Source organism: Pseudorasbora parva, chromosome 5, assembly GCF_024679245.1.
Source record: "Pseudorasbora parva isolate DD20220531a chromosome 5, ASM2467924v1, whole genome shotgun sequence".
Classification (NCBI taxonomy): domain Eukaryota; kingdom Metazoa; phylum Chordata; class Actinopteri; order Cypriniformes; family Gobionidae; genus Pseudorasbora; species Pseudorasbora parva.
In genome coordinates, this window is record NC_090176.1 from 37,994,368 (window position 1) to 38,066,456 (window position 72,089).

A 72,089-nucleotide genomic window follows, 5' to 3' on the forward strand; every position below is an offset into this window, starting at 1 on the left:
ACAAAAACAAAATATGGCAAGGACATACCTCAATGAATAAACTCGGATTTCTCCGCTGCAGCGAGAGTTCGGGCACCATGTATATAAAGGTTATTATGACACCAATCTGGGGGAAAAAATGCACTGGAGTTTGTTGTTATATATTAATGTCGAACAGCTTGCTGGGAAATGTAGTCGCTGTTTTCAGGTTAAAGCGCCTTATCTAATTTGTCCTTTAGATGGCGACAAAATTTAACAGCCTGTAGGAACAATAATAACAGGCATCTTTCTCATATTTCTCTCTCTCTCTCTCTCTTGAAAATTGACTGTTTCATCCAGTGTGCAGGACATGCTCCTGTCCTCGTTGCACAGTGATTTAGTTTGGAGAAAATATGGCCATTCTGGAAACAATTCAGGGGTGTGTTTCCCAAAGAATTGTAAGCTAAGTTGATTGTAGTGAGACCATTTGATGGCAATACTCCTATGATCTATTTAAGCTTACTATTTAAGCTTAAACTTTCGAGAGACACATCCAAGTCTGCTTTGAGGTGTTTTTATCTTTTCTTTTCTTTTTTTTATCAGCGGGCTCTATCATTTGCTCCATCTAGTTGCATAAATATGTGTTGGGCCTAGTTATGATGTTAATAAATTGTTGCTGCACTGCCTTAATAATTAGCCAGACCCAGATGACTTCACTTTCTCTCCACCACTGATGGTAATGTGTGTTAATGGGTGGAGTGGGAGTGATTAGAACAATGGTTTTCCATATTGTGATCACATGACCTCTACTATATTGGACTGTGTAAGAAGCCAACCAATTCATGCACATGTAGTGAATTAGTGCTGAATGAGCTTATGACATTCTGGAGGGCACAAAAGTCAGTAAATTATGTTATTTTGCAATTTAAAATATGGATTTAAATTTAATGCAACTTATGCATTTCATTACAAATTGTCAACAATCAATACAAATTGTTCTTCAATTGAACTCATGATTACTTTCTTATTAATTTTATGCCAGAAAACCTTTTTTTTTCTTCAAAAAAAAAAACAAAACAAAAAAACACATAACACCTAAACATCATATTTGTATAAGATCTCATATATAAAATGACATATTTTGTGATGTTGTTGGAATTAGCTTAGAATTGATATGGGCTATCTATAGTGACACAAAATAACAATTTTTAGAAAGTGTAGTTGCATGTTTGTAAATGCCACATGCATCTAATGAATTTTAGATTAAAACTAAATAGGTGTTTACATTCAAATTTCTCTATAAGTGAAATCTGCTATGTGAGTAAGCAATTGGTGAACTCATTTGCCCAGAGGAACATGGGAGTTTTTTTTAGCATCTCAGGAATCAATAATGTGAGATCAATGGCTCTCTGCTGAAGTGCTTTTCCCTCGTGCAATCTGTGTCACACGTACACTGGAACACAAAAGAACTGCAAAAAGGACCACAAAGACCTCACATCAAGCTCTGCTGCTGAAAAGAAGACTCAAAAATAGCATTTGAAGAGAACACCTATTCTAAGGATAGACTGCAAAATGACCAACTTCACTGATGAAGATCTGGACAACTATTTGCAAAATCAGGTGACCTACTTATGCTGTCGTGGGTTATATTGAGTAACTTTTGTTTTTTTTTTATTTTAATTTTCATATTTTATTGTGCAGTTAGATACATCAAAAGGAACTTTGGTAATAGATACAAAATAGAAAGACACTGTTTTGGCTTGTTTACAAGATACTAATTTGATTCTTCTGCATTAATGGTGGTCGAATGTGTTATTGTCAGGTGGATCTCAGACATCGGCAGGTTTCAAAGTCTGTAGAAGATGCGCAGAAAATCATAAAAGATCTTACGTCTGAGATCAGCTCAAAGGATGCTCGTTTCCAGTCCATTGCAAACTCTGGAGTTAATAATGCCAGCCTCAAAGTAATACTTCATGTAGGCCTTTTGTCTATTCTGCAAAGAATAACATTTAATCATGGATGCTTTTGTAACATCTTAATTCCTCTGGTGTCCACAATCTGATCTAGGACCAGCCGACTTTAGTTTCAAAATGGTCTGCATTACTCCGGGGAAGATGTGCATACAACCCCGCCATCCAAGTAAGCAACGAAACACTCTGCTGTAGTAGGCTATCATTTTAACATGAATGTACAAGTAAACATTGTACAGCTGCTTATAGATTTCTGGTTAATTTTGGCAGGTGCTCACTCCAACTTTGTACCGGATCTCGGTGCCTCTACAGGGCCTGATGGGTTATAAGGGAAGGCGGACACGTCAGTGGCGTTACTACACGCTGAGCGGGTCTCGTCTCCTCTCACCGGTCCGTGAGCCGGAGAAGCTCTACCAGTGGCTGGAGCTGGAGAGTTTCGTCAACCCCAGTCAGGAGTGGCAGGATACTCGCGTGACCATCGAGGGTGATATTGTGCCAGCCAAGGTGGTGAATGTTTTCAAAGAGCATCTGGAGACATCCATAAAGACCTGTGGACTAACAAGTTAGTGTTTTATAGGATTCCCTTTGTCTTTGATTTCTAAATTAGATTTCGGTCCATTTTTAGAGGCTTCAGCTACAGTCTCAACCATATACTTATATCATTTTCATACATTATCGGGTTAGTATTAAAAAATCAAAACAAATAATATTGCATTGATATGCATATGTTCCATCCATCCAGCATTTTATGGTTTTGATTGTTTGTTACGCTATACCTACAAAGGTTTTTGCAGAGACAGTTGTACAATATGTGCTGATGTCTCCCTATTTTATGATGTTTTATCTACAGCATTGTTTAAAAGTCAGCATAGAAAATCTGAGAAATATAATTTAAATCTGAAAATATAGAAAATATTTTAGGATGCTGGATAATAAAAAGTTGAATGTTAAATTGAATAAGAAATATTAAAATTCAAAATAAAAGTTTATATTATGTATGTGTAGGCCTGCTGTGTATTGTTATATATATATATATATATATATATATATATATATATATATATATATATATATATATATATATATATATATATATATATATATATATATATATATATATATATATAAAATACACACATGCATGTATTTGCTGTCAATTTGATTAATCACAATTAATCACATCCAAAATAATAGTTTGTGTTTACATAATATGTGTGTGAACTGTGTATTGTATTGTATATAAATACAAACATATGCATGTATTTATTTAAGAAAAATGTGTATATGCCGCTCTGGAAATAATTAAGAGACCACTCAACATTGACAAATCAGATGTTTTAATTGGTTTAACAATTTTAAGTGGTCTCTAAAAAATATTCATATATATATATATATATATATATATATATATATATATATATATATATATATATATATACACAGTCCGGATACATGCATATATACATATATTTAGATAATTTCTGGTAATTAGCCACATTAACAGTATTGATCAATTTAACTTTTCCTTCAAATTGTTAGAATATAATTTGGAATAAAAACTGCTGTATTATATTGTACAAATGTACATGTTTTCAGGTTTTTGGATCCTACTTGCAATCAATAAATGCTTGTTTGCAGCTATCAGTGGAGATTCCATGAACACAGATGAGCTGTAGCAAAGGAAATCTTTAGAAAGAAACAGCGTGAAGTTTAAAAAGCTCTTGTTTGAGACAGTCATTTTTTTCTCGTTAGACCCACAGGTTCAATGTGTTGATGGTAAAACACATATCTAGCATAACATTCCTATCCCCCCCAAAAAAGGAAAAGAAAAACAAGATCAGAGAGAACTGTTAGGTCGATAAGAATGTTGTCAACCCTAATCCTAAAATCGGGGTCGATAAGGATGTGGATCCAGGATTCAATCCTACTTGAGTAAATCATGTTAAACTTAACGCATAAATGTGCACTGGTTCTTGCGATGTTTCTTTTGCGTTTTAATTTTCTTTTGCCTTTTTTTCATAGGTAAGGTGAGTATACTGGAATCAGTTGGACCAGTGGTGCGTGTTGCCGTGGAAACATCAGAGGCACAAATTGAGGTGGAACTGGTTCCTACAGTCGAGCTGATGAACTACTGGCCAAAGAGGGCTCGGTGGCCACGGCTCTTTCGGAGATGGCCCTCCACTGAGCGTGCTCGCTGTATTAAGGTCAGTGGAGTTGTATTCATTACATATATCATTAATATATAAAATATCTTAGGTAAATATATTTTATTTTACTGCATCTTTTTTTACATGTTAAGGGGGGGTCCTGGTAATCCCTGGGCTGGTAGTTTGTCCCCATAAAGATGGCAATATCCGAAATTCTTGTCCTTGTGGGGACATTTTTTTGGTCCCCATGAGGAAAACTTCTTATAAATCATACAGACGGAGTTTTTTTTTTTTTTTTTTTGAGAAAGTAAAAATGCAGAATGTTTCCTGTGATGGGTAGATTTAGGGGCAGGGGCAGTGTAGGGGAATAGATAATACGGTTTGTACAGTATAACATTTATTACGCCTATGGAGAGTCCCCATAAAACATGGAAACACTACATATGTGTGTGTGTGGGCGGGCATGTTTTTGTGACATATGAGGACACAAATGTGTATAATGACATGGGTATGACATAGGTATTACAAGGAGAGGGTGAAATATGAGGACACTGGCCATGTCCCCACTTTTCAAAATGCTTATAAATCATACAGGATGAGTTTTTTTTAGAAAGTAAAAATGCAGAATGTTTCCTGTGATGGATAGGTTTAGGGGTAGGGGCAGTGTAAGGGGATAGAAAATACGGTTTGTAAAGTATCAAAACCATTACGCCTATGGAATGTCCCAAAAACAAACCGTGTGTGTGTGTGTGTATGTGTGTATAACATAAACGCAGACACACACACACAGTTAACATATAACATAAACACACACACACACACACACACACACACACACACACACAAACACACACACACACACACACACACAAACATGTTGGTCTATGTGGTTTACAGGGACTCTCCATAGGCGTAATGGTTTTTATACTGTACAAACCGTATTTTCTATCCCCTTACACTGCCCCTGCCCCTAAACCTACCCATCACAGGAAACATTCTGCAATTTTACTTTCTCAAAAAAACATCATTTAGTATGTTTTTAAGGCCATTTGAATTATGAGGACATTTGATATGTCCTCATAAACCACATTTATAGTGTAATACCAGTGTAATACCCATGTAGTTATACAAATTTGTGTCCTCATAAACCACATAAACAGGCACACACACACACACACACACACACACACACACACACACACACACACACACACACACACACACACACACACACACACACACACACACACACACAATTAACATATAACATAAACACACAAATTTAAAAATATAAAAATAAACACAGTTACGGTGGGCGACACAGGACAAAGATCTGGAGAGCAGTTTGTCCGTTTAGGGCTACTGTAGAACAAGGCCGGATTTACCACCGGGGGCCTCCGACCTCTAGGGGGCCTCCAAGACCCCACAAAATGTGTGGCCTCATCCTTTTTTTTCTTCTTTTTTTTATTATTTGATTAAATTCATTAATAAGTGTGTAAGTGTGTTAACAATAATTTATCTGCACACAAAAAAGCATGATTCCCCCGAACCTCCCTAACTACCTTATTTCGGAGCTCACTGATTTTAAAATCCTGCCTACGGCCCTGAACTTAACGTTGTTATATTAATGTTGACATCATTTTTATGACCAGATAGGACAAAAACAAAAAGTTCCCTTTTAATGTTTCTAATAAAATAAAGATTTTTTAGAAACTGTTTCTTATTAAAAATTATTTGTTTAAAGTTGTGTGAGTTTGGGCCACGAGTAATCTGTGCCTGCTGTAGAAACGTTATGGTGCAAAATGGCGAATTCACTGTAAGGGGACCGGAGATGTAGGTATGTAGATAGAAATGATCATTCAAAGGTAATAAAAACATAACGCTTCATTATGTAAGGTCTTTATGCACCACTGAAAACATAGTTATGTATATTATATTGCATTTTTGTCAACAGATCCTCAAAAATACTACACACTGCACCTTTAAGTAGATTTTTATAAATGTACACTAGAAATGGTGTGCATCTTGAGACACACAATGGGTGTGACATATTTGAAGATATGTCAGCACAAGTTGCTTTCAGTTTAAAACAGCCCAAACATTCTTTTAATCCTGAACTAGGCTTAAGTCTTGTCTTTGAAACCAGGGGGATGTGATACAAGGTATTTTTCCTGCTTTTGGAAGGACTAAAAATTAAAGTTTAATATGGACCCATGGGTCTGAAATAAAATAAAGAATGAATACACACAATACAATGTTGATTAATCTTAATAAATTCCCTGCAGTCGTTTGGATTCAATCTAATGGCCACATCAAACTACCACTGGCGGCTGTCGTTCTCACGGGCAGAGCAGGTGCTGCTGAGTAATATAGATGAGGACGGCGGTTGCCGCAGGAAGTGTTATCGGGTGGTCAGACAGCTCAAGGAGGACGTCTGGTGCCCTGGAAGCAAACCCGTCATCACCGCCTACCATCTACAGGTACCAGCCCAACCGCCTCTTTACTTTTGATTTAACTTTAACTTTTCTTTTACCTGTGATTTAAGTTATTATGGCTGTTGAAACACCATACTGCTTGTATACAAAAGCAAGTTTACACACTTTCCCAATATCCTTACATCATCTAGATACTGCTTTTCTGGACATGTGAGAAGTACCCCTGCACCAGGGACTGGAGAGACTTCAGGGGATGCGTATTACGGCTGGTGCAAAAGCTACATAAATGTGTTAGCCAGCATTATCTCCGGCATTACTTTGTACGATCCCACAACCTCCTGAAATACAGCAATACAAATGAGCTTGATGACGTGGCAAAGAAGATCAATAATTTCCTGGACAACCCAGAAACATACGTTCATTAGAAGCTTCCTCTGTGGGTTAGATGGCATAGATCTATGTTAGCTGTGCTCTGTTTTGACTGCATCATATTGATGAGATGATCATAATAGGCTGTGGTTGAAGTAAGTATGTCTTTCCTCATTTTGTCTCCGTCTTATCCTGATATTTTCACCAGAATTATGATGTCAGCTTTTTTTACAGTAGGCCAACGTTGTGAATGAATGTTGTGAGAGACAATTAATTAAATAATTTAATTTAATATTTTTCTCATCAGCAATGCACACTTTTTATTTTATTGGTAACACTTTACAATAAGTAATGTCTCCTTTGTTAACATTAATGAAGGCATTAACTATCTTGAACTAACAAAAAGCAATGTATTTCTTACAACGTTCATTATTCTTTGTTAATGTTAGTTTTAAAAAAAATACAGTTGTTGATTTTGACTAGTTTTAAAGGGTTAGTTCACCCAAAAAATGAAAATTCTGTCATGAATTAGTCACCCTGTTGTTCCAAACCCCTTTGTTCATCTTCGGAACAAAAATGAAGGTCTTACTGATGAAATTCGAGAGCTCTCTGGCCCTCCATAGGCAGCAACGTCATTGGTCCAGAAAGGTGTTAAAAACATTGTTAAAATAGTCCATGTGACTAGAATGGTTCAACCTTAATTTAATGAAGTGACGAGAATACTCTTTGTAGGCAAAAATAATGACTTTATTCAACAATCGCTACTCTTTAACATAGTTATCCTATGCAGTCGACGTAGTAAATACAGGGCCGTGTTAAGCCTGTGTGGGGCCCTTGACCCCCTCCCCCTCCCCCCCAACATAATGTAATGTTTTACATTAAAACTTACAATAGACAAAAAATCTAGTCTTTAATTTCTTTAATTTTTAAATCTTTTAAGAAATCCTGCAGGTCATAAAGAACTTCATGACCACCTTCAAGAAAGGACGAGAGCTCTCCATTATTCAGTCTCCCTATTTACCTAAATGTGTCTGTTTTCTTGATTTACCCGAGGCAAAAAGTTATTGAAACAGATTAGACTTTAAATTACATGAATCTGTGGTGAAATAACCAGATTTTCACTTCAATGCATTTTTATTTTAATGCGAACAGCATTCTATCACTTTAATTCAGCGCGTCCAGCACAAAATAGACTCGGTGTAGAAACGATCGACGCGCTGCTGCAGACCTGGAAAGCACTGCCGGATCGCATCCGTGTGCAGTGAGAAGCTGAAATCCGTTAACATTGGGACGTAGGCTATAACAGGCGATCTATTCGTGATCAAACAATTTGCGTTGCAGATCTAAGAAGTTCATAGGTCATTTGTTGGACTAGCTACTACACAATAACATAAAGACGTGTTTTATTGCTATTATCTCATCACATTTGAAGCGCCGCTAATGTAAATCGGTAGAGGAACAAATGATAATTTATGCATTGGGAATCTGGGATACACTAGCTGCCTGCTGGGGTGGCAATGGTCTTTCTTTTAGGTTGGCAGTTGAAACCCTGGTAGATCCGCCCCTGCCACTGTCATATTTTCTTACATTTTCGTTCGACATGTTGAGGTGACGATGTACTGGGTGTCCGCTGTGACTCCATTCGGGTGTGCGACAACGATGCTCAACGTACGCATAATTACCTCGATCCAAAAAAAAAAAAAAAAAGGATGACGCAAAAGAGAATTGTCTTGGTTTTCGGGGCCCTGGGCTGCAGCCCATGTTGCCCATTAGGATAACGCAGCCCTGAGTAAATACAGTGCAGCGCTTCCGGGTTCTACGGCAGAACGGCGGCTCACCATTGGTTAGCTCCTGCGTGAGCACCACATGCATGTGTCGTGGTGCACGTGAACAGCTTCGGCAATAGGGGAGCGCGGGGAACAACCTAACATGGGGTTAGTTGTAATACACATGATTTATACTCTCCACACATGCCAGGATAACAAAATGTATTTACTAGTTGTCATATCAATAGTAGAGAAACAAATGAGCAAAACATTTTCAAAAGATTTTTTGAAGGAATGTTTGTAACAAAGCAGATAGAGGAACCATTGACTACCATTGTAGGGAAAAATACTATGATAGTCAATGGTTGCTCTGTCTGCTTTGTAACAAACATTCTTCAAAATATCGTTTTTTGTATCAGGTTTGGAATGACAGAATTTTCATTTTTGGGTGAACTATCCCTTTAAGTTCTTTAAGTTTTTAATAGAATTTTTTGTGTTTATTTTAAATGAGACAAATCTGATATTATTTTAATCTTGTATCTTTTTAACAGTTGAGATAGTCTTTAATGCTGATCTAACAGCAGAAGACACAAGCCGGGTTTAAATCCCAGTTGTCCAGGTGGGGCATGTTGTCACAGTGCCCCTATTAGAACAATGCATTATATTCTACACTTTTATGAATTCTATTGAGAAACCATGAGAAAAAGGTGAATAAAGACTAAGAGTTAATGTTTAAAAAAAAGTATTATTATTTAAAGCAATGTGTTTGTTGTCAAACTCAAAAATGTGTTTATTTTTAAACATTAAAAATGCAATTTTTTTATGAAAAAGTTGATCATTTTATTTTATTCACAAATTTGTTTAGTTTGTTTTATATATTTGTTTTTATTATATCAGATAACATTTAAAGCTGTCATATTCTCATGTAACAATGTGCCCCTCACATGTTACAATGTACTATGGGGCATGTTTTTTTACATTCCAATTCCATTCTTTCGAGGTAAATCTAGAAAAAAATATACACTGTATTAATGAAACAAAACCGCATAATTTTTAATAGACGTGTGTGCAATTAATGTGGGAAATACTCTGAACCCTTAGTGGGTTTACACAAACTGAGACAATCAAAAAATGTTAGGTTGTGCCCCGCTCTCCCAACTTTTCGTTTTTAAAAATGTATTAATAAATGTTGAAATTGACATCAACTAAGATTAATAAATGCTGTAGAACTGTTGTTTATTGTTTGTTCATGTTAACTAATGTGACCTAGTTAACTAATGATAAGAAATTAACCTCATTGTAAACTGTTAAAATTTTATTATTTTTAAACCACCTATCATGTCCTCTATGCTTTTCAAAAACTTGCCCTGAATAAAACCTTCTCATGTGGCCCACTGAATAATAAGATCTGTTCAAGAAAATGATTATTGTACATGCTGATCTTTTATAACATCTGACAGGACCGTTAGTTCTGTTCACCAGCAGAGGGCACTGCGATTACAGTTTATAGTGAACATGTGTTGCATTGTAAATACGGCCAGGTAATTGCAAGTCAAGTAGCTAATAAAGAATTATTATTTTCATTTTCAGTAAATTATGTGTTTTGATACAAAAATGTAACAAGATTAACTATTACAGTGATCTAAAACAAGGATTAGTTTAACCAAAGAGGATTTCTGGCATTATTTACTGACCGTATATTGTCTCAAACCCACATGACTACGTCCTTCTTCCATTAAACATAACGAGTTATGTTCACACTGCTCTTCTCTGTAAAAAAAAAAAAAGAAGCATATAGTCACCAGATGGCAAGCTCCAAAACTGACACACAAAACACCATAGTAGCAAATTTAACTTTCAAATCTCAATCACCAAATCAGGTGCTTCACTTGTGTGTTTTGTTAGCCTGACATCATCATACTCAGATTCTAGTCAGAATATGAGTCTGGTACTGCTTTATTGGGCTGTGATTGGGGCGTGTTTCAAGGTTTCAACCGAACCAGGAAAGAAAATGCCTCAGCACTAAATTGGATAGAGCACCGGTGTAGGCCTAGGTGACTTATGTTAAAGGAACACTCCAGTTTTTAGAAATAGGGCTTATTCAACTTCTTTCCTACATTTAGATATGTGGGCAAATGCATTTTTGTCTCAGTGCATGCATTGTTTTACTTTTGCAGGGTCACCGCTAGCTTAGCTTAACATAATGAATGGAATGTTGCCAGCTAGGATGTCTTGAGTAAAAGTGACCCAAAAAAAATAAATAAAATACCCAATTACTTCTTGTGGCCTGCGTAATGACAACGAGTACAAAAAGCGATGCAGATTAAGACTAGGCGATTTCTTAGACAGCTATTGACTTGGGGCAATATAATGGGGAAGCACAGATGAAGCACTGCTACTTGGGCACAGAGATACACTGTCCTTCTGATGAGACATTAAACTGAGGCCTGACACTCTGTGGTCATAAAAATCCCATAATGTCCTTCGAAAAGAGTAGAGGTGTAACTCCAGCAACATCTAAAATGTTTCTCCTAGACAAAAATTTGGTTACTATAACATCAAAACATCAAAAGAGACTTTTGGTTAAGTCTCCTGTTTCTCGTTTGCCTCTTGAGACAAAAACTCTCACAACGGTCTTCTTTAAAGTTTGAGAAGAGAAATCAACAACACACACTGTGCTAAGGTTTTTCTTCTAAACTAAAGACTCTAGATCGCTCACATTTGTCTCCTCTAAAGTTCAGAAGATATCTCAATAACATTGCACACTATACTCATATTTTCTCATTACCTAGAAAGTATAGTGGTCTCACATTTGTCTTCGCTAAAGATTCAACCTCAACATCATCACACACAGTACTCATATTTTAATCCTTAAATAGAGACACTGGATCTCTCACATTTAAAGGAGACAGTCAGGTAAAGAGAAAAATATGAGCATATGTGTTTATGTTGCTGAGATCTCTTTTACAGTTTAGATAAGTAAAATATGAGACCCATTGAGTATTTAGTTTAGGAGATCTCTTCTAAAACTTTAAAGGAGACTGTTGTGAGAGAGTTTTTGTCTCATGACAAAGTGTGGACAGGTGTGAGAAGCAGGAGACAAAAGTCTCCATTTGTATTTTTTTGAAACTGAATGTGCTGCATATAGGCATACATTGCTAAATATTGAAGATACATTTTAGTAACCCTTAATAATCTGAAATGTATAATGGTTTTTAGTTTCAGTATTTACAATAGGAGTATATTTTTTCATTTAATCATTTAATGTTTCTCCTAAAAAAGAACTGAAGACAAATCTGATACATGAGACATATAAAATAATCAGCACTTAGTATTGTGATCTTAGAGAAGCCTCTGTTAGCGCCATAGCCGTATGGGCAGCACATTGATAGCGAAACACAACTACACAGACAGCACGAGTTCGAATTCCTGCTCCTGTTCACTTCTCGCCTTTCCCATTGCCTCACCTCATATGCTGTCCATTAAAAGTTAAAAACACTAATGTCATAAAAAAAAGAGTACCCTCTGCAAGACAATAAAGTTATCTCCCATGTTTTTCACAGCCCATTCTCATTTTGGACTCCTTTCTCTCAGAACTTTTGCATATCACAGTTTTATTTTGCATACTTTTATTTTCTCAAAATAATTTTAGGAGATACATCTGAAATACAAAAGCGCTATATAAAATGTAACACAGCCTATAAAAAAAAATACAATAAAAAATGGTTTCCTTGGTAGAACAAAAATGGTCCTAAACTGAAGGCCTATTTTGTGTAATGGGTGTTTTATGAACATTGTTCTTTCACAGTTGAAATATCTTCATTTGTGTTCCGAAGATGAACGGGTCGAACAACATAGTAAGTTAATTATTGACAGAATTTTAATTTTGGGGAGAACTAACCCTTTAAACCAGATTACGATCTTGTCATATATTTTCTTTCAGTAGGCTCAAGATAAATACCAGCGATGTAATGTAACGAAGTTATCCTAATAATAATAATAATAATAATAATAATAATAATAATAATAATAATAATACGTTACAGACAGTACTTAAACAGTTTTTTTAGAAGAAAAGTAGCCTACTTTACTTCAAATTTTTATATTTCTGTCAACTTTTACTCCACTACTCCGATACATTTCCCCAAAAGCATTTTCGTTACTTGCTACAAAAAAAATTCGATAAACTGCAAGCAAGCTTGTGCAAAGTGTTCGCGAAACCGTGGTAGATTATTATTTGTCCGTTGCTATAGTGACTGACACGTGAGTCTGCACAGAGCGGGACACTCAACAGATTTAAAACAGACAACAAAACGCCTGAAAACGGTATGTTATACACACTAAACTACAGTACATGTTTTCCTATCATTATAAAGTAATTAATCTGTTGACTATGTTGTATTAATGCCATCGATGCTGAGAGGATGCTAACATTAGTACCTCAAGTAACGTTAGTTAACGTTAAATATGTGACAAAAACACACGAGTCTGACCCAAATGTTTAATATCACGTTTGTTACCGTCTATTTGCATTATTTTATATCCATCTGGACGCTTTTATGCAGTCGTTTTGCAGCGAAGTGGCATATTTTAAGCTAACGTTAGTGACACGCGAAATCAAACTGTATCCTCGCAGAAACACATTAAAGGTGCACTATATATATATATATATATATATATATATATATATATATATATATATATATATATATATATATATATATATATATATATAACACTAGGCCCTTTGTTCATCTGAGTAGTTTACAAAATCCCAAATGTTTCCAACTGTTTGTAAATTGTGAGAAAATTGCTAACGTTATAAGGAGCCGGTGTCATCATGACAAATCCTGTCCGCCTGTGAAATTGTGTCTGCTTATAGGACCCCAGAGTAATTCAATTGTTTTATTGGCTGAAAGAACTTTTAATGTGTAATCTGTTCAGAACCTGATTATAATTCTTACAAAATCGCGTTTTCATTTTTGTGGTTTAAATTGTGTTAAAATAGTCTTTAATGTCTTACAATTCATATGTTTCATAGTAGTATATAACTGAAGCTATAAGTGTACAAGCATATCTTGTAATCAATTTATTTTGTTCACCTGTTCTGTATATTACTGTTTTATTGTTATTATTATTCTTTATTATTTACATTATAGGTACATTACTATGTCATGATTTTGTATTGGTAGTATTACTTAGTTTATCAGTTGAAATAATTTAGAACATGTTTTTGTTCCAATTTAACAATCAATTACATATTTCAAATAAATGTTTTGTGTGTGTGTGTGTGTGTGTGTGTGTGTGTGTGTGTGTGTGCTTAGTATGGCAATGAATTCATAGTTTATTTTTAAACAATTGCTTGTCCAGAACCATGTATAACAGCTTTTGATCAGGCATTTAAAATCGCTACCAGCGGACACGATGAAAGGTAGTTGTTGCTGGTTACTGTATAATGACTGAAATGGGAAAATTGCCTTAAACAATTACTAGAAATTGACCAGAATATTACATTTTCTAATACACGCACAAATGGTCCATATTCTGCACAAGCTCGTGGTGCCATCTGCTGGAAACACTTCATTTAGCTTGATTGTTTGCAAGGCTTCAGTGCATTAGGCATTAACTGATCGTCACTGCTAGATTTGTATCCCTTACATCGATTTTGTTTAACATGTAAACGCATTAACTTGCTTTCTGTCGGCTTATTGAAGTGCATATTTTAATGTAATGTATTCTCACATGGCGATTTAAAATTGTTCAATGTATAACTTTCATAAAGCATCAGATTTATATTTAAATCAGGTTTATTTTTTAATTGCAAGCAAAATAATCAGTGGGGAAAATTTAGTTACTCGATTCTGATTTCTTAAGTGTATTCTTTTACAGAGAAAACATCCATTGAAATTAAAGCAGTACAATGAATGTGTCTTGAAAAGAAAGAACGCTCTTTTTTTACGTAAAATTGTTAATGCACAACGCTTTGGAATCTATTTTAATTAACCACAAGAAAACCTCTAGAGAATGGTTGTCAAAAATGTTACCAGATTATTGGTGGCTTTCTCAAATATTTAATGGCTGTGTTTTTAGTGCTAGCAGTCAAAAATAAAAATAGTAGTCAAGAAATATTGAAATACTGTTGGTGATCTCATTTTTTTTTTTTTTTTTTTTGTTAGTGAGAATTATCCATAAAAGCGTAATCTACATGTTTAATTTGCAGGGTATAAGGTGGTTAACATTCATAGCATAATACTCACTCACTACCCTTGAGTACTTTTAAAACGGCTACTTTTTACTCCTACTTTGAGTAGTATTTAGGACAGGTACTTTTACTCTACTAGAAATACATTTTTAGACAAGTAACAGTACTTCTACTTGAGTATGCTTTTTCGGTACTCTTTCAATAAACAGAGCAGTGACTTGTGACTGGAAAAGCGGAATTATTGCCAGCGCCCGGCCACTGTCCCGTCATAATACAAGTCCCACCGCTCACTCAACAACACTCGGTCCTGCTCTGCTTCATCCTACAGTAACGTTAATAACCGCATCCATCAACATGAATCCTATCCTGATTCTTTTTCACCGGCTGTGAGGTGAAGACCACATGTCGCAAGATGCTGCGCTCAAACTTGGCGTCATCAAACTACACCTATGTCTTGAATAGGCGCCCTCTAATGGTCGGAAAAGTTGCTTAGTGGAACTTTAAAGTCCTCATGAAACCAAAATGGACCCTATTTACTTTTTTAGCACATATTACAGGTCTTAGAGTGAACAATTAATCTGTGAAAATCAAAGTGGGGTCGCACACCGGACGCGAAGCTCGGCGCCGCTCCGCGCAGCGCCACGTCTCTAAAATTCGAACACATTGTTTTTAATGAGAGTACACACAAGCCTTCTTCTATTTTATCTGACAATAATCCAACATATCTTTCAATATATCCAACAGCCACCCAGAAAATGTTATGAAGTTTATTTACATGCTGCTTAAAGCATTGCTTTCTGTCTAGCTCAATGCAGAAATCAATCACTGTAGTTGATTTGCAGGCTAAGTATGAGGCCGGGAGCAATAAACTTTCTTATAACAAAAAATTGTCTGTAATCTAGCTTTTCTCAGCACAAATTGAAATGTTTTATCTCCCTGAGGTGACAGGATTGTGTGGTGTCAGATTTGTGAGTTTGTAAAAAGCAAACATCAGACAAGTTTTTCTTCTATAATATTCGTAGATATCAAACAGCTTAGATGGGTGTTGTAAGAAAAACGATGCCTTTAGCCTTGTTGTACCCTATCTCTTTCATCTTTAGATTCACTGTAATCTTCATTCAGAAGGACATTTCTGGGATTGAGATGTTTAGCTTTGAGTGACTAGGTAGCAAACTGATGGCATCTTGACTAAAAAAAACATATCTAGCAGCAGGGGCTTACTTCCCATGTTTACCAACTAAACTTAAATGCATGATAGGCTATAAGTGTGTGATTTACTCAGGTCAGTTAGCTTCAGCAGTTAGCTCCTGCTGCTACAGTAGAGGCCACAATTCTGCCAGATAAAAGCATGTTTCTCTTCTTCATTATATTATTAGCCTTCATCTGAGTACCAATAAACAAAGGTGGAATATTTCAAATCCAGTACATCCGAATAGCCCTTCACCAACTTAGCAACTACTATTGAAATGAAAGGTTACAATAGATGAACAAATATGCAGTCATTTGTCAAAATTAACCTTTGTTAATGTTAGTTTTAACATTCATCTTTGTAGTTCTGGAAGGACTGAACTTCCTCACTCTACTCTTTCAATCACATTGGAAAGTTCTGCTCTTTGGGCCTGTTTTGCGCTCTCCTCTGATTGTGTTTATGTTGCACCATGTGTTTTAATGCAGTTTTTTTCCACTCTCAGTGAATTTCAAGAAACAAGTGACTCTTTGTTCAGGGTGCCAAGCGCCCGCTCATGCATCGCAATAGACTGGGAGACCCTCATCCTCACGCTATCTCTCTTTGACCCTTTCTTTTTCTCTCTATCATTCTCTTTCAATCTCTCTGTTTCATATGGTTACCACGATTAGACCATTTCCAATAAAAATCAAACATGCACGCCTAATGTTTTACATCAAGTACATTTAGAGATGAATTAGCCTTGAGGTAGATTGAGTTCAGTGAGTGCACACAAAAAGAGGAAAACCCTGCATCTGCCTCAGTGAATGGTTTAGGGAACATTCCCTTGGACGGCAGCAAACATAGTGACCCTCTCTTTCACTCTTTGTTACACGCTTTCTTTCACACTGGATTTGAAAAGGGACAATTGTGCGTAACATCCTGCTGGTACGATGGCATAATGGTTTCAGTGTGAGACAGCTTTCCCTGGACATTCTGTCATCTGGGTGGCATGAGCTATTTTGTGGAGCCTTGAGGAATAGCCCCGTTTCCCATAAACATGTCAAATGCAAACATACTTTCTGCTATTACTATCAACTAGATGTAGTATAAACATTACCATGAGTGCAATATAGCTACCATAGCTATAAAACTAAGGAACAGAAAACTAAGGATTTTTTTTATCGTCATTTCAAACCTGTGCTGTCATTTCTTTAAATAGATCTGTTCCATACAATGACAATTTCTAATGACTGCTGACTGAAGAGCTCCAAAGAGCACAAACGAGGGCCACAGAAATATCATTAAATTAGTCTGTTCAACTTGTGTGATGTATTCCATTGCTTTTGAAGCCATATGATGTCTTTGTGTTATGAAAAGATCAACATTTAAGTCATTATTCACTGACATATATATGCTGTAAAGAACATGTCTTTAAGGGAATATATATTTTTTTATATTTAAAATATATTTTATCTACATTTTCAAATGGCAAAATATATTCTTCAAAGTTAAAGGCATTTGGGTAAATGGAAAATGTATTTTTAAAATATATGTTGGACAGCATAAATGTTCATATTATTAAAAGAAAAAGAAAAAAGAAAAAATATATCTGAATGATATAAGAGTGGAATAAGCATATAATTTATAGATTTAAATATAAGGGCAGCTTACAAGTACAACTAAGTAAATGAAATTATTTTTGTAAATATTATATTTTCTTAATGAATACTTGATCAAATATTAAAAAAAAGAAAAAAAAAGAATAATTGATATATATATATATATATATATATATATATATATATATATATATATATATATATATATATATATATATATATATATATATATGGTCTTTTTGCATATCTTTAGATATATTGAAATATATAAAAAATATGTCTAAATATGGTTTGGACTTGGAATATGATTCGCTGCTTTTAATAAAACATAATAATGAGCCAAATGCACCATAAAAGTGATCATACTCGATACTTACAACGCAAGAATAGTATTTATTTATTCTTATTTTTTTAGAACTTTATAGCTAGTAGTTACTAAACTGTATTAAAAAAAATTTATATGTGAATATTATTTTTGTATCTTTTTAATGCGGAGAAAACAATATGGGTTAAGAATGAAGGTAAATGAGTAAAACTTGAATTATCCATTTTGGGGGAACTATAACTTTCATGTGACAAATTTGGACCATCTGTTACATTCGATGCTAAGATACTTTCACATCTGTTGCATCTTTTTAGATCTGGAGACAGAGCTAACATCAAAAGGCTTCGAACGAAGATGTTCAGCATCAAGACAAGATTGAGTGGCACAGTCTGAGAGAGAGACAGACAGTGGTGACAGGTGCACTGATAGAGAGAAACGCATGGGGTGCAGAGGGAAGGAGCTAGAAAGGCTGGCGTGACAACGGGACTGACGTGAAGATGAACCGTCTGTCGCTGACACAGACATAGACTGACAGTTACAAATATGCAAAGACAGAAACTCAGGGTAAGTGAGGAGTAAGATAACTGGAGAATGACAGCAAAGTTGGTGCTTTGGGACACCCAGCCCATGTTGAAATGAGCCAAAGATATGTTTTTTGTTTAAATGCTTAGATTGTGAGCAGAAAATAATTTTTCATGAATTCTAGATGCCAAGTCTGTTATAGAAAAGTCTGAGATTACAATATGAACTCAGACATTCTTATTAGAATTTTCCAAGACCTATTCATTTTTATAACTCAACACTCTTAGTCAACGACTCATTTGTGAAATGTCTGATTTTTTCAATGTAAATCATTGTTCACTAACTTTGTTTAGCAACATTCTTCCAATTATCTTATTTTCTGTTCTGCATAAGTATTGGGAAAAGCCCAAATTTGAACTCCAGCCAATTAGTATATAATTTATAGTTGTAAAATATGGTATCCTGTGATAACCATCATGACCAGATTTTCCACTGTAAATTTAACCAGATATTTTTTTACAATGAACCTCTTACCAATACATTTCAACACTGACATTTCAGATCCAACACCATAGCCATTAGACATATTTACCCCATGCCTTGAGAAATCAGTTTTGTCAGTTTCCCATTGTGTATTAAATGCTAAATAGTTAGTTACACTTTATGCACATATCTGTTTTCCTTTGTAAATATGGATTTTATCAAACCTGATGTTTGATATGGCACGTTAATATGAAGTGCCATTCTGTTTGCTGTCATGGTCACATCCCCAATCATTAATTTCCTCATTGTCTAACAGGTTTTGTCACGTCATTATAAACAGGCATCAGTAAAGTGAACCACAGACAGAATGCCCACCAGCCCTAGCCCTCTTCTAAGACAGACGAAATGGCTTTTCCATCAACCATCAGGATCGTTACAGTGGCCATTGTATCTCAGTCCAGGGTTCGGATGGTGTTATCTAACACTGTCTATAGAGTGACACGTTTGTGTTTGTTAGGATCCATGAAAAGACCTGTTTAAAAAGGTGCGTGTGGTCTATATTCGGACCTCTATGGACGTCTGAAACGGGGAGATGGTTAATGCGAGCTGGACAGAGATCAAGAGAAACCGGAGATGGTCTTTGATATGTCCCAATGAGAGAAATGCCTTTAATGGATTTGTGATCAGATCAAAGGGGAGAATTACAATGCATTTGTCTAAGGGAGCATCTGTGTCCCTTTGGCATAAACAGATAAAACAGCAAACATAGGCTTGAGTGCTTGAGTGATATAACCCTTTGTAATCACAGGCTTACACATAAAATAAAAGCAATGCATCAAATGTAATTGGAAAATCCATTGAAGTAGCCTTGCTTCACACCATTCGCAGCTCTGTCTCTTGCACGTGACTGATATTTCTGGCGTTTAAGATGTTTGGTGACAGAAAAGTGTGGCTTAGCTATTACCACCAAAGCTTGTGCATAATAGGTCCTAAAACCTTATGTTGAAGCGTTCAGATTTACAGAGCAATGGATTTAAAATGCAGTAGTATTTAGACATAAGCTAACAATTATGATGTTGCATAATACAAATAATGTTATAGGACAACTTCAAATCTACACAGCAACACCTCTTTGCGCTGGATGGCTCCAGCTCAATGCTTTATTATCTTTTAGCCACTTGTAGGTTTCCTGGCGTTCTTGGTTTCCCACATTGTCATGGTTTCCTTACAAGCAGAGTAAAACATGCAAGGGAGGCAAAAGCAACCAATGGTGAAAATAATTTTTGATTTAATAAAAAAAAAAAATGATTTTAACAAAATAGTAATTAATTTAATAAAACCATATGATGATGAGGTAAGTGCTTATGTTTAAAATAACATCTATTTTATTCTATAAAATCTACACAGTTTTTGTTTGCCAATATCCCACACACAGACATTATTCCATGTGTTAATTTTTTTAAAGAACATATTTTTTGTTCATATTTTGATGTATTTATACTGTTAATTGTCTTGTACATTTTCTTATACTCCTGTTATTTAGATATATTTTTGTGCATTATAAGATTTTGACTGCACTGAATATAATTGTTTTGTTTGTTTTATAGATTTTTTTTTAAATATATGAATTATTTACAGTAGTATAAACATATTCTGTTCTATTTATTTTATTTCAGACATTATTATTAGCGTGGCTATATATATATATATATATATATATATATATATATATATATATATATATATATATATATATATATATATATATATATAATTTTTATTTTTATTTTTTTAAGTGCATTCAAATCTTAGATTTTACACTTCTGTCCTCTTGTGCACACACGAACAAACACACAGGCTACACACAGAGTTTGCTCTCTTCCTATTGGTTGTTCAGTTTCTACACAGACTTGTTATCGAGACTCGCATATGAGTTGAGCTGCAGCAGAGGCGCTGCTTATCTGATGCTCTGCTCCAAACATTTGAAAAGGGTTTTGAAAGTAAACATAAAGTAGCACAGTCGCCGCTCACAAGCAAAAATGGGAGTTGGGGTAAGTAAAATATGTTTTTTAATGATTTTTTTTATTTATTTTTTTTAAATACGCATTTTTTTTAAAAGCATATTTTACATTAATAGTTGTCAAAATGCGTATGACAGTTAAAATACGGATTATATTCAATATCTGAAGATCGCTGGTGACAAATAGGCAACAAGCTCTGTATAACTTACTTTACCACGGTTCGTTTTATCTATACGTTAACTTAAATGAAATATGACATAAAATACAGAATCTGAAATATTTCTTCTACTCAGTTTCCATTATCTAGTAGAGATGGTCTGATGAAAACTAAGTAGAATAAATATTTCAGGTTCTGTGCAGTTAATGTTGTTGGTTTGTGGAGTGGTTTATTCTTTCTTATTCTATAACTTCACTGAGTATTTCAGTTTGAAGTGGGAGTGTCGTAGGCTGTAGTATGACCTGTGGCGTGCATGCTCATTGTTGTTCATCGCTATTTCCAGCCTTATTAGCAATGGGCTACACAGTGAAAACTCATGATTTAAAACTGCGTATCAACTGCTTTGCAAAAAACGTTCTATTTCCCTGTAATTGTTCTTGCTCAATGCGACAGCTGCGTATGTTCTAACTTCCTAAATTCTAGTTAGTCACAAGTTGTTGTTTCTGCGTGTTTTCTCTCATCCCCTTAAGAATATGGTGTTATTTTTATATCTAGGTCAGCATACCAGAATGACCATAAAACTTTCTAATCCTTTTTAATAAGTATAGAGAAAATATGTCAACATGTAGATGCTTGCCTCCTAATGGCTGCACCTATTTTTACAGTGTTGACTCATATGTTCTTTCACTGTACAACCAAATACATTTTTGATTGGGTGTTAAGTGGGATTGTTTGCAAATGTTGAAACATTTTTTTCATTCTCACAACAGTTGCTCCTGTAACCTTGAAGGTGGCAAAATATGTTTGCCTGAGGCAACAATTGCTTTGAACTCTGGTTGACTGGACAGCTGAATAAAACATGAGCACAAGTCTTGTGCTGGTGTTTATCTGCTGCATATTTGTGAATGTGTGACTGACCCTCACAGATATTCGGGCTAAAATAATGATACTCCCACTTCTGCCTACCCATGTTCTCTTTTGGAAATGAAATGTACTGTGGGAAAGGTTTTGTTGTTTCCGCTTGTTTCTTTTCTTTGGATAGAGGCCAAGATGACATGGTCGCTTCAATGTCCCTAGTTGAGACTGGCTTTGTGCCACAGAACATTATTAGACTTGTTTGTTCCATGTAGTAGCAGATCATGTCAAGAGAAAGCTGATCCCTTCAAAATACATAAAATATCCTTGAGATCTCAGGAGGTTTGCAGTAATTTGAAAATGTTTTAGTAATCTGATAGTTGGGCTTGCCCTCATCTTCACCACATGAGATATGATGTAATAAGTGATGTATTCATTATATAGTTTGCAGTATATACTGGTTCCTTTAAAAAAAAAAAATCATTTATTATCAACCTTCGTATTCTCCTAAACTTCTGTGACTTCTGCAGAACTCAACAGGAGAAATCTGAAGATTGTTTTCTATCTTCTTTTTAACGCAGTTACAATGAACAAGACTCACCCAAGCTTTAAAAAGGATGTAAAAGCACCAGAAATATCACAAAAGTGGTCTGTTCACTTTCCAAGTCTACTGAAGGCATACAAATCACTCTTTTGAGCCAGATCTCTCCAGGGAATCTATTGGTCCAATTACAAGAATTAGTCTGAAGGATTTATCAACAAATCAAACTGATTTGGTTCTTTATTGCAATTCACTGATGCAATATTCTGGTAGCAGGTTAGAAGCCTTCTGGATTAGAATATTATTGTGAAAAACAGTGTACATGTTGATCTGTTTCTCACCTAAATATGTTGTTGACTTCTGGCAACTTGGAATGTAGCGCACAAGCTGTACGAACCACTTTTATGGTGTTTTTGAATACTTTTTAGAAGCTTAAAAATAGAAAGTGTTCACTGATAAGAACATTTTGTCCGATAACCGATAATTATTTATATTTTAAAGGCGCTAACCGATATATTGGCAGATAAATCTGAATCCAAATTTTTATATACTTTTTGAGACCTGATTACAAAACCAAAAATCTCAACATTAAAAGCCATGTCCCAAACAGAATTATAATGTTGTTTAGGGATGCACTGATACCGATACCGGTATCTGGTATCGGCCTCGATACCACATTTTCGAAAGTACTCGTACTCGTTAAAAGTCCCCCGATACCGGGGACGATACCATGGTCTGAGAAATGTCTAGGCTTGAGCGGCGTGTAAGGAGTTAATCACAGGTGCCGAGTGCCCGCCCCCAGGCCCGGCTACAGCTCAGAGCGGGGAGAAGGCGAGACGAGACAAGATACGTCAGCAGTGTGGAACTATTTCAAAGTGCATGAATACGACAAAACAAAGGCGGACTGCAAATTGTGCTCAGCGAAATTGTCCAGAGGAGGCTCAAAAGGTAGTGCATTTAGTACAAAGTAATGAGTACAAAGTGTTTACCCACGCTTCTAAACCAACACAACCCACACATCAGCAAACTCTTGCAAGACGAGAGAAAATGTCCAGAGACAATCCACGTGCTGTGAAAATAACACAGGCAATCATCGAGTGGCCCCGTGTCACTAATTAGCCCAACCTCCCAGTGGATAGACGAGAGTTTCACGCTGCAACCAGCCATATTACATGCGAAACAATTCCGCAGAATTTATATACTTTTATGAAAAAAATACTTGAGTTGCACTGTCACTGTTTAATTTTTTTTAAATAATTATTTATTCTGTAATATGTTGCATACAACATGCTTTTCATTTTAAATAAATGTTCTTAATTCCAAACTAGTCCCTTGTTTTTAAAGTAAAGCTGTTACCTGTAAATTTAAATCATGTTTTTTTTTAAGTACTCTGTATCGGTATCGGCGAGTACTGAAATGCAAGTACTCGTACTTGTACTCGTTTTCCAAAAAAGTGGTATCGGTGCATCCCTAATGTTGTTATTATAATTTTATGTAGCCTATAATATATGACAGAACTGTTCTGCACATGTTGGATGTAACTGTATTTTCCTTTTTGAAGTGATTTCAATCATATTTCAAGCAATTCAAAACCATAATGGCTACGAGTGCACATCTGAAGTGTCTCAGCTGAAGGAAATTATACAAATTTTATCTGCTTTAATATATCTGCAAATTGTTTGCATTGGACCGATAATAATACCATAAAAAAATAACATATATCGGCCGATATATCATGCATCCCTATTTGAAAAGGTTGAGAAAGCTTTGTAATTGCATGAAAAAGAGCAACCAGTGCAGTCTTCACAATATCTCCTTTTGTGTTCCACTGAAGAAAGAAAATCAGATGGGCCTGATATATAAGAGTTAGTAAATAATAGCAAAATTTTATATTTCATTTATTCCTTGGGTGAATTCTATCCTAAATTCTGCCACAAAATCGAAAGAATTGTCATAGCCAGGAACACCTAAAGTTATAATTTAATGTTTCAAATATCTATTTTAGGATGGACGGGACCAGTACGAGCTGGCGGCAACATCAGAACATGGAGGGAAGAAAAAGAACAAAATGAAGAAGAAGGAGAATGATATGGATGAGTTGAAAAAGGAAGTGGATTTGGTAAGTCTTTATTTACAATTTTGTTTCAGTATAATACACTCGATTATTTTTCCAAAGACTGAATCTTTCGGTATAACATTTATTTCAGGATGATCACAAACTGACTTTGGAAGAGCTCCACCGTAAGTATGGTACAGACTTGAGCAGAGTAAGTCCTCCAAGTGTTATTCTCGCTTTTATAAAATGACTCACTAGTAAACAGTAACTAACATAGTCTTCTCTGTGACTTCATCAGGGTCTTACTGGCGCCCGTGCGGCAGAGATTCTGATCCGTGATGGACCTAATGCCCTCACACCACCTCCAACTACCCCAGAATGGGTGAAGTTCTGTAAGCAGATGTTTGGAGGTTTCTCCATGCTATTGTGGACAGGTGCCGTTCTCTGCTTTCTTGCATATGGCATTCAGGCCGCAATGGAGGATGAGCCTGCCAATGACAATGTGAGAGGGAGTGCTGAAAAATATGTGTTCCTTTTTTGGATGTTTTATATCTAATACTGTCCCTCTTTGTGTAATGCAGCTGTATTTGGGAGTTGTGTTATCAGCTGTGGTGATCATCACGGGATGTTTCTCGTACTATCAAGATGCTAAGAGCTCAAAAATTATGGACTCTTTCAAGAATTTGGTTCCACAGGTACAAATCTCTTCCTAACTTTAGTACTATGGTAGTCAATGGTTTGGCAGGGGTATCTGCTTGGTTACAAACATTCTTCCAAATATCTTCCTTCGTGTACAACAGAACAAATAAATGTATACAGGTTTGGAGCAAATTGAGGGTGAGTAAATGATGAAAATTTTTAATTTTTCGGTGAACAATCCCTTTAAAATGACCATTTTTGTCTTTAAATTAATGAACTGGTCTACAAGCTTACATGAATTGCAGTTTTGTCTTCTTATGTGTTTTTGTTAAGATTATTTATATATTATATAGCTCTTTTTTTCTTTTCTAGCAAGCGTTGGTTGTCCGTGATGGTGAGAAGAAGCAAATTAACGCTGAAGAAGTGGTAGTTGGTGATCTGGTGGAAGTAAAAGGTGGTGACAGGATCCCTGCTGACCTGAGAATCGTAGCCTCTCATGGCTGCAAGGTTATTATGAGTCCACATTTCTTGATCAGTGTAGTGTGAACTTCATATTTCCTTTCTGGTGCAGTGGCTTTGTGTAAACGTAACTTTTAAATTGGATGTTTTAAGGTGGATAACTCCTCTCTGACTGGAGAATCAGAGCCTCAGACACGTTCCCCGGATTTCTCAAATGATAATCCTCTAGAGACCAGGAATATTGCTTTCTTCTCCACCAATTGTGTGGAAGGTATTTTATATTCTCATTCACTAGAGATGTTCAGTAAAGCGTTTTACTTCTATCCTCATTATTGTTAAGATTTAATTGTAAATAAAGTCATACACTTTGTTATATTTTTATATTGACACCTTTACTTTTATTGATAATAATAATTTGTTACATTTATATAGGTTATATAGGTTTTATAGGTATTTCTGGTTACTATATACCCTGAAATTATACTTTACAGCACTTTACATATAGAAAGGGGGAATCTCCTCAACCACCACCAATGTGCAGCATCCACCTGGATGATGCGACGGCAGACATATTGCGCCAGAAGTCATATTGAATCATTGACTTTATTATTACTCATTATACCATTGAGTGACTCTCTTTATGATGAGTCACTGACTTGATTCATTCAGAAATTAAACAAATGACTGACTTCATGAGCGAGTCATTAAAACATTTTCTTTTCTCATTCGATTAATTTAGAAACACCAGTGGTTAATTCTCCTGTGGTTTTATTTGGAGCTACTTTTTCTATCAAAGCAAAAATACACTAGTGATATTGTCTAAAATGTAATTTACTCAATATTAACCTCTTGTTTATTGAACTGTATTGTGCAGTATCACATATTTAAATGGTATCATATTATGTAAATATGAAATATTTTTCCAAACAGGTGGTACGGAAAGTATTCCCTAAATTGTTCTCTCTTTTTTATTATTGCAGCCATTTGCTAAAATCATTTAAGTATTTTTTTTTTCTCATTAATGTACACACAGTACTCCATATTGATAGAAAAACACAGAATTGTTGACATTTCTGACATTAAAAAATAAAAACTGAAATATCACATGGTCCTAAGTATTCAGACCCTTTGCTGTGACACTCATATATTTAACTCAGGTGCTGTCCATTTCTTCTGATCATCCTTGAGATGGTTTTACACCTTCATTTGATTCCAGCTGTGTTAGATTATACTGATTGGACTTGATTAGGAAAGTCACACACCTGTCTATATAAGACCCTACAGCTCACAGTGCATGTCAGAGCAAGTGAGAATCATGAGGTCAAAGGAACTGCCTGAAGATCTGGCCAAGGTTACACAAAAAAATTCTGCTGCATCGGAGAGTTATCGGGGGAGAAGAGCCTTGGTGAGAAAGGTAAAGAAGAAGCCCAAGATCACTGTGGATGAGCTCCAGAGATGCACTCAGGAGATAGGAAAAAGTCAACCATCACTGCAGCCCTCCACCAGTCAGGGCAAAATAAGATTCTCTAGTCTTATGAGACAAAGATAGAACTTTTTAGCCTTAATTCTAAGCAGTATGTATGGAGAAAAATATCACCTGTCCAATACAGTCCCAACAGTGAAGCATGGTGGTGGCAGCATCATGCTGTGGGGGTGTTTTTCAGCTGCAGGGACAGGACGACGTGTTGCAATCGTGGGAAAGATGAATGCGGCCAAGTACAGGGATATCCTGGATGAAAACCTTCTCCAGAGTACTCAAGACCCCAGACTGGGCGAAAAATTCACCTTCCAACAAGACAATGACCCCAAGCGCACAGCTAAAATAACAAAGTAGTGGCTTCACAATAATTCTGTGACTGTTCTTGAATGGCCCAGCCAGAGCCCTGACTTAAACCCAATTGAGCATCTCTGGAGAGAACTGAAAATGGCTGTCCACCAACGTTTACCGTCTAACCTGATAGAACTGGAGAGGATCTGCAAGGAGGAATGGCAGAGCATCCCCAAATCAAAAAAATAAAACTTGTGAAAAACTTGTTGCATCTTTCCTAAAAAGACTCATGGCTGTATTAGATCAAAAGGGTGCTTCTACTAAATACTGAGCAAAGGGGTCTGAATACTTAGGACCATGGGATATTTTCTTTTTTAATAAATCTGCAAAAATGTCAACAATTCTGTGTTTTTCTGTCAATATTGGGTGCTGTACATTAATGAGAAAACAAAATGAACAAAATACAAAACAACAAAATGATTTAAGCAAATGGCTACAATATAACAAAGAGTGAACATTTTAAGAGGGTCTGGATGCTTTCCGTACCCACTGTATACTACTGTTCAAATGTTTGAGGTTGGTATATAGATTTTTTTTTTTTTTTGAAAAACAAGTCATGCTCACCTAGGCTACATTTATTTGAGTAAATATACAGTAAAAACTGAACCCATACATTCATTTATCCTGCTTCTGTCACACTTTTGCGAGAACCAATCACAGGCCGGCTTATTCATCTGGCGTGCTATTGGCGGGTTCAACACAGTGATGGATTGAGAAGGATGGATCATGCCTGTTGATCACGCCTCTTGTGGTCTGATTGGTTAAAGGACTATACAATTGAATAAAAAGACATTTGAATTTTGCAGTCGAAAATACAGAGCCAGACCAATGTTCAGTCTTAAAAGATTGAGTTTGGTCTGGTGATACCCAGACAATGTAAAAACAGAAATATTGCGAAATATTATTACAGTTATATATAATTTATATATTTTATCATAGCTTTAAAAAATGTTTTTTATTTAAATATATTTTAAAATGTACATTTCAGCAGCTATTACTCCAGTTTTCAGTTTAACATGATCCTTCTGAAATCATTCTAATACTGTATGCTGATTTAAGAATTATCTAATTTGCTAATGTGCTAATGCTAAAAAAACATTTCTAGTTATTATCAATGTTGAAAATAGTTTTGCTGCTTAATATTTTTGTGGTAACCATGAAACTTCTTTTGATGACTGGAAAGCTCAAAAGAAATAGACATTTTTGTAACGTTATAAATGTCTTTAATGCCACTTTTGATCAATTTAATGTGTTTTTGCTGAATACAGTTTGAATTTATTAATTGTATTTTAAGCCTGATACTTTGGTGTCCTACTCTTCTCATACAGTACTTCACATTTGTGTTAGGTACTGCACGTGGTGTCGTCATCAGCACTGGAGACCGTACTGTAATGGGCCGAATTGCAACACTTGCATCTGGTTTGGAGGTTGGGCGCACGCCCATCTCCATTGAGATCGAACACTTCATCCACATCATCACAGGCGTGGCTGTCTTCCTGGGTCTTTCTTTCTTTATTCTGTCTCTAGTTCTTGGTTACTCCTGGTTGGAGGCTGTTATCTTTCTTATTGGCATCATTGTGGCCAATGTCCCTGAAGGTCTTCTTGCTACAGTCACGGTAAGTTAGTTCAAACTTATTTAGTTTGAAGGTTAAGCCCTTATATTTGTATGCCACCTACTCTCTGTTTCTCGTTCTTTAGGTTTGTCTCACCCTCACAGCTAAACGTATGGCTAAGAAGAACTGTTTGGTAAAGAACCTTGAAGCTGTTGAAACCCTGGGCTCAACCTCAACCATCTGCTCCGATAAAACTGGCACATTAACGCAGAATCGCATGACTGTAGCTCACATGTGGTTTGATAACCAGATCCATGAGGCTGACACCACAGAGAATCAGAGCGGGACCTCTTTTGACCGCAGCTCGGCCACCTGGGCCGCATTGGCGCGTGTTGCTGGTCTCTGCAACAGGGCTGTGTTTCTGGCAGAACAGACCAACGTGCCAATTCTAAAGGTTTGTTTCTGATGTGATGCACAGTTATGCTAATACTAACCTATGTCACAGGCTGTATAGGTCAGTGCACAAGTTATATAATAACTTTTGGTGGGTATATGTTTTTTTTTAAAGAAGCATATATGTATATTGCATAAAATAATTATAAAAAATAAAATGGATGGATAGATGGAATGATGGATGGATGGATGGATGGATGGATGGATGGATGTGATTGTAAATGAAATATATCACGTGTGTTTAAATGTTTAGAGAGATGTCGCTGGGGATGCGTCTGAATCTGCTCTGCTGAAATGCATTGAGCTTTGCTGTGGATCTGTGAAAGAAATGAGAGACAAGTACAGCAAAGCAGCGGAAATCCCTTTCAACTCTACAAACAAATATCAGGTGCTGGATTTAGGATCTACCATATCTAGGTATTGCAATAATATTGCAACAATATGGATTCTAATTTGTAATGCAGATAAATGCAACAAAAAATATTGGATCTGTGTTGAAATGTGGATTTGCAAAAACATTAAAGCCTTATTTCAAGCTTGGTAGGAACATGCGTTTGTGTGCTCTTTCTTCTAATTAATCACAAATTTGAATAAACATGTTCAATTGAAATCTGGAATTTTCACATAATATTAATAAAATAAATCTCATAATTATTTAAAATGATCTGATGCTTGTATTGGTAGCTGTCAGTGCACAAGAACCCAACTGGTGGCACAGAGTCTAAACACCTGCTGGTCATGAAAGGAGCCCCGGAGAGAATCCTGGAACGCTGTGCCACTATATTGATCCAAGGGAAGGAGCAGCCTTTGGATGATGAAATGAAAGAATCCTTCCAGAATGCTTATCTAGAGCTTGGGGGCCTTGGAGAAAGAGTTTTGGGTAAAAAAAAGAATAAAAAACTGCTTCTTCAAATAAAGGTTTTGAGTTCACCTTATCATTAACATTCTTCTTCGATAGGCTTCTGTCATTTTAACCTCCCTGATGACCAGTTTCCAGAAGGTTTCCAGTTTGATGCTGAGGATGTGAATTTCCCTACTGATAATCTGTGCTTTGTGGGTCTGATGTCAATGATTGACCCTCCACGTGCTGCTGTGCCTGATGCTGTAGGCAAATGCAGAAGTGCAGGAATCAAGGTAAAGCAGAGATGAAAATCCATTATATGTGCTGAATTTATTATATAATTTTTGCTTACAAATATATTTCTGAACTATTAGGTTATCATGGTAACCGGTGACCATCCAATCACCGCAAAAGCCATAGCAAAGGGTGTTGGGATTATTTCTGAGGGTAATGAGACTGTGGAAGACATTGCTGCTCGCTTGAATATACCTGTAAATGAGGTCAACCCCAGGTATCGCAGTGGGTTCTTTTAACTAAAAACTTTACTGGAACTTGCATTGACATAAATCCAATAACTCAGCGAATGTCTATTTTCAGAGATGCAAAGGCCTGTGTGGTTCATGGTGGAGACCTGAAGGACCTTACGGCTGAACAGCTAGATGATATTCTGAAGTACCACACAGAAATTGTGTTCGCCAGAACGTCACCACAGCAGAAACTGATTATTGTTGAGGGATGTCAGCGACAGGTAATGACTTCTGAAAATAATGGGTTGTGGACCTTTATACATCAATTAAACAGACAGTAAAAAACCCTTGTGAGGGGCCCCCTTTTTAAATAAAAAGACAACTAAGTTGTATTATGTTCAATGAAAATATTGGTCAATAAGTTTTTTTTTAATTTTTTTTTAAATAAATTAATATTTTTATTTAATCCTGAAACCAAGTTTAGGCAGCACTGATATCGCTGCAAAGGTATTTTGTAACATCTTTACCCCTAATCAAAGAACGAAAATGAACTTCGCTGTGAGTATATTGGGCCCTTTAGAATGATTTCTGAAGGATCATGTGACTCTGAAGACTGGAGTAATGGTTTACAGATTATTGGAGTAACAGTTACTTCAAATTGTAATCATATATATATATATATATATATATATATATATATATATATATATATATATATATAAATTATTTTTATTTTAGTTTTATTTTTATACCCACTAATAATATTTGATATACACCTGAAGAGAATTCAACAATTTATTTGTATAATCTTTTTATATATATAAAAATAACATTGCTGAAAAAAATTAAAGATTGTGGTGAGGAGAAACTGATTATAAATAAAATAATCGCATTTCAATTACAGTTAATCACAATTCATTTTATGATTAGTGTCTTTAGAAGCAGAATGAAAAATAAATAAAACAGTATTAATATCAACTTTGGGGTTAAGCATATTTAAATGATATCTTAACATTTTTCTAATTGATCCTAATATCCCAACAGAAGTTTTCAACCGACCCCTTAGAAAATTGCAATTTTTAGTTAATGTTAAAACATAATTTGTCTTCCAAAGGGAGCCATTGTGGCTGTAACAGGGGATGGTGTGAATGATTCTCCTGCACTGAAGAAGGCTGATATTGGTGTTGCTATGGGAATTGCTGGCTCCGACGTGTCCAAACAGGCTGCTGACATGATCCTGCTAGATGACAACTTTGCCTCAATCGTCACAGGTGTAGAAGAAGGTATGGGAAACCTCTATTCATATCTTCCCAATGTTGTGTGCTCTTTTATTAGTGTTTTCTCTCCAAACTAGGGCGTCTGATCTTTGACAACTTGAAGAAGTCCATTGCTTACACCCTGACCAGTAACATCCCGGAGATCACACCTTTCCTCTTCTTCATTATCGCCAACATCCCCTTGCCTCTAGGAACAGTTACCATTCTGTGTATTGACTTGGGAACAGACATGGTCAGTGCTAAACACACTGGATTATTTTTTTTGTCATACTGGCATTAAGTCTTTTCACCTCTACAAAAGATGACACTTCATTATTTTGTTTTGTTTTGTTTTCAAGGTCCCTGCTATTTCTCTGGCATATGAGGCTGCTGAGAGTGATATCATGAAGAGACAACCCAGAAACCCTAAAACAGACAAGTTGGTGAATGAAAGACTTATTAGCATTGCATATGGGCAGATAGGTAGGTACTAGCGGTTTTGTGGCTTTGTTTTAGTCACCTAATTGGTAGATAATGGTGGTAAACATGCTAAGATTGTGGGTTTGATTCCTGGAGATACTTATACATATCTCAAATGTAAAAACATCAGAATGCATACGCTAAAATATTCAAAAGTTTTGAAAGTTTGTTATTCTTTCCAAGGCTGCATTATATTTGATGAAAAATAGAGTAGAAAACTAATAGTGAAATATTACTACAATTTCAAATAACTGTATATTTTAATATATTTTAAAATGTAATTTATTCCTGTAATGGCAAAGGTATTTTTGTAACATTATAAATGTCTTTGTCAATTTTAATGCACATCAATATTGCATCCTTGCTGAATAAAAATATTGATTTCATTAATTAATTAATAAAAACACACACACACACACACACACACACACACACACACACACACACACACACACACACACACACACACACACACACACACACATATATATATATATATATATATATATATATATATACACACATTTTTTTTGTGATATTTATATTTATTTCAAGTTGTAGTTAATGTAAATAAACTTCTGTAAGGATCCAAGAAGATTGTCACTTTTACTGGTATTCGATCAGGTGCTAAATTAGCATGTTCCAATTTTTTGCTGACTAACATGCCACCATAAAAAAAGCTTCTCACAATCATTAGAATCATTATTCACAATTGTAATATTGCTTCACAATTAAAAAAGAATTGAAATGCAAGGTCTTGTCTGGTTCTGCAGGTATGATTCAGGCCTTGGCTGGGTTTTTTGCATACTTTGTCATTCTTGCTGAAAATGGATTTCTACCATCAAGACTACTAGGAATTCGTGTAGGTTGGGATGACAAGTATGTTAATGACCTGGAGGACAGTTACGGGCAACAGTGGGTAGGTACTATAAATTATGGCTATACCTGAAATCGCCCCCTATACCCTCATAGTGGCCATTATAGAGTGCATTCATTCTATCCCACATAACGAGTGTACAGCCGATGTCCACTCAACAGCTGTCCGAGTGAACTGTATTAGTGGACTAACATAGGAAATGTAGCAATTAAGGATTTACGAGGCGATTTCAGATTCACAGTTGTGAATTATGATTTGTAACATGCTAGTAAGGGGGAGGCGAGGGACATTCTCATTCTAGAGCAGGGGTTTTCAAAACCATTCCTGGAGCCTCCCCAGCACTGCACATTTTGGATATCTCCCTTATTGGACACACCCAGCTCAGCTCATGGAGTACTAAACTAATCAGCTGATGAGTTAATACACCTGTGTTAAATAAGACACTAATAAGGGAGACATCCAAAATGTGCAGTGCTGGGGAGGCTCCAGGAATGATTTGAAAACCCCTGTTCTAGAGAGAGCATATGATTGGATAAATGTTTGCGTCAATTTAAATGTATATTCTACCATTCAAAAGTTTGGGAAAATGTTTTTGAAAGAAGTCTCTTCTGCTTGCCAAGGATGTATTTATTTGATCAGAAACTTTTAATTTAATTTTCAGCAGCCATTACTCCCGTCTTTTTAAGCTGAAGTGTATATCTGCTAAAATGTAATGTAATCAACAGGGAGTACACTAGCATATAGTTTTATATAGCCCCAAAACCCTAATGTTTATTTCATGACGTTTTCTTAAAGCTGCTGTCCATAACTTTTTTGTGTTCAAGATTTACAAAAATGTTACAATGAGAATGTACAGCATTCATTTTCCAAACTATTTTTTTTTTTTTACCCCGAATCATTATGGTATATATGTGTATATATTGGGACTATTTCAGGCCGGTCTGGTAAGAACCGCTGCGGAGGAGCACAGTCCCTGCATGACTCGCCATAGACATAAACAGAGACAAGTAGCTCCGTCTACAGTGTTCTTTCGCAAGACGCATACAGTTCTGTTTATTAAAGGGTTAGTTCACCCAAAAATGAATTTTTTGCTGAATTCAATTTCATTTTTGGGTGAACTATCCATTAAACCACTAGGGCACAAAGTTACGGACCGCAGCTTTAATACTTTTAGATTTGTATTTTACCAACACAGTGTTATGTTTTCTCAGACATATGAACAGAGAAAGATTGTGGAGTTCACTTGCCACACAGCATTCTTCGCCAGCATTGTGATTGTGCAGTGGGCCGATCTGATTATCTGCAAGACCAGGCGTAATTCTGTTTTCCAGCAGGGAATGAAGTGAGTCTGGGAGAACAAATGAGCTCTGAATGGGCATAAGCCATGCTCTTGAAGAGATTTTCATTCATTTATTGTCTATTCACAAAATATTTGGTCTATAACTACAGGAACAAAATCCTGATCTTTGGATTGTTTGAGGAAACAGCACTAGCGGCTTTCTTGTCTTACTGCCCTGGCATGGATGTGGCTCTCAGGATGTACCCACTCAAGTAGGCTAAAATGTATTAGTATAAAACAAATATACAGATATTTCTTGCCTGCTTCTTTTGTTTATGTTCTGCACTCTATATACAGGCTCAGTTGGTGGTTCTGTGCATTCCCATACTCTCTTCTCATCTTTATTTATGATGAAATCAGAAAGCTCGTCCTTAGAAGGAACCCTGGAGGTAATCTGCACCCTTGTTCTGACCAATTGCACTGTATTGTAAATTGTCAGTTGTATTTAAATTAATACTAATGTATGTCTGAGTACTGTATGAATATACTGTAAAAATACATTATATTATTTTATCCTTGCAGGTTGGGTGGAAAGAGAGACATACTACTAGACCATCAAGTTAGCACTACTTTTGAGTTATCTGTGTGGCGTTACAGTAGTTTTTTGTTCTGAATTAACCTGTACATTTTAAAATATTTTTTATATAGAACAATTGTAGTTTTTGTAGCTGTTTTGTAATTGTAATGAGATACTACTGACACATGATAGACTTGAAAGTTTTTAATTGTGTAATTTGAATAAACTGTGTCAACTTCACTAAAAATGCGGTCTCGTTAAATAACTTCCTGCCTTGACAGTTAGATTTTTTGCAATATTTAATAATTGTAATATTTAGTTTGTTGTATATCAATATGGATACATATAGTAAATGTACCAGTGATGTTTTTGTGTAGGCAGCAAGTGATAACTTTGCAGGTCTGTACTGCATAGAAGAATTACACTTCTAAATGTATTCTTATTGAGTATTTCGCATTTATTTATTTAATTTCTAAATAAATATATTTAAATGTAAATATAAGTATCAATATCAGCATAGTGCCTAGTTTTAGGTTGCTTGTTATATAGTACTAGAATGTGTGTGGCATTTTTTTTTTTTTTTTTTTATTCAACTTGCTCACTGAATGGTTCAAGATGGCTAAGAGCCTAGTAACCCAGAAGAATAGAATCATGTTGGCATGGATACACAGCAGTAGCCCTAAACTTTTTCATTCAGAATTTAAGGAACAGAATGTGCCTGTATTTTCTCGCAGTCTTTCATTCATTCATTCATTCATTCATCAGTGGAATGTTAAACCACTTTTTGTTATTCTGCAATGGTGTTATCGGGCTGATTTAGCTTAACACACAAGCTGGCATGTGTGGTTTATGGGGATTTCCATTGGCATGATGGTTTTTATACTGTACAAACTGTATATTCTACCCCCTACTCTAAACCTACCCATCACAGAAAATGTTCTGCGTTTTTTGAATTATAAAAAAAATCCCACTTTATTATATTTTATAGACACAGGAAGTGTCCTCATAAACCACATATGTCGGATCACACAACCTCTCTCACACATACACATATAAACACGTCTGGTTTGCTATCTTTTTGAGGACTCTTGATACAAATATGTTTTTTTAAATACTGTACAAACTGTATATTCTATCTTCTTGCAGTAACCCTACCCATCATGCAAAACATTTGACATTTTCCAAAAAAACTAATTCTGTATGATGTATACCCTTACGAAACAAAAATAAATTGCAATATATTTGAAAATATCATGCAATATATTCACATATATGGAATTTAATATTTATATTTTCCAATATATTGCAATATAATGAAAGCGGCAATCATTTGTATATTTTGCAATATATTACATGAATATATAATATATTTTATAATACCATCAATATATTATTCCATATATTAAAATATATTTCAAGATATTATATTTCGTAAGGGTAAGCTTGTTTCCTCATGGGGACCTTAATGTTGGTCCCCACAGTGACAAGAGTCAGTGTTAATTCAGGTTTAAGTCCCCACTGGGATAGAAAAACACATACACACATGTCTGGTTCACCATCGACTCTCCATGGATGTAATGGTTTTAATACAGTACAAACTATATATTATATCCACTAACCCTACCCCTATACCTACCCATCACAAAAAAAAGAAAAGAAACAAAAACGTTCTGTGTAATTTATATGCTTGTTTCCTTGTGGGGACCTCAATTTAGGTCATCAGGAGGAAGTCCCCACCGGGATAGAAAAACATGAACACAAACGCACACCACTCATATTCTCACATAAGTTGCACAGAAATTAATCTTTCCGAATACCTTTTTGATAATGCTAAATCATGACTGCATGATTCGTTTTGAGAATGAGTAACATGAATGGGCAGTGACACATTTTCCCTTGTACTAAGTGGACTTCTAGATCAGTACTTTTCAGCCTGTGCTTTGTAATTCATTAGTCTTTGAAGTTTTTTTGCAGTCAAAATACCAAAATTTATCCCAGTTAAACTTTCTTTTTGTGAATGTGATTAACATAATGTTTGCATACTGAGTGCGACTGAATGACAAATTACACTCAAAATAAAGGCAAATTGTATTCAAACCACCACACGAAACCGCCAGCGATTTGTTTTTATAATAGTTATGAAACTTTTTTGCATTTATTTTTATCAGTAGTTGAACATACATAGCTTACATATTTTTCGGGAATATCTTGGAAGTTAAGACTGTGTCACTGTAAGCAAGGAAAAAGGCAACAAATATGAACCGATATACACTAATCAGGCGTAACATTATGACGTGACCATGAAGTAAAAAACACTGATTATCCCCTCACCACGGCACATGTTAGTGGATGGGATATATTAGGCAGCAAGTGAACATTTTTTTCTCAAAGTTAAAGCTACACTGTGATATTTCCCCCCACCTAGCGGTGTAAAGGTATATGACAATCCAGTGAATATTTGTTTCTATTCATCTCAATTCCGATTTCATTTGAACTCCTACGGTGGCCAATTTAGTCCAAGATTAACATGGCTTCCAGTTCGACCTCGTCCATAAGTGCCATCGAGTGTTAAAACGCGAAAGGCAAAGCTTGAATTTACGGATATGTCCCTCTTTGGCTAATGTACTTTCAAGATGGAGGAGCCACATGGCGACCAGACATTCAAACCCCTCACCCGTATGTATTTTCAATGACATATTATAAACTTATGAAAATACTTTAATTAACTGAAAGAAGTAATTATACATTTATGAGCACAAAATATTTTTTAGCACATACATTATTATTAATGTATTAGAAGCAGGGAAAACAGGCAAGCGTAAGGATTTGAGCAAGTTTGACAAGGGCTATATTGTGATGGCTAGACGTCTGGAGCTCTTGTGGGGTGTTCCCGGTCTGCAGTGGTCAGTATCTATCAAAAGTGGTCCACCGGTGACAGAGTCATGGTTGGTCAAGGCTCATTGATGCACGTGGGGAGCGAAGGCCGCGTGGTCCGATCAAACTAACAGTACTGTAGCAGTTATGCGGTTTGCAGTTTGTTGTGTATGGGGCTGCATAGCCATAGACCAGTCAGAGTGTCCATGCTGAACCCTGTACATCACCTGGACCAGGGAGCAATGGAAAAAAATGGCCTGGTCTGATGAATCCTTTTCTTTTGCATCATGTGTATGGCCAGTTCTCTGTGCGTCATTTACCTGGGGAACACATGGCCCCAGGATACACTATGGGAAGACGGCTAGCCAGCGGAGGCAATGTGATGTTTTTGGCATTGTTCTGCTAGGAAGCCTTGGGTCTTGCCATCCATGTGAATGTTACTTTGACACACACCACCTACTTATACGTTGTTGCAGGTAATATACCCTTTCATGGAAATGGTAATCCCTTGTGGCTGTGACCGCTTTCAACAGGATAATAAACCCTGCCACAAAGCAAAAATGATTCAGGAATAGTTTGAGGAGCACAACAGCGAGTTTGAGATATTGACTTGGCCTCCATTTCCCCAGAACTCAATCCAATCGAGCATCTCTGGGATGTGCTCAAAAAACAAGTCAGATCCATGAGGCCCCCACCTCGCAATTTACAGGATTAACAGATCTGCTGTTAACATCTTGGATGAAACTATACAGTCAATGTTACTCTCATCCCTGTCAATTATGTCTTTAATTGTTATTTATCTTCTTGTCAACCTTTTGTACCACACAGTTAACCTATTGAGTTTATAGCTGCGGTTTGTCTTATCCTTTTTCAGTCAATGTAAGCCAGAAAGGGCATTTTGTGAGCCATAACTTACTTGCATTCCTGATTTCCTTTTGAAATAAATATTTTTGGAATATGAATTGATTGACTTAAATTCTGCACTTCGCCAAAATGTTGTCTTGCCTAAGCGAAGCATGCAACTTCATACGCATGCCAGCTGCATGTGATGTTCTCTTTGAGATTGAAAGTGTTCAACTGCAACCCACATGAGAAAGTAACTCTTCAAAGAAATCGAAGAGGCCTGCTGTTATGAAACAATAAACAAAAACGAAACAAAAAATATCAAAAATGCAGCTTTTATTAGAGGAACAATCCAGGCAAGTAATCCAAAATACAGGCAATAGGTCAATATCCAGGCAGGCAATCCAAACAAGCAAACAAGGCAGGGGACAAAGGCAAAAGGGTAATCAAAAAAAAAAATGGCAAGAAAGCCAAAACCCAAGAGACAAGAACCAAGGAATCACTCAGAGAAGCAGTGTAACAACATACAAAACCTTGCAGTAAATGACAGGGTGAACAGGCTACATATAGGCAGTGGTATTGAGGTAAATGAGACACAGGTGTAAACAATGGACCGTGCAAAGGATTATGGGTAATGTAGTCTTTGATAGAATGACAGTTCGGGGTTGAGTGCCCTCTGGTGGTAATCCCAGGGCACTCTCGCTGGTGACCAGGGGCCTATTGCACAAAACTTGGATAAGGGATTAAGCTGGGATATCTTGGTGATCCTGGCTCAATTTATCCGCTAATATACAGTTATCTTTCGTTATTGTTATCGTTCTTGGTATGAGTGTGCCTTCAGGGTACGTTTACATGACAGCGGTGTACTAACTTTTGCATATAGATGACAAGATCACCAAGATATGCCGACTTAATCCCTTTTTCTAGTTTTGTGCAATAGGCCCCAGGACAGATATCATCTGGAAATGTAAATCTAAATTTTCGCAGAAGTCCATATTTTTTGCATTTTAAATTATCTTAAAATTATGATTAAAGTCTGTGTTTCTTCAAACAAAACCTTGTATCCAAATATTTACATATATCCAAAGCACAAAGAACAAAATGGCAACAAACATAACAGCATATAATACAAAAAGTGTGGCATTAATTGGTAATAGGGGATCTGAAAATTATACCATATTTTAAACATGTTAATGACATTTTGTTTTTTATTATAATTTCAGAGAAGACATAGGCATACAATCATATTGTTTACATAACGCACATTAATATCCTTTATTAATCTTTACTAAATTAAAGATCAATTCTGCCAATTCTCTCCAAAAATGCTGGATAATTTTACATTCAAAAAACAAACGCGTCAACAACTCTTTTCTCATTTTCACAAAAAGACCATAAATATATTTTTTTCTTTCATATATTCATGTCTACCGCAATGACGTTTGCTCCGCCTTTATTTCCTTATATGGCGTCGAGTGAGTTACAGCGCTGCTCTCTTATGTAAACAAACAAGGCAAGCGCTATCTTGTGAGCCAGATTCTAATGTAGAAGGGCAATATTTTGATTAAACATGCTACCTAAAAAATGTCTTTTTGTTTTGACACAAAGCTGTTATGCCTTCAGACGACATAGAATATAGCCCACGAATCATAAACGTATTTCATAGTGGCTTAACAGTTAGTTACAAGCATCCGTTAATTTCGTATTCTTGTGTTTCACGGATGAAAACAACATAGCCTTGGAGCAACATAAGGGTAAGTAAATGACGAATTTAGCCGAAAGATTCCTTCCCATTTTATATGTAAAGTGTATTGTGTATATTTTTAGCACATAAAGTAGGCCTACTGGCAGAGAGGTGTAGTAGGCTAACCAAGACCGCTATGACCCCTAGGACATATAAAAGCTTCCTGCTTTTTATTCCCGCTTATTTGCAAATAATATTTCATAATAACAACGGTACTTGATTCATTATGTTTATATATATATATATATATATATATATATATATATATATATATATATATATATATATATATATATATATATATATAGGCCTATATATATAATATAATCTGAGGTCAGTGCAGTAAAAAAAGGCATGAAACAGAAGCTGTTATATTGTGACATGTAGGCTACCTTTTACCAAAAAAAAGAAGAAAAGACATCTGCATGTTGCATATGTAAACATCAGAGAAGAGATGTCATTGCAATAGAAAGGGTTATAAAAAAAGTTATTTTAATTAAGGATTGGGAGGCTGTGATGTTTTTATTTTATATAATGTAGTCCAACAATAAAAATGTTTATAACAAATACTGCAATATTTCATTAGGAAAACAATTCAAAAAGAATTGTCCATTTAGATTTTTATGGTGACTTTAATCGGCCACAAGAGCTTTTTTTCCCCATTGTGTGGACCATACCTTTATTAACCCAATGCATTGAGTCTTAAGACTTAATTGGAATGTCATACATTGTTTTCCACTAAATGTGACTTGGCGGTAACAGCATCACTCCGCTAGTCTATAGAGAATAGAGCTTTTGTTGGGCTGAAAATGGGACTTGATTCGGGGGCCCATCGCTCCGTGACAAGAATAAAGTGTAGCTCTGAACAAAAAGCACAGTGGTGAAATAGTAATTTATATTCTCAGCTCTGAGACAACCCCATAATCATAGGGCAGGAAAGCAGAGTTTTCTCATGAAGCTCATGTAATCAATAGCTGACATTATTGATAATACTATTATAATAATGCTCGTTTTGCTTTGAAGGATTGTCATTTGGAGAGATAAATTCAAATGTTGTGCTTCTAAGCAATAGCAGTGTATTTGGTTATGTCACTATTTATTTGTCTTTTTGTGTTATAAATGTGAAAATATGGCCCTGAATGGTTTGCAGAGGATGAGGCAATATAAACATCTAAGGTACATGTACAGACTGTTACAGGTTTCATGTCAGGTCCTGGTCAGGATATATTTAGAACTTGAGCAGTTAAGGTATTCTGCGTATTGATCAGTTTCTGTCTCCTGCTGGGTCGTGTAAGAGTAAGACTAACTATACTGGATACTAATAGAAGACTTTATAATGAAACCTGAGAGAGTCTGGCAGAGATTCAAAGAGCCTTGACCCTGTCCTGTCATGGCAAGATTTCACAGATACGTGGTAATTCTCGGGATTGATGCATTTTAGCCTTTGTCCTCTGTGTCTACTATCATTTTGCCACATCGCTGACTGACGTTTACATGATGTGCTTTTAACTAATCGATTTCTGCTAACCGATAGTGGCTTGCATGTGTGTGTGAGTGAAATAGTTGGGTCAAGGTATAGAGAGGGGGTCAAATATTTCAATATCCAAAGTTTTCAGCCTCTGCTTGTAGATAATGGTACTGTGCCAGAGATGCATTCGTGTCTCAATGTGGATAACATAGATTCACTAATGTTCAAAATTTTAGGCTTAGTAAGAATTTCTGTTTAATATATTTTAATCATGTATATTTTTTTAATATATTTTAAATTGTAATTTATTGGCAAAGCTGAATTTTCAGCAGCCTTCATTCTTCAGTGTTATGTGATCATTCAGAAGTCATTTTAATGCTGATTTAGTGCTCAATAAACATTTCTTCTCATTATCTGTTAAACATATTTTTTTCTGCATAATATTTTAACTTTGTGGAAACCTTTATGGATTCTTTAATGACTAGAAAGTAAAAACAAAAAACAAAACAGCATTTAAATTAAATATAATTTCTTGCTTTTTTTGTTTTATGTAAAAGTCTTTATTGTTTTGATCAATTTAAAGTGTCCTTGTTGGATAGTATTTCTTCCAAAAAAAAGAAGATTTACTGTCCCCAAACTTTTGAAAATAGTATAGATAAGGACTGCTTAAAGGTACACTATGTGTGTTTTTTTTTTTACAGTAAAATATCCAAAAACCATCAGGCCAGTGTTATATATTTTGTTCAGTTGAGTTCTGACAATATCCCAAATGTTTCCAAATTTGTAAATTGTGAGAAAATAGCTATTTTCACCAAGGAGCCGGGACGTCTGAGGGAGTTGCCTGTAAATTGCATCATGCGTTACCCTCGGTTTCCAGTTTTATTTGGCAGAAACGCTTTACTCTTAGCAGTGTCACAGCAGCCGCTGAGCTAACGCACAGAGTAACGTCATAACATCATTTTAAACACACTTAAATGTATCAAATATGATAAACAGAGCTGTGTTACCTCATAGTCATAACCGGAAAAGCGCAAATGGTACCGGCGACTGTGTCCCTTCATAATAAAAGTCTAGTTGCTCTTGAACCACGTAATTACAACAATCGCTCCAGTGGCCTTGATCAGCTCCCTTAACACTCGGTCCATCTCTGCTTCATACAACAGTAACGGTAATAATCACTAATAAAGTCCTATCCGGATTCTTTCCCACCGGCTGTAAGGTGAAAACCACATGTCCCAAGATTCTGCTCTCAAACTTGGCGTCATCAAACTACGCCCTAGAAGACAGAAAAGTTACATAGTGTAGCTTTAAGATCACTTTAAAATATAATTAGTGCAATTATTAATAATGAAAGCACAAAATGAGCCCCTGAACTTTGATTTCAACATGAGAGGCCTATATATAAATAGCCATCTCCTGTGACAGTTTTCCAGCATCCCTCCTCCACCTCCACCACAACTCCTCACTCTTATCTGTTCTTATCCCAGGCAGGGATACGAGGGAGTACTCTTGGCCCTGGCCACATTCCGAGCTCAGAGCCCTCCCCCTGGACAGCAGACCAAATACGCACACTGTTTCCTATATTATTATATCTAAGTGTAAAACAGTGCTTAAAAGAACAATTTTTTTTCTTAGTGTGTAAAACATTTAAATAATCTAAAGAACGTTTTTGGACTATAAGAACCTTTTGTGTAAGGAAGGTTCCATGGATGTTAAAGGTTCTTCATGAAGCCATTGAAGCCATTATCGTGTCTTCTCCAATGAAGGGTTCATTGTGTCCATGTGTTTTTATACTGTTTGCTCGACAGGTCAAACTGTATTACACACTGTCCTATTCTTATTTCAGTTTGAGAGGGCACATTAAATGTGCACTATGTAACTTTTCCGTCCGCTAGAAGTCGCCTATTCAAAACAGTGCTAGTGGTTTTTGGATATTTTAGTGCACCTTTAGGCTTTCACAAAATTAAATAAAGAGGTGAGATGAAAGATGGAAACTGTGTACAGACTTTGTTGGATAGTTCACTTAAAATCAGATTCTGTCATCAATCATACCTCACCCTCATGCTATTTCAAACCCCATCTGACTTCCTTTATAGAACACAAAAGAAGATATTTTAAAGTGTTATGAAAGTCAATGAGATCCAAAACAATTTGACAATTTCATTTTTGGGTGAACTGTTCATTTAACCTATAAGTAGATGTCACACTCAGGCATAATGCTTTCTTATGTACTTTAAAGCAGCACTTGGCAACTTTTGCTCTCGGGGTCCCCCTACAGTTGGGAAAAAATAATGTCCTCAACTACTGTCATAAGCTCTGTCATCCTACAACAGGGGATGGCATCTCTTAGGGCTGGGCGATATGACGAAATATATCGTCTGGACGATAGAAAATGTCTATCGTTTTATATAAGGCTCTATCGCTTACGCCACGATAAGGCGTTTATGGCAGAATTTTATGTCAAAATGCACCTCACGCCACGGCATGCCCATGCACGCTGCAATACATAAACAACAAACATGGAGTAGTAGACGCGGTTTAGACCAGGGTAATTCTCAGAGTAATTAGCCTATGCCAGAGTGTTGGCATAAGCGCTCAAAACAAACTTCAGACACAGACGCTCCAACAGGCTTTTACGCGTGGCACACCAGCCATATATTGAAACATTTTAATGGCAGGTGTAGGGATGGCGAAAACTTAACATTTTCTTGACCGACCACCAAGCCTCATTAGCCGGTTGAAACCGGTTAACCGATATGCTGCGCTATTTGAAATAACAGCCGCGAGCTGCGCTCCTGCTCTCTCTCTCTCTCTCTCTCTCTCACACACACACACACACACACTGTCCTAGCGCTGCCACCTCCCTTCCACTCACGTCACTTTTTTTAAATCCCCCACAGCGCGAAACATGAGTCCCGCAAACGTGCCGCCGAGGAGCTTGTTTGTAATCTGAGAACAAATGGCTCCTTAGTTTCGAAATGGTTTGGGTACAAGGTGATCGCGTTGAAAATAAAGGCATTTGTCTAGCGTTAGAAGCTCATTTGTAACATTGCCGCAGCTCATTTAAGAAAATGACAGCTCCGAAGAGACGCCGCTTTAGTTCGAGTTAGAGCTAACAATAATAAAGAAAGACGATCAACACCTTATGTGTTACCACTGAAATGTAGATGTAATATACATTTCCAAATGTAAGCCCATCTTAAGCGAAATGCACGCTTCATACTGTCGTCTGCTCTGGCTCTAACCTCGAGTGTAGCCTGTTTACTTTTTGCAAACCTTGTGAGCGCGCAAACCCAAACGCTGTGACCTCGCGCCAAATGTTTTTATTGGTTTATTAAGTACAAACAGGCGAGTTATGAAAAAATGAGTGCGAGGGATATGTTCACTTCACACAAAAAGATTTTGGAATGAGATGGCTAACTGTAGTAGCGTTTAGTCCACTGTATAATAGCCTAATTTAGAGATCACTTTTTTTTTTCAACCGACAACTTTGATCGGTTAGCGTTGATACGGTCAACCATCAGTCAAACGGTCATCGGTTAACATCCCTAGGCAGGTGTTAACTTTACCAACAGTCTTGCTTGATAAAAGGTTCTAAATAAAATAAATCTATAAAGACTCTAAAGTCTATTTAATGGTCGCAGGTGCGGGGCGGGCCAAATAACTTCATAAAAGTGGCGCCGCAAGTTGGTGCACCACTAACAGTTAACCTGAACACTGCAAGAGGAGTTCACATTAGGGATGTTCCGATCCGATCACATGATCGGAAATCGGGCCCGATCACGTAATTTCAGACTCTATCGGAATCGGACGTTACATCCCGATCAGGACTCGGATATAATGTATATTCTGGGGTGAGGTGAGCATGATGACGCATCAATAATATGGGTTGTAACTTCTCCTCTGTGATACATTACAACAGCGCTAATATCACCCGGGTATATTCGCCAGAAGACGCGAATGAGAACGCGCGCGCTGATCTGTCTCTGTGCATCATCGAAAGCGCGCACTCGTCTCACAGCGCGCAAATAATGAATTCTCTTTCAAGACTTGCGCTTAAACGGACCAACTCACACAAGAAGTATGTCAGCATGTCCATCTTGATGAGTATCCAAGCAGACTTTATACAGTCGAGAAAGACGACGCAGAGCCTTCCATTAGGTCTTAAAGGGGCAGTAGCCGTGCTGTCTGTTTAATGTCAAACAAAAGATAAGGAATCACTCACTGCTCTTGATTGAATAGCTTTTGTAAGGATTATTCTTTCATTTAAACAGTTAAATATGCAGCTATTTTACATTTAATTAGCCTACTTTATTCAATTTCTCTACCTAAAAACTAATGTTAGACCTATAAAAACCTGAAAAGCATTGTTAATTACACTTCAGTCAAATTACACTTCAAATATTTTTTCCCCAAAGTTGATTTATGCCATTGTAGGCAGTTATCATCACAATGATTTCATTTAAAGTGTTTGTTTTTTAAATAAGTTTAGTTTTAGTTAGTTATTTGATGCTATAAAAACGGCTGTGTGATGTCATGATTGACAGCTGAGATCGACAGCTTCTCTGAGTGAAGTTGTCACTGAGGCACTAACAGATTTTTTCAGGATTTTTGGGAGCAGATTATTTAATTTAATTTAATTTCCATAACTGTTTATTTCACACCAACATAATTAATTGTTCTGCATCTATGAGAGTATGGGTGTGCTTTTGATAGCGATATACGTTGCGATGCGTTGTACTTCCTGCTCTGCGCAATTCCGGTCCCAGACTTTTTAATATTTACTGTTGCACTAAAATCCAAAAGTGAAGAATTTATGTTTATTTATTACTTGATTGTTCAATCTACCTCACAGAAGTGCTCTGTTTGTTAGAGTTGTTGAATGTTAAAATAAGGTGAATAAAATAAAAAATAAGGAACATCCTGGTTCGTTTTTTCGCTCTTCTTTATTCTTTTTTTATGTATTATAGAAGTATCGGATCGGGACTCGGTATCGGCAGATACTCAAAATCAAATGACTCGGACTCGGACTCGAGGGCAAAAAAACCTGATCGGGACATCCCTAGTTCACATGCAGGTGTTCTTCTGGTGGCGCGTGTGAAATGTCTTTATCCCAGGTAACGTTACAGTCAGTGGCATATGTTTCAGCATGTCATATGAATATAATTTCATGGGTTTTATTTTTTTCATGGGGCCTTTAATCCCATCACTTTTTCGTTTTCTCTTATTGCTTTCCTCCAACAAAACCTTTTCTTTCTTATTTGTCTCTGCTACTTCGGACATGACTCTATTATCCGACGAACAAAGTTGGGCTCGCACGTCCGAATTTAAGGAAGTGTGGGTGTTGGTGGAAGTGACGTATATGCCGTAAAGCGGTCGAATTTTGTAGTTCTTTTTGCTCTCGGGTTACTACCCGAAACCTGAAGTTTAAAAGTACGATTAAAAACGATAAAGACCCCATCAGGCTATGGCAGACGTGTCATTTAACCTATTGTAAGTCGATTTCTCATCACAAGAGTCTTAAAAAATATATTATGAAGGTTGAAAAGTTACCTAGTGCTGTTTAAAGCACTTTATACACTAAAAAAAGTTGGTGCTATTTGGCATTAAAAGTGGTTCCTGGCTTGTAATCATAGGGGAACCACTTTTGGTGCCAAATAGCACCATATCTTTAAAGGGGCTCTAGCACCTTTGTCAAATGGTGCTATGTAGACCCATAAGAGGTGCCATATCACATTTTATTTCTTCCTCAATAATGGTGTTAAACGGCACCAACAGTAGTTCTTTGGCGTGTAAAGAACCTTTATAGGGGCTTGAAAGGTTCTTTGTACGGCAGTGGTGCTATAGCACCTTAACCACCCAAAAGAAAAAAAGGCTGTGTTTCTGAAAATCCTTACCCTATTCAGTTTCTTTACACTCTGTTGCCCTCTGCTGGCAATGGCACATCATTCCCTGTTCATAAAAACAGCTATTTGACTGGATGACATCTATATAGATACTTATTAATTTATACATTTACTGTCCAGTCTGACATATACCTGCTTTTTCAATTTCACAGATATTTTAATGTTTTGCAGTTCATAAATAGTTGTTTCATTGTGTCCATACTAGTCACTATGAATCTTTGACACCCTCCTTGAATAAACTCTCAGGGATAGAAGGAGGTATCCAAATCCTCAGATCCCAATTACTTTGAATTTCACACCCCCGGCTGAGCTGAAGAGCCTGACACATCTGCAATGCAGTTATCTTCTGAAATGATACTTCCAGAGAAGTCATTTTCTATTTGTTAGAGAGAACATACGCTAAGGAATTGCTGGTGGATGTCACACTGTAAACAAACACTTATCACCTAAACACACAGTCATTAACCTGTCAGGCATTAACATGTGCTTGTTAGCAGAGCAAATTATCATAAACTCAAAGAACAGCTGAGGCACAGAGATATTACAGTATACATTACAGCTTAAAATCATGACTAATAGAGCTGTTAATAGTAAATACAAACCGGAATGCTTAATCTAAATGCTAAAAAAGCTAGACTTCCCAGAGCTCAGTGCTTTATTCAAATGAGGGATGAGGATGGTGTGTTTTCCACCAGAACAAAAAACCATAATGACACTGACACATTTCTTTTTGCAGCCCCAGCTGTACCATCAAAACATGTGATCTGTGTGAGTGTATATATCAAAAGCTTGAATATATATATATATATATATATATATATATATATATATATATATATATATATATATATATATATATATATATATATATATATATATATATATATACATTTTTGAAAGAAGTCTCCTTTGCTCATAAAGCCAGAAAAAAAAAGCAATATTGTGAAATTATATGTACATAGCAGGAATTACATAGCAGAATTTTTATCAGCCATTACTCCAATCATCAGTCACACGATCATTTGGAAATCATTATAATATGCCGATTAATCGTCAGTTTTGTAAACAGTTTTTAATTTTATTTTTTGAAACCTGTGATTTTTTATTTTTAGAATTCATTGATAAATAAAAAGTTGAGACGAACAGCATTTATTCAAAAATAGAAATCTTTACTGTCACTTTTTTATTAATTTAACATATTAATAAAAGTATCAATTTCTTTAAAAAAAGAAAAAAATGACAGATCCCAAACTTTTGAACAGTATTGTATATTGTTACAAAATATTTTTACTTTTTACTTTTTATTCATCAAAGAATCCTGAAAAAAGTATCCTGAAAAAGTAGATTATAAAACTAAAATATTAAGCAGCATGACTGTTTTCAACATTGATAATTAATCAGCATGATTTCTGAAGGATCATGTTACACTTAAAACTGGAATAATGGCTGATGAAAATTCCACTTTGCATTATACAGAAATAAATTATATTTCAATAAGTGTATTAAAATAGAATACCATTGATACCATTGATTAAATTGTAATAACATTTCACAATATTACTGGTTTGCTTTGTATTTTTGGACAAATAAATGACACATTTTAAACATTTAAAATAGTAATGTTTCCAAATTTTGACTGGTACTGTGTGTGTGTGTGTGTGTGTGTATATATATATATATATATATATATATATATATATATATATATATATATATATATATATATATATATATATATACTCCTGAACAAAATCTAAAGACCAGGGGATGCATTGCAAGTTTTACAAATTTCGCACTTGTGGATCATAACCGGGTTGTAAGTGCTGATTCAAAATGCCAAAAGAAGAAACAGGAGCAAGAGACAAAAAATAGAGAGTAGGCAATTTATTGAAAACTGCTTTTAAACTCAAACAGGCCGTCCATCAGCTGATCAAAAGTTAGCCATAAAAAGGGAAAATCTGCACAAAAATATGGCTTTCATGGCATTGTCCTTCAAGCAGTCATACTGTCAAGATGTCCGTATGGCAAAGGCAAAAAGGCTTTCTCTCTTTGAACGTGGCAGGATTGTTGAGCTGCACAAGCAAGGCCTTTCGCAACGCGCCATCGCTGCTGAGGTTGGACGCAGTAAGACAGTCATTTTACATTTCTTAAAAAATACTGAGAGTTATGGGACAAAAAAGTCAAGTGGTAGACCCAAAAAGATTTCACCTGCACTGAGCCACAGGATCCGACGGGTTGTCTGTGAAGACACAGGTCGGTCCTCAACCCAAATTAAGGCCCTTACTGATGCTGACTGCAGCCCAATAACCATAAGACGTCATCTGCTAGAGAAGGGCTTCAAGAACAAAAAACGTCTTCAAAGGTCACGTCTCCTCCCATGACACAAACTTGCCCGTTTAGAATTTGCAAGGGAGCACCAAACATGGGACATTGAAAAGTGGAAGAAAGTTTTATTCTCTGACGAGAAAAAATTTAACCTGGACGTTCCTGATGGCTTCCAACGTTACTGGCATGACAAGGAGATCCCACCTGAGATGTTTTCTACACGGCACAGTTGAGGAGGCTCCATCATGATCTGGGGTGCTTTTTCCTTCAATGGGAAAATGGAGCTTCAGGTTGTGCAGAGGCGTCAAACGGCGACTGGCTATGTGGATCTGTTGCAGCGGGCATCCCTCTTGACCAAGGGCCCCCGTCTGTGCGGTAATGACTGGGTCTTTCAACAGGACAATGCTGCAATTCACAAAGCCTGCCTGACGAAGGACTTCCAGGAGAATAACGTTGCTCTTTTGGACCATCCTACGAGTTACCATGATCTAAATCCCATTGAGAACATTTGGGGATGGATGGCAAGTTTACAAAAATGGACGTCAGTTCCAGACCATGGATGCCCTTCGTGAAGCCACCTTCACCACATGGAGCAACGTTCCCACCAGCCTCCTGGAAACAGTCGCATCAAGCATGCCGAAACAAGTTTTTGAAGTGATCAACAAGAACGGTGGGGCTACTCACTACTGAGTCCTTTTTTGACACTTTTAGTACTGTTGTGATTATTTTTCAGCTGATGAACGGCCTGTTTGAGTTTAAATGCAGTTTTCAATAAATTGCCTACTCTCTATTTTTTGTCTCTTGCTCCTGTTTCTTCTTTTGGCATTTTGAAGCAGCACTTACAACCCGGTTATGATCCACAAGTGCGAAATGTGTAAAACTTGCAATGCATCCCCTGGTCTTAAGATTTTGTTCAGGAGTATATATATACATATACACTTCGGTCAAAAATGAGATGATACTGAGTGAATGCTCTCCGCATATAGTATACGTTCATAAAATACTGTCACTTCAAACACACTAAATCCCAACCATAAATACCGGTACTTAAGTAGAAACCTATGGAAGGCAAAAAAAAAAGAAGCTTATTTTAAAGAAAACCGTCAGGCGGATTTAGAGGCTTTTGCATCTGAAGACTTCATATATATATCATGTTGAGTACAGAATTTATAAGGAAGAGTTCTTCGTTTTGAAGAGTCCTTCATTTACCTGTAGAAGTAGCTCAGGGGAAATGCATAATTTAACAGAAAGACTGAGAAATGTTGGGTGAAATTCAGTTTTTAGTATAGTTGGATAAAAGGATATTAAATTGAGGTACTTGGCTGTCCTACATTTATATGAAAATGTTTTACAGAGACCTACAGTAGTGACCAAAAGTGATGTCTGGCCGAAAAAATGGCATCTTCACCATTCATTTAAATATTATTAGAAATGTGTTTTGTATTTTGTAAACATATTGCATATGCTTGGAGTCAGTTGTATTATTTGTGATAATAAAGTGAAACTCTGCTTAACACATCACTTTTGGCCAGGCTGTCATACAAAGAAATTAAGAACACAAATGCAAAAACAAAAGAGAACCAACAAAATAGTAATAACTAATTATAGTCAATGTATGTGTTTTTCCTGTGAGGTTTTTGTAAAATAAAACATGTAGTTTTTGCCAAATAATTTTTTAACCAAGTTTAGTGTTTATTTTTTTCCTCATATTTAAAATATTTCCCACATATTTTAATGGTTTAGTCGAATTTGTAGGGTCATATAAATGCAATATAAATTCCACCGAAAAACAGATTTATTATTATTGTATATTATCCATATCAGTTGGACTGGTGAAGTGGACAAATGCAGCATGGAGATACTGTAGTGTGTGATCGCCTACAAGGAGCCGGATAAAATGATCCATAGTTTAATCAAGTAACGTTTCTTCATTCATGTAGTGTGTGTCCATTATGCATATGAAAAACTCAGCCTATGTGAAGAAGGTTATTAAGACCACCTGAGGCTACTAACCATTATGCTTTATTGTAATTTACATTTCTTGATATTGCCTATAGGCTTTCCTGACATTACAAAAGGAAGCGGAAATTAAAGGAAATAAAATGTATCTATCCCCATTGTAGTTTAAAGAAAAAACTGAGTTGCTATTTTATTGCACCCTCTAATGGTCAAATTTAGTGACAGCGCTGTCAATTTGTTTGCTTTATCAAATCCATATCTAATGCAGGCAAAGCAGGGTGAGTAGGCTACAATTCTCATCTTCCTGGAACATAATTGAAAATAATTGAAAAGTTCTCATCAATGTATTAGGTATGTGGGATATGGAAATACAAAGGAGTGATTCTGCTGCTAATATTTACTACAATCCATCAAACATCAGACATTAGCTAGTAGATTAAATTATTTCTTAGATGAAGGAGAACTAGTTTGTTAGGGTTGAGTGTAATGGGAGAAGAGGCAGAGTTCGGCAGTAAAACGTAGAGGACACATTATGTGTAATAGGATGCATTTGGATGAGCAAAATGAGCCAAAGGCAGTTCAGCACCCTCACAACAAGCTTTGATTGATCTCCTTTACGCTGGCAGGAGACAGAACGACTGAACCATAGAGAATGCATGCAATAAAACACAGGAACTGTGAACCCACCAAAATTCCTTTCCACTATAGAAAGAGGAGAGCCAGTCTCAGTCAGAAAGTGTACTTTAGCTTTTAAGGCCTAATCCATTAGCACATATTCAGAAAGCACAAAGCTGTATCAGAGATCTCGAAGAACACAAAAAGAAAGCTGTCAGTTGAACAAGAATATTCTCTTTGGCTTTGACTCCTTCAATGGGAACAGAGAATAGAATTGTGTCAAAATCAGAACCCCCTTGATTACATGGAGCAGGCTTTCAGAAAAAAAGTTTCATGTGCAAAATAAAGAGGGTAGACCGTGATTATGGCCTTGCTGTGAATTAGAAGTCTTTCATGGATTTGCGTAATGCCTTTGATTATGTTTAAGTGGTGGAATGGGAATAGGGCTCATCTGGAAAGCTGGAGGCCGTGTGGGACGAATGTGATTGAAAGGGAGAACTGAACGGCACGTCAGAGGAAAAGCACACATAAAAGCAGGCGAACATGTGCCATTGTGGATTTCAGTAATTGCTGAGAGACAATGAGGAGGCCTATTCTTTAGAAACACGCTGCTTTTCAAAGAATGAAATACATGACATATTGGTGATTAGTCAGTCAGGCCCACAAGGTCAGAGCTATAATTGCTGACCATTAATTCTGTAAGATTTATTGAAGATATTGAAAATGCATACTTGATTCTGGTCTACATTTCACAGCATATGGATATTTCAATCATATACAACTCTATGAATAGTTTTAGCATGGTTTTGCATATGACAGTGTTGATGTATTTGGACTTGGCTCACTGGATCTGCTATACACTGCTACTGCTGCTGTTGATTATGAACTTGCTGCTAATAGATACACAGACACACACGCTGCTGTGAGCATGTAAGATATGCTGCTGCTGCTGCTGCTGACATACATTCACATAAATAGCAGACATACATCTATAGGCAGGTGGAGCTGGGGGAGGTGGAGTGTTTCAGTGGATCTCTGATCGCTGCAGGATTAGCTCACAAACAGAGTGAACCAGGGTGCGTCTCAATCAGTTCCCTATGCGAGCTTGTGAATCAGTATATCATGTTCTCGAATCCGGGCACTGGTAAGGACAGTAAAGCAAAGCACACTGGCTCACTACTATTACTGGTATATATGAATAATAACAAAGGTGATATCTTTCTGACATTACTTGTAATGTTATTTAAAGTATATCATGATAAATATTTTGCTTGTTACATACGTGCAACATTTCAGCCAATGTAAGCTAGATTGTGTTCTTTACTCGTCTAATGATGTATGTTTATGCTGAAATATAATAAAATAATTTTAAAATAATCAGTTGTCGTTATGTGTAATGAGTTGGCTCAAGTGATTTAAAATTCGTTCTTCAGAATTTCCATTAAGGGAGCATAGTGAACATCGATGTGGTTTTGCGGTGCATTGTGGGACTTTTTAGGGAGCAAAGTTTTAGTGCATTAGAATGATTCTGCGATTGAGACAGGCCTTAAAATGGCCGACTCCCTAATCAGTGCCCTGACTACTGAACTAGCGAGCTGATTGAGACGCATCCCCAGACTATTTAAATGTATATAAACTCGAAGACATCTTCCCTTTTTAAGAATGACTTCAGTGCCTTTCTTTGTTCTTTTCTCAGAGAAAAGCTTAACTCCAAGTCTTCCAGAGTCGCAGTCAAAGCTGATTCAAAAGACCGCCGTTTGCCAGTTTCTATGTTTACTAGAAGCACGAGCGCAACTCGGCCATCATTATTATGTTAAGCCCGGTCCACCGACTCTATACATGATGTGATTGGCCCGACCAGAGTTTGGCGTTTACAGCTCAGAACTGTATTAAAAGTTGCTAGACGACACTCGCAGCAGATTAGATTTTCTGCCTCTAGGGTCCATCTAGATTTCTAGGCTAATCAGTCAGCGCTCTCGATAGTTTTGTGACTGAACTATATATGTATGTTAGTATGAAACTGAAGAAATAACTTTTGTATTCATCATATTCAGAGGTGTTTACGGTATGATTAAGTAACAATTAAACATGAATGGATTGGATTAGGTAACAAACTATGACGTCAAGTTTCCAAGCAAAACACTGCAAAAAAATGATGCAAATTAATGATAAATGGACAATTTCTGAGGAAAGATCTTGCATATGTCTGCAGATGCTATTTGGTTTGATATTTTATGGAATGCAATGAAATTCCAAAATGTTAATTGTGACAAAAGTGTCTCGAAGTGTTCAAATATGTTCAAAAGGCATATTATGTCTTAATGTTAGAAAGTAACAGACAATAATCATTTTAGTGAGGTAATACATTTATTTTTCCTTAAAATAACTAAAACTTAAAGACCTAATACATTATATTATATTATATTAATTATATTATATTATATTATATTATATTATATTATATTATATTATATTATATTATATTATATTATATTATATCATATTATATTTGCTGTGTTAGAAAAATTGTGAATCATTTTCTAATTCAGCACTAGAAATAAGTCATAGTCAGTGTACCAGATCAATGGCATTTTATAATGTCACATAGACGATTTTGCATTATCTCTCCAGTCAGGTAAGTAGTTAGTATTACAAGCTTCATTGTTCATCATGCCAAGGCTGAAGGATTATGTGTGTATGCATGAGTGTGTTTTCTTATTGTTCTCCATTGAGTCATAACGAGTGGAAAGAAGTTTTTGTTCTCTTTGTGTATCGTGTCTGTTCTTTTCCTATGCTCTGACACATCGTGCCCAGTAATCATTCATCATTGAATCCAATAATTCATGCTTTTATGACAGATGAAACCCTTTGGAGCAAACTCATCAGCAGTCAAGCATGGTCTGCGGACCACGCTCATATAGGCCTACTGATCAGATAGCTGATCATTATTTCAGCGTGGGACATGTTAGGGTGTAATCTTTCAATTTAATGAGTACTGCATTTAATTGGGCACACCCTATTAATCGCACAATATCCATAACTCTGTCGTTGTCTTACTTTGTTATGTTTGCTTGAATGAGGTGCATGTTGGATGCCCTGATCAAGCCATAAGTTTACATGGACTGCAGGACTACACAATTATGATTATTTAGACCAGTTAATGAATTAAAGATGACAGAGATACACTTAAAAGTGATGTCTCTGCTGCTAATTGCTAGGTTATATTAATTAAACTACAGGCACTTTAAATGACTAATCAAACCCCTTTACAGACTAATTCCTACAGTGATGAGAGTGTGTTTTGCTCATGCAAGCATTTCTTTATGAAAAGGATGCTTAAATGGGCACATCTTAATTAGAAAGGGACCAATGGTGAGTCGCGGAGAGAGGAGTGCGTTGACATCTGCTCCTACTGCTAGGTCAGCATTTCCCCAGCTTGCAAGGGACAAAAAGGAAATGTGGAATATGTGGAAAACATTAGCCTTCCTTAAGACATTAGCAAACCTCTGAACACTCTTCAGTGAGATGTTTATCCATATGCAACGTTCTGGCTTTTAAAAGAATTGTTTATGACAACCAAAAGTAGATTAAAATCATTGTATAAGTGGTCCATATAGATTAAAAAATAAATAAAAATACATTGTGTGGTCAGGGTCCAAGCTGAATAGTATTACTTACCTTTTTTTCACTTAGAGATAAAAAAGTTTTATAATATTATTGTGATTCATTTTATTCTATTGATATAACTAAATCATTAACACTACCATTCAAAAGTTTGGGGTCCGTTTTTAATGCTCACCAGTATTATTACAATGTAAAATAACAGTTTTATATTTTAATATATTTAAAATTTGTAAAATATGTGCATGTGTATATATATATATATATATGCTCATAAATGCTCATGTACATGTACATATATGTATATATATATATATATATATATATATATATATATATATATATATATATATATATATATATATATATATATATATATATATATATATATATATATATATATATATAATGCTCATAAAAATGCATATGGTTGCTCTGACCATCAAATATCAGATGAAGTGAGTCGTTTTTATCCAATTTGAACATATTTGCTATGTCCACCTTTTGCAGCAATTACATCAGCACATCTCTCTGGCGTAGTGTCAATATATTTCCTCTGAGAACTTCAACACTAATGTTATCCCATGCCTTCTCCAACTGAAGCCAAATACTTTCCTTTGAATGTACAATAGATCTGTCCAGTTTATTTTCCAGCTCGGCCCAAATGTGCTCGATGGGGTTGAGGTCCAGACTTTGGGGGCCAGTCCATCATATTCAATGTTTCAGCAGATGTCTTATGTCACAGGTAGTTTCAGCAATAGTTAGTAGAATGTGTATTTATTGGGATATATATATATATATATATATATATATATATATATATATATATATATATATATATATATATATATATATATATATATATATATATATATATATATATATATATATATATATATATATATATATATATATATATTTAATTCTGTATATCAGCATCTCAGGTCAGTTGCAACAAGCAACAGTTTGTTCCACAGCGTATATTCCCCTCCTTTGAGCTATGTGCCTGTTCGGACTCTTGTTTTTTTTTTCCTGCATTGCTCGCGGCTGTGAGTTAATGGAGGAATAGAACTGCATTCAGAGGCAGGTTGAATAGTAAATGACTTGAAAAGTGTCATATGCAGAGTACAATCTGGCCACCTGGTGGCAGACACAGCATTCTCAAATGCAGCATCTTTGCTCATTACAGGTGTTTTTTTTAAGGCTGACAAGAATTCATGTGTCAAAGCACTACACCAGTTTTCTACTCAAACTAGTGGTAATTGGAATATATTTTGGTACTTTCATGCAGACTTTATATTTCTATTCTTCAAAAGGATTTGTGTGTGTGTGTGTGTGACACTCTTGTTGTCCTATTTTCCTCCAACATCAACCATTATTAAACATGCAGTGAGTAGAGCTACAAATTAAATTGTAATGAAATGTGCACAAGGAGAGTGTGTGTCATAATGGAGCAGTGGCAACATGTCTGAATATTACATGTGTTTATATTTAGCCTAGTTGATTCAGTAAGAATGACTGTTCTCATGGGCCTTTTTCTTCTTTTGTAAAGGACATTTATGTCAGAAGCTGGGCTGCTTTCATTTCCTTGTTCCTTTGAGCATTCGCAAAAACTCTTTGAAATGAATGCCAGGTGTGTGAATTGAACGCTCCTTCTGTGAATCCATAGGATTTTCCTGAACTCAAGCGTGAAAGAGTGAGTGTAGTGCTCTGGAGAACAAAAAAAAAACACAACAGGATGAACGCTGAGCCAAATGTAGTCAACACCTTTTTATTCTTTTTTCATGAATCTCATGAAAATACCTATTGACTTGAATTATAGGTGTTTTTCTTGTGCCTCACACCCAGTTCTCACCACCCACAGTGATGTATATTGAACACAAAAATTATAAACTGGCAAGCTCTAATTTGATTGGCAGGCTGGTCTGAAATTTAGAGGCCAAGTTATTTCACAGTATACCCTTACAAAAAAACAGTATACTTCAAGTTAATTTTATTAAGTACACTTAGGTAAATTTCAAGAAGGCATATATATTTTAAGTAGGTTTATGTAAGTATACTAATATCAATGTAGTAGAAGTGTAATATTTCAGTACTACTAGGGACTAAATTTGTCAATTTTTTTAACGTATAAAGGTATACTTTTAAGTATACTTTAAGTGTAACAATAGTAAACTTTAGAAAGGAAGATTTTTTTTATACTTAAAATATACTTTTAACTGAACTTTAACTTTTTCCACCATACCATCAACAGTATACATCAACACTTTAAATGTGGGAAATTTTGGTTTATAAGCAGTTTAATGTTGAGGATTGCGTTATTTAAAGCATTTGTTATTATAAGATCTTCTATCTCTTGTTTCTGCTTCTTATTCACCTGTGTTTTGATCTGAATATTCTGTTTTAGAAAATGCGTAGAACGAAATGCTAGAACCACTGAGGTTCATTCTTGTGTGTCACGCAGCACATTTGAGCATCTGCAAGAACCAATGCGATGATGTAATGATGTTTATATGTGAATAATTAAACATTCAAATCTGTTCATCATATAAAGTAGTCTCTTCAGAAAATTTGGACTAAACCACTCTATTCATATGGATTAGTTTTACGATCTCTTTATTTACTTTTTGAAGCACATTGGTAGTTGTGTAGCTTGTACCCTCCATTGACAGTTCTCTGAATTCTTTAAAAAGATCTTCATTTGTGTTCTGAAGGTGAACGAAGGTCTCATGGGTTTGGAACAACATGAGGATTAGGTTTGTTTGTTTGTTTGTTTGTTTGTTTGTTTGTTTGTTTGTTTCTTTGTTTGTTTGTTTCTTTGTTTGTTTCTTTCTTTCTTTGTTTGTTTGTTTCTTTGTTTGTTTCTTTCTTTCTTTCTTTCTTTCTTTCTTTCTTTCTTTCTTTCTTTCTTTCTTTCTTTCTTTCTTTCTTTCTTTCTTTCACTGACATTGGTATCTATGGAATTTTAAGGTAATCAGCTAACCTGCCTAATCAATTTTTATTATTGCAATTTTATTCTATTTAAATATCTAAACAGTTGTGTGAAAAAAAAACCTTTTAGATATCAATCTGCAAAGTTTCCTAGGTAAAAATTGCACATGAATGCCCTCTGCAATTTTGGAAATAATTTTGATACTCAAATTCCATAGATGGGAGTGACATAAACTTAAAACATGGTGGTGGGGAGAAGTGACAGGTATGATTTATTTGTCTTTACCCCCCAAAACAGCTAGTCTTGTCTTGTAATTAATTTTCTGCATATTTACATATGAGTAGTAATTTGAAGTGCATTGTATGTTTTATACACAGCGAAAATATCCTACAAATGACCGAAATTACAGAATTGGCAGAAAGTGGATCTGGCATCACACATATGGTTGTCACTAGCTACATATAATTTTGGTTTTTATAAGATTTTCCTAATTAATAGACAAGAAAAACCTGGTGTCCTCCGTGATTCCTGTTCATTCCGACCACAAAGCGCTTGAATGCAACAAGCTCGTAACCACGACTTCAAAAGTGGGAATTATCAAATTTCCGATAGCTTGTGAAGGCAGAAAAAGTTGCACATAATCCCTGTTGATTGGCATACAAAATAACCCAAAGGAAACTGTGATTGATCACATGACATATCAACCTATTACTATTTAAATGGGTGGTTCTTGGCCAGAATAATGCCTCGTTCCAGGCAACCCGTAATTCGTGTTTTTTCAACATTCTACCTGTGAAAGTGCGAGCCCGATCTCACGAAAATGCGTATAAATAGTACAAGTGTGCAATCTCGTGGAATGTATACGCCAAAATGAGTTTTGACGTGCATATGGTACACGTTTTTTCGTGTGCATATGATACGCACTTTATAATACAGTAAATGAATATCAAATACATTTCCAAATATACAAATAACATCAAATAAAAGGTATAATAGCTTCTCTTGCCTTATGCGGCATTTTTTAATAAGCAAGGAGGATTAAGCACCTTTGGTGAAAGAAATGATTGTAAGTCAGCATCCGCCATGCTTTGTTTACATCTAGCTACTGAAATTCTTTGCGCTCAAGCAGTTTGGCATGACTTTGCCTGGAATGCTACAAAGTCATGAGTCGTGGTTTGAAGTTACGGCCTCAAAAACCTGCCTGGAACGCAGCATTAGTTGCAAATGGGGACTGTAATTTTGTCAAATGTAGTCTGAAGTTTGTAGCCAAGGACATGATGAATTTAGAATATCATAATCCACAAGCCAATCAGACTGTCAAGGCTGTGGGTGTGTGCGGTGTAGGTGAGTTTAATCTGATTCAAGTTCATTTTGACATTCAGAAAGAATAAGATTCATGTAAAGTACCGTGGACTGTAACATTTAAAAACAAAAAGACAAAATGAATTTCGTTCAAGGCCATGCTTTTCTCCCCCACATTGTCAGTCACTAGGTGCCAAGAAAGCATAAATTATTCATGACACTGCGGTATCCTTACATATGTTGTAGGGACAAATGAGTGTTAAAAAATAGCCTTAAGGCCAGTTAGAGAGTTTCCGTGCTTATGGAGAATAGCCCTCTGTTCTGAGCAGCCGTCCATCACACTCCTGACGGACAGCGTGGGTTATTGATTTTACGAGAAATGCACGACTGGGATTCTAGGACTGGCATGGAGGAGATCGAAAAGGGTCCTATTGCTCCGCACCTACATGCAGCATCATGCTTCACTTTCCTGTCAGGTTGAGGTATACTTAAGTGTGGTGGAGGATGCCGGAATAGAGCCAAAGGTTTTTCACATAATTTCACGTGGTTTGAAAGCTTATTTCGAGTCGGAGCATGCCAGTGCAAGCCAAATCATTCTTGATAGGATATACATGCTACACCAGGCTGTATGAAATTACCTTATGATATCACATGCATTCAATTCATCTAACCCATATATGTCCTGTCACTACATCTAAAATTATGATAACTATAGTTAAACATAGCAGCCCGTTATTGCAAATGGCGTCAGAGTCTTGGTGTTTCTCCTCTTGCACATATTCTCTTCGTTCCTTTTTTATAGATTAATGTGTTAAATGTACTTCCTGTTCCCCGGGGCCTCATCTCCAGGATTCGCTCGTTAAAAACTAAGTGTTCAATCATTCTATTGTCCTGATTATGGCCTTAATGCAGCCATTTGCACCCATTGAGCAGGGCAAACCATCCCAGGAGAGCATAACTGTAAAACCAGTTGTGGGCAGTGCGGTCACAAGATTCCTAGTCAGAAGCAAAAATGTGTGTGCTTGGCATTAGTAGCATTTACTCTTATTTGAACCTCTGTTAAGGAGGAAAGCACTCATTGCAAACATTGCTTTAATGTAACTGTTATCTACCAGTCATGAGTGAACATTTTGCTTAGTTTATAATTGTGTTGTATTGCACTGGGTATTGGTGAGAATATCTTTTTAGCAGATGCCTTTATCAGCAACTGACAAATTAGGAAAATAAAGGCCCGTTCACATCAACAATGATAACTACAATGATAACTATAACTATATAATTTAATATTTGGTCTAATTCTATGAGAATATGGAAGTCCACACTACAACTACAGTACAAGGGCCGAGGACAAATGAGGTATGATGAGTTATTGGACTACAAAAATTAGTAATTAGATACATATCCAGATTATTTTAGCGAAATGGCTGAAAAATATACTTTATATAATATCATAAATACAACCACTAGTCATATATTGTAATTGCTTAGCACTTTTGACCAATAGGTGGGGCTTTTTAAAGAAAATGTTACATTTACATTTAATCATTTAGCAGATGCTTTTATCCAAAGTGACTTTGAGCAATAGAAGCAACGAAACAAACAAGGCCAACAACCTGTAAGAGCTGTAAGAAGTCTCAATTAATTAAGCACAGTACACAAACATTTTTTGGTCAAACAAACTAAATTTAAATGGATAGTTAAGTGCTATTCTTTATTGGTCAGGTGCAATTGGAAAAGATGGACTTAAGATGTTTCTTAAAAAATGGCTACAGACTCGAATGGCTGCAGCACGAATTTAGATCGGCAGGTCATTCCACCAGGTGGAAACGGTCCAGGAAAATGTCCGTGAGAGTGATTTCATGCCTCTTTGGGATGGAACCATGAGGTGTCGCACACTCGCAGAACTCAAGCGTCTGGAGGGTGTGTAAGTCTGAACAAGAGAGTTTAGGTTTATTGGTGCAGAGCCAGTGGTTGCTTTGTAGGCGAGAACCAGTGCCTTGAATTTGATGCGAGCAGCCATTGGCAACCAGTGCAGTCTGATGAAGAGAGGCGTGACATGCGCTCTCTTCGGCTCATTTTAAATGGCAGATAGACATTTTGGGATAATTTGTATCATTGTTCTCGGTATGACTTAAGGAATCTAAAAAGAGCATTTTCATTAAAATCGGTAAAACTAAACAAAAGCTATTGGCATTGTTTTTTTATGTCATAATTGTTCATCACAAAGGGGCGTGGTCTTAACTTTTTGAATATCTTTAGCATAAGGTGCCGATGACATACTGGGTTTCGATTCACAAATGTGACTGTAAAAACAGCAAATTACAATAAAATTGTAAAATACAGCCGACGCCCAAAATAGTCAACATGGGAACATTTGATATAATTCCCGAATCCACTTTAGCCAGTTTTCGGGCGGGGAAAAAGGGTCAGCGCACATGGTCTAAAAGGGTTGTCCCTATTCTCTTAATGAGTAATAGGTGTATTTTGGGCGTAAGTGCTATAAACCAGAGTCAGTGCTATAAATCAAAATTGTAATAATAAATAAATAAATAACAATAAAACAATTTTGTATAGGATAAAATAAAAAATTATTAGTGCAGTGCATTTGCTTTACAATAAACTAACTTTAACTTTTGACAGTGTCTTCTTTAAAAAGGGTCTACATTCCAAATAATTCATAGATAACCATTTAAGTTTGAATAGTTAATTTTATTTTCAAAAAGGGGGGTGACAGTTAACAGAATTGAAAAATATAAGCAAAGAAAGAATCCAGAAAAGTGTATAAAAGTAAGAAACAGAATCCCCCCAAAATAATGATTTACGTTTTTTTAACATTATGTTTTGAGAATGCATTAACCTTTATGACTCTCTTAGGAAGTTTAAACTAACTTTATTTGGAACTTTCCCTTAATTCCAGTGCTGTTTCAGCCATTTTAAAAATCAAAATAAGAAATCCAACTACTGAAAAGCACATCACTTAAATGCCTACACTCTTTTTGTCTGTCTTTTTAATGGTGTTGTGTCTGAACTCATCAAAGTCGAGTCAAGTGCAATAGCAATGCAATCCCCACTCTGGGGTGTGAAACAGCATTGAAATGTCAATACCATTTGTGTCATTAAAACAAAGAGGAGGATGTTCTTAAACCTATATCAGTATGTGGGCAGAAACTTAAAACCACTGTGCAGATAACAGGCTGCTTACATGGCTTAAGAGAAGAGCAGGTAGCTGAGGGAAGATTAGAGGGCAGAGGGACAAGGTTTGGACCACCTCCTGAAAGCCACACTAAGCCAGCTGAGGAGATGCCTTCATCTTTATGTAAACACACACTGGGAGTTGGGATTAAGAGTGGTTTAAACTGAGCCACGCTACTCTAATACCAAGGTTAAATGAGAATGGTGTGTTACCCATCGTATTGCTCTACAAACAGCGCTGGCTGTATAATGAAGGCAGTGAGTGTCTCTTCAGTGGATAGGTCAAGCACTTTTATTGGCTGTCTTTCTTTCTTTTGTTTATTTGAATAGGGACAAGTATGTCACAAACACGTTACATACTACAACATCTTAGCCGAAGCTAATTCTCAATGTCCGTCCCTGTCGTTGACCTTTGTAGTGTTACTACCTTTCGAAAAACAACAAACACATATATTTAAAATTTTAATTTTAATTTAATTTAATTTAAATAAAAGTTTTATGAGCACCAAATCAGCATATTAGAATGATTTCTGAAAAATCATATGACATTTAAGATTAAGTATGACATATTCAATGTTGTATCACAAAAGATAAATTACATTTAAAATATATCCACATTGAAAATGGTTATTTTAACTAATAATGTTTCACAATATTACTTTTTAACTGTTAAAAAACCTACTGACCCCAAACTTTTGCATGGAAGTGCATGCACAACTTTAGAAACATAATCTTTATCTTTATCCTATATTACAGGATGCAATAATGGATCAGCCACAGATCGGTACCGGCCATAAATCACATTCTATTGCTCAATTTAGAGCTGCATACTAGTATACTCTTACTATTCATGCCATAGAAAGATATGGTCAAAATAGTAATATACTAGTATGGAGTTCCGAATTCAGCTTATGATTTGAACGGTTGTTGCCCAATATGGTCGATCTCACAAACCATTGGAATTTAAGGACGTAAAACTGTTCAAAGTTGCCACTGAAAATGAGTTCTCATGAAATGCGTGTATGTATGTATGTATATATATATATATATCTATCTCTATCTCTCTATCTATCTATCTATATATATACACATACTTAATATAAACTTATATATATTTATCGTGCTATATGCCAAAATTTGTCTTTACGTGCATATGATATGCATCGTCTCCACCTTAGTAGGGTAGGTCTAGTGGTGTGGTGTGCGTGCATATAACACGTTATAAAGTGCGTTATCAATGCACTTGAAGATGGCGTAACATATGCACGTAAAAGCAAATAGATTCAATACATACGCATTTGCATGAGATCGGGCTGATATAAACAGTATACTGGTTATGGTTTTGCACCATGTTCTGCTTTGTAACATTGCGAAACATTATAAACCGTAGTAAATCGCACATCTTTATTTAGAGCAGGTTGTCTTCATTCAATTTACATTTACACATATCATTTTCGAGCCCCTAATCTATAATAAACCTAACCATGTCTTAACAATATACAAATGTACTACAAGATAAATGCACTGTAAGTTTAGGTACAATTTTAATATGTAATTAGTTTTTCCTTTACATTTATGGTTTATTACATGCTTGTCTTTTTTGTTTGCTGCAAATGTCCCATGGCAAACATCATATGATGATATCATGAAATTATGAATTCATTACAACCAATTAATTGCACAAATTTTTAATTCTATGAAAATGATATGCGCATACATAAAATGCTTAATCAAATTTTAGATGCTGCCAATATGGTTATGAATATAATGTGCCTTTCTGTACCTATGCAAACATATGCTAGAAATACACTTTGCATACAAATACCTACTATTATTATTAAGATCAATTTAATGCAGCACATAGAAATTAAATAAATACATTTGCATGCTCTTAATAGAAAGTATATGTGCATACCTTATGGATGTTGTTTTAGTTTTTTTGGAATATTGCTAAGAGATTACAGGTTATTGGCCGATTTCATACATCATGCTTACACAACACTTACATTTACTAACTGTCTGTTTAATTCAGGATATTTGATAGATTCTTTTACTCATTTTCAACCAAGATATTCCCCCTCGGATAAACCTTTCAAATAAACTGATACAAGATGTTCACACATAGTAAACAAGCTTCTTAAAGACATGCCATGAAATAACCTGTGACATATAGACCTGCTATTCATGGTTTACACAAGCTCTCAAAAGACTTCATTTATCCCTTAAAGCAAAATACCAAAACCTCAGCACTGTGACATTTGAAACTGAGAATGCGATAGGGCTCCGAGGAAAGCCCTGCAAGACGGCCAATTCTTTGACAAGAGCAGTTCATCTGAGTGGAAGAGTGAACTGCAGTGAAACAGGTCCATCTTATTCAGCAGAGATCATGTATTTTCTCTTCGAAGTCATGACGCGTGGTTACGCTCTCTCTAGCTATACATTTACCTGCTGCCCATGAATAACTAGCATACGTCGGGCCACGCCAGTGCAGACACGTCAGGCACATTCATTCTGGCTTTCCACATCCTGTTTCTCAAATGCACCATAACCTGAGCCATCTAAATGGAAATGACTTTTAACACGACTCCAATCAGAATGCAGGAGAGGCAGAATCGTATGCAGTGGGAATTTAGTGAATTTGCTGGGGCTATTGTGAGTGAACTCATGTTAAACTCCTTTAAACTTTCTCCTCTGTCTCCATAACAGTTGACAACCGGTGCCATTAATAATGGTCAGCTTTGTCTGAAAGCTAGTCTGGGTGACATAGGCGCACTGGGGTCTGCCAGGTTGGTGCTATAGGAGTGTGTTTGAATGTTTGATGGAAGAGACTGGAGGCTAAGAGTCAATCATTGTCTGAGCACAGATGGTGTTGTGCCCTGTGATGTTAATTAAATTTGGCTTCTCTTTCCTGTCTTACATTGAGAAGCAAACGCTACGGTACCAGTTGTATAAGTGATATACAGTGTAGTATTGTTTTCTTAGCATATCCCCATTTGCCCCGACTGGTGTGCCAGAACTTAGAGCTGCACGATTAATCATATTTTAATTGTGATCACGATTCCTGCTTCTTGATTTATTTAAAGGTGCACTATGTAGTATTTTTGCAGTAAAATATCCAAAAACCACTAGGCCAGTGTTATATATTTTGTTCAGTTGAGTACTTACAATATCCCAAATGTTTCCAACTATTTGTAAATTGTGAAAAAAATTGCTATTTTAACCAAGGACCCGGGATGTTTCAGCATAGCGTTTGAGGGAGTCGCCTGTCAATTGCGTCATATCTGTGTTACTCTCGGTTTTATTTGGCTGAAGCCAGTTTTAAGTATAATCATCTTCATTATAGCTCTGCGATATAGATCCAGTCACAAATCTTAACTATATTGTTTGCGATTTTGGTTGCTGAATATTATAAATGCATTTACTAAAAGGGCTCTTTGCGACAATACAGTGTTTTTTTTTTTTTTTTTCAAAACGCTTATGCTTGTAACGTTGAGTCAACAGAGTGGGGATCCAAATGCAATCCACAATCGAAGTCCAGAGTACAGGCAAGGTCAAAATACATGCTGGCAGTCCAAACAAACAAACACAACAAGGCAGGGAACGTAGGCAAGAGAGTAGTCCAGAGACAGGCAGGTGATCCAAAACCAAGAGACACGAAACATGGGAGGCCGTTCAGAATTGTAGTGTTACACGTTACAAGACTTCGCGGTGAAGGTGATGAGGCTAATATCACACAGGTGTAAACAATGACGGCTGATAAGTTAGGGCAAAGGATTATGGGTAATGAAGTCCAGAGTGAGGATTAGTATTTGGGTGGGAGTGCCCTCTGGTGGTGATCGGAGGAAGATTATGTTAAACTGACTTTAAAAATAAAGTCGGATAAACTTAGATTATGTTAAACTGACTTTAAAATTTTTTTTGAATCTTGTATAAATTATTTTAAAAGGTGTAACATTTCTTATATATATATATATATATATATATATATATATATATATATATATATATATATATATATATATATATATATATATATATATATATATATATACATACACACACACATATATATATATATATATATAATATAATATATATATATATATATATATATATATATATATATATATATATATATATATATATATATATATATATATATATATATATATATATATAAGAAATGTTACACCTTTTAAAATAATTTATCATTGTTGTCATAACTTAGTGAACATATATTTTTTTACTGTGTATGTTCTAGTGATATGTATAGTGCCATTTAAAAAAAAATAGTAAGTAATACGGTAATACGGTCTGCTGGAATCTAGATATTTTAATTTCATGCCTTTTTTATCTACTCCTGAAAAAGGTTTATTCAAGTATTCTATTAGTATACATCTTTTTAAACGTAATAATGAGAGAGTATACTTTCAGTCTACTTTTTATATACTTCTCAGAAATATACTTAAAATTGCACTTAGTATACCTGACTGACAGTAAGTATATCTGGCCTATACTTTCACCTAATCTTTTGATCAAGATATACTTAAAAGTATAATGAAGTATTCAAAGTATACTTGGCTTGTAATTTAGTTTAATCTTTTGATTGAGTAGCCTTTTCAAAATATTGTTTTACATTGTTTTACATAGTCTTATTAAACTTACATTGTTTGAAAATATGTTCCTAATTCTGTATCTGAATTATTTTTGTTTAGGCTAGTCCACTGGTAGTGAAGGACTTCTACACAAAATATACTTTACTCTTTCCCCAACATTAACTGTTATCTGTTATACGGTAGGGGACGCTATAACACATCTTCTAGTTCAGAATCTCCGGATCATAACACAGGTGAAGAAGAAGCTGAAACAAGTGATAGATTAAACAGCATGTTAATCAAAACTGCCAAATATTACAAAAATGAAATGTCGACCAAGGAAGAGGAAACAACTTTGAAGCTTGGACTCTGGTTCTGAATCTGATCAAAGTGTATTCTTTGACAAAATTTTGATTTTCTCAACTTTTTGTTTAAAATGTTGCCTTCCTTTATGGAACTTACCCACATTCACTTTTAGCATTGATAACAAAGGATGCATTATGCTATAATAGATATTAGTATAATATCTATTAAAGTAGTTAAAGGTATAGTTCAGGTATAAAATAAATTATATCTACATTTGAACATATAGTAGTATACTGAAAGTGCACAAATAATATATTAATAATACCATAAAAGTATTATATTATGTTAACTTATTAAAGAGAATGTACAAGTGCAGTATAAACTACTAAACTAGTAGTTTACTGAACGTATATTTCAAAGTGTACTTTCATAAGCAAAAAAAAATTACTAGTATTAGTAAACTTCTAGTATACTTATAAGTTTACTTGTACGGATGCAGTACAAATGTGAAACCTAGTTGTGCACTTAAAGTTACACTTAAACATATAATTTTATATAGTAAAAGTGGGCAAATCGAGTCCCAAGCAGTACATTTACTCGGTTTACTTCTTGTACACATTGATATTAGTATACTGTAATTAAGTATATTCATATGGGGAGAAGGAAGCAGGAACCGGCGAACATTTAAATGACTTTAATAAATAATAAACTAAACTAAATTAATGCAGGCAGCCCCTCACGGATGACTGCCCCCACACACATAATAAAACATAAACAAAACCATAACATAAAATCCAGGCCTGGTCCTGTCTTGTCCTTCTCTGGTGTCGCTCGTCCTTAAATGCCTTCAAGCTCCCTCATGAGAGTTCTCGCTTCTCCCATGTCTCTCACTCATCTACCTCGCCACATACAGTCCCTGACAAAAGTCTTGTCGCTTATCTATTTTCTAGAAATACCTGATATTAACCTGATTTTGAATTAATTAATTGGTGTTAGAAATAGCTCATATGAAAAGCTAAAACCCTCCCAAATGATGTTTAATGCACTGAAATAAATAATTTTCATAGAAAAAATATTAATCATTTAATCAAGACAGAAAGGTCAAATTTTGGCACGATAAAAGTTGTGTCGCCTATACCGAAATTGAACAAATTTACTGCAAATACAAAAATATGTCAGCAAATTAAGTTGTGGTGCTGTGAGATCCAAATTTAATATCTTGTATGACTTCCATGAGCTTGAAGGACTGCATCCATGCGGTTTGGCAAGGATTCATACAATTTATTGATGAAGTCATCAGGAATAGCTAAGAAAGCAGTCTTGCATGCCTCCCAGAGTTCATCAATATTCTTTGGTTTCGTCTTCCATGCGTCCTCTTTCATCCTACCCCACATATGCTCAATGATGTTCATGTCTGGTGACTGGGCTGGCCTATCCTGGAGCATCTTGATCTTCTTCGCCTTGAGGAACTTTGATGTGGAGATGGAAGTATGCGATGGAGCACCGTCCTGCTGCAGAATTTGGCCTCTTTTATGGTTGGGAATAAGAGGTAGCTAAGATTTCGTGGTATTTTAGACTATTGATGTTGCCTTCCACCCTGCAGATCTCTCGCACACCCCCATACTGGATGTAACCCCAGACCATGATTTTTCCGCCACCAAACTTCACTGTTTTCTGGGTGAATCTCGGATCCATTCTGGCTCCAGTAGGTCTCCTGCAATATTTGCGGCGACTGTGGTGTAATTCAACAGAAGATTCATCTGAAAAATCCACCTTCTGCCACTTTTCCTGCGTCCATCCTTTTAGCAGGCTGTGGGCCTTGGCAAATGCCACACGGTTTTTCAATTGTCTTTTGTTTAGTGCTGGTTTCTGGGCACTGGATTCGACCATGGAGGCCATTTCGAGACAGAATCCGACAAACAGTTCTGGTTGACACAGGGACTTCAGGTGACCAGGTCTCGTGGAGCTCTGCTGCAGTGGAAAATGCTGGGCTGGCCTTGGATTTTCGAGCCAACAAACGGTCCTCTCGAGCAGTTGTCTTGCGGGGTGTGCCTGACCTGGGCTTGTCAAAAACGTCTCCAGTCTCTTCAAATCTTTATTTTTATCCTCTGTACTTGACGCTGAGACACATTGAAGGTGTCTGCCACATCAGCAGTGGATCTGGTCTTCAGCCTCTTGATAATCAAAACTTTAGTCTCAGGGTGAATCTTAGGCATGTTTGCAGAGGTCTAGTTGCAGTTGATGTGAAGGTCTAGTGTTACTGGGGTTCTTTTTATACACACTTGAGACCTAATTGACCCATTATTAGTCACAGGTGAAGCTCATATGACAAGGTGACAACACTTATGTCTTTACAAAAATTGACTCAATGGGCTTTACCAAGCTGTGAATATTAGAATACTTTTTGAAAGTTTAGTTTTTCACTGAAACATTATCACAAAAGCTAGTGGGATTAAAATGAGCCATTTCTTGTAAAAAAAAATCTTGATAAGAAATATATTTCATCGGCACTTTAGGTCAATTTGTACACAAGCGACAAGACTTTTGTCAGGGACTGTATAGTTTACTACATAAAGTATACTTAAAAATACTTGAACATTATTTATTAACTTTATAAAATGAACTTGAAGTATACTTGTTTTTCGTAAGGGTCCTTTAAGTAAACCTGTTTTTTTGGGTTTTTTTACATTACTCTATATGGCAAAGTAAACATTTTCCAATAACTTCTAGACATTCACAAATCACCAATGTGACTTCAAGCTGAATTTGTACCTCCAACTTTATTTAATGACAATAAAACAGCTTAGATCTTAATGCAGCCCCATGATCTAAGAACACATATGGCCCAAAAGTCTTACAGTTGCAAAAAAGTACAATTGTACAGGCAAATTTAACCCTAGTAGAGTTGAGTCTATAATCATATTGAAAGGGATTTAGCAATTTGATTAAACATAATATGAGGAAAGCTTGCAAGTGTAAAATGTCTTAAAGCCTATACAGTGTCTCCTCTTCAACAAGGTAGAAAATGTAGGTGTAGCAACTTGGAAGTAATCCTTGAGAATGTACAAACCACTGCTCTATACTCACCATTTAAAGTGCTTTTT

General features: G+C 35.8%; 3 protein-coding genes across 6 annotated transcripts in view; 2 read left to right on the forward strand and 1 right to left on the reverse strand.

Moving 5' to 3' along the window:
* The window catches only part of dnajc28 (DnaJ (Hsp40) homolog, subfamily C, member 28), a 2,552-nt gene extending 2,214 nt beyond the window's left edge, over positions 1 to 338 (reverse strand). Inside the window, exon 1 of one of the 2 annotated variants that reach the window (XM_067445089.1) lies at positions 29 to 338. The gene's annotated coding sequence lies outside the window, so the exon portion shown is untranslated. The remainder of the gene's footprint in view (positions 1 to 28) is intronic. The other variant, XM_067445090.1, reaches the window with a different exon arrangement.
* A 1,192-nt stretch (positions 339 to 1,530) lies between these two features.
* Positions 1,531 to 6,935, forward strand: mab21l3 (mab-21-like 3). The gene is made up of 7 exons (XM_067445091.1): positions 1,531 to 1,578; positions 1,781 to 1,921; positions 2,026 to 2,097; positions 2,199 to 2,490; positions 3,951 to 4,132; positions 6,361 to 6,555; positions 6,702 to 6,935. The coding sequence occupies exons 1-7, from the start codon at positions 1,531 to 1,533 to the stop codon at positions 6,933 to 6,935; spliced, it is 1,164 nt and encodes a 387-aa protein (XP_067301192.1).
* Positions 6,936 to 18,487: 11,552 nt separating this feature from the next.
* On the forward strand, positions 18,488 to 35,550 carry atp1a1b (ATPase Na+/K+ transporting subunit alpha 1b). 3 transcript variants are annotated; one of them, XM_067444211.1, is made up of 22 exons: positions 18,488 to 18,523; positions 24,544 to 24,657; positions 24,746 to 24,805; positions 24,893 to 25,096; positions 25,176 to 25,289; positions 25,606 to 25,740; positions 25,846 to 25,963; positions 28,868 to 29,136; positions 29,219 to 29,527; positions 29,780 to 29,914; positions 30,211 to 30,406; positions 30,485 to 30,660; positions 30,742 to 30,878; positions 30,965 to 31,115; positions 31,949 to 32,117; positions 32,189 to 32,343; positions 32,450 to 32,573; positions 33,344 to 33,489; positions 34,659 to 34,789; positions 34,897 to 34,998; positions 35,084 to 35,175; positions 35,309 to 35,550. In XM_067444211.1, exons 1-22 carry the CDS (start codon positions 18,503 to 18,505, stop codon positions 35,335 to 35,337), a joined length of 3,087 nt encoding a protein of 1,028 aa, XP_067300312.1. In that variant the 5' UTR covers positions 18,488 to 18,502; the 3' UTR covers positions 35,338 to 35,550. The 3 variants fall into 3 exon arrangements, with proteins under 3 accessions (XP_067300312.1, XP_067300313.1, XP_067300314.1); XM_067444212.1 differs by lacking the exon at positions 18,488 to 18,523 and adding an exon at positions 20,859 to 21,015; XM_067444213.1 differs by lacking the exons at positions 18,488 to 18,523; positions 24,544 to 24,657; positions 24,746 to 24,805; ... (4 more) ...; positions 28,868 to 29,136; positions 29,219 to 29,527 and having other exon boundaries at positions 29,815 to 29,943.
* The last annotated feature ends 36,539 nt before the right edge of the window (positions 35,551 to 72,089 follow it).

Coding starts and splice junctions, on each gene's coding strand:
- mab21l3 (XM_067445091.1), top strand. CDS start 1,531: ATGACCAACTTCACTGATGAAGATCTGGACAACTATTTGCAAAATCAG. Junction 1,922..2,025: donor TTAATAATGCCAGCCTCAAA/GTAATACTTCAT, acceptor AATCTGATCTAG/GACCAGCCGACTTTAGTTTC. Junction 6,556..6,701: donor TCACCGCCTACCATCTACAG/GTACCAGCCCAA, acceptor TACATCATCTAG/ATACTGCTTTTCTGGACATG.
- atp1a1b (XM_067444211.1), top strand. CDS start 18,503: ATGCAAAGACAGAAACTCAGG. Junction 24,806..24,892: donor ATGGTACAGACTTGAGCAGA/GTAAGTCCTCCA, acceptor TGACTTCATCAG/GGTCTTACTGGCGCCCGTGC. Junction 25,964..28,867: donor CTCCACCAATTGTGTGGAAG/GTATTTTATATT, acceptor CATTTGTGTTAG/GTACTGCACGTGGTGTCGTC.